The 66,219-nt window shown below is 40.6% G+C and overlaps 3 protein-coding genes across 4 annotated transcripts; 2 read left to right on the plus strand and 1 right to left on the minus strand.

The window, feature by feature from the left end:
• Positions 1-5,961: 5,961 nt before the first annotated feature.
• Positions 5,962-25,700, plus strand: LOC138628045 (zinc finger and BTB domain-containing protein 7C). Of its 2 annotated transcripts, none has more exons than XM_069710791.1 (4): positions 5,962-6,045; positions 21,952-22,684; positions 22,777-23,450; positions 23,887-25,700. In XM_069710791.1, exons 2-4 carry the CDS (start codon positions 21,971-21,973, stop codon positions 24,497-24,499), a joined length of 2,001 nt encoding a protein of 666 aa, XP_069566892.1. In that variant the 5' UTR covers positions 5,962-6,045; positions 21,952-21,970; the 3' UTR covers positions 24,500-25,700. The 2 variants fall into 2 exon arrangements, with proteins under 2 accessions (XP_069566892.1, XP_069566891.1); XM_069710790.1 differs by lacking the exon at positions 5,962-6,045 and adding an exon at positions 15,203-15,992.
• Positions 25,701-38,383: 12,683 nt separating this feature from the next.
• LOC138628022 (sphingosine 1-phosphate receptor 3) lies at positions 38,384-40,908 on the plus strand. Its single transcript, XM_069710747.1, has 2 exons — positions 38,384-38,527; positions 38,931-40,908. The coding sequence occupies exon 2, from the start codon at positions 39,000-39,002 to the stop codon at positions 40,155-40,157; it is 1,158 nt and encodes a 385-aa protein (XP_069566848.1). The 5' UTR covers positions 38,384-38,527; positions 38,931-38,999; the 3' UTR covers positions 40,158-40,908.
• Positions 40,909-43,241: 2,333 nt separating this feature from the next.
• shc3 (SHC (Src homology 2 domain containing) transforming protein 3) lies at positions 43,242-59,632 on the minus strand. Its single transcript, XM_069710719.1, has 12 exons — positions 57,077-59,632; positions 53,464-53,534; positions 50,807-50,870; positions 49,283-49,402; positions 48,973-49,026; positions 48,634-48,685; positions 48,428-48,557; positions 48,138-48,291; positions 47,509-47,599; positions 47,220-47,411; positions 45,563-45,888; positions 43,242-45,406 (listed from the first exon to the last, which is right to left on the minus strand). The coding sequence occupies exons 1-12, from the start codon at positions 57,722-57,724 to the stop codon at positions 45,278-45,280; spliced, it is 2,031 nt and encodes a 676-aa protein (XP_069566820.1). The 5' UTR covers positions 57,725-59,632; the 3' UTR covers positions 43,242-45,277.
• Between the last annotated feature and the right edge of the window lie 6,587 nt (positions 59,633-66,219).

The following is a 66,219-nucleotide window of genomic DNA, read 5'->3' on the forward strand; positions in this document are numbered from 1 at the left end:
ATTAACGCTACAGAAAACACAGGTTTTTATTGCATGCATTCTTCTTCCTTGTCAAAACCTGACGAGTACATTACCCACAATGCAACTGGACCGCTGACAGATCAGTTGGAGATTCAGGTGTTATGTTAATAGCCTCGAGTCTCTGGCCTACAGCAGAGTCGAGGCGACTCAGACTATCGAGGTCTGGCTTTCTAATATAAAACACCAGATTTGTCTTTTTTTGTTTTTATTTTAAAACTTCAGACACAACACACGCCGACTCAAGTGACATCACTTGAGCCAGTTTCTGAGCGATACCTCCCTGTGAAGCTCCCTTTAAATCAGCACCTTTCAATTGCTGGCTTTCGAAGGATTATTTATTTTAATTTCTTAACGGGTTCTTGGTACTGCAGCTACCACACCAACCTGTGATTAGGCTGTTAACAGGATTATAGGAACTTTTTAAAACCTGACAGAATTAAACCTGATATTAAGTCAATATAAGTATAGACTGATTGAAAGTGATGCCAAACAATATTTCTATTTTTAGGGCAAAGAATGACAAGTAGGCTACTTACAGTGGGGCTTACTGTTACGTAGGCCCAACCATAACCCAGAGAGGGACTTAACAATGATAGGAACCCAGAGCGGAGGTGGGGGAGGACAAAGAGGTGGTAGATGTTTGTATTTCAGGCGTCAGGTCATATATGTTTGCACCTTTGGAAGCGGAGAGTCCTGCCGAAAATGTTGGTGATGTTGTTGCAAACCGACGCCTCCTCCACACACCTACACACCTCTAACCCGTGTTCCTGCCTCTAGTTTGCTTGATGGACCAATTTTTTTGTTTCTTTACAGCAAGAGGATGCTGAATGTTTGTCATGTAACAGACAGAAGAACGAAGGACAACGAATACATATTAGAGGAGAGACCTTTGTCATCGCATGGGGAAATCATTTTTTGGGTTGAAATTGGTCATTTTTGTTGTTGTTCTTGTGATAATCAGTATGTCTCAGCTGATTTGTTGGTTTTTGGTTGGTGTTACACGTTTTAATATTTTCCAAAGTAATTCAGAGTCTTTATCAATAAAACAACACAATTTCAGCCTCAGTGACATATTCAGGACTGCATTTATACTGTTAGGACTTCCAGCTGATCTCTGCACAGCTCTGCTGAATTTTCTTAAAAAGACTGTGTCTGATTTAAACTTTTAACTTATTGTTTAAATTCAAGAGAAGGAGATAACTTTATTCAAAGAACTAGAGAAAGACATTTACACAATTCATCTATCTTCTTCTGTTTAACACATTAAGAGTATAACATGTTTCTTTGTCATTGTTCTGCCCTTTAGATGATAATGACTCTAACTTAGCACTGCACTTAATCATCGCCACAGATTGTGCATATAACTTAATTTACGTTTCTTTTAATAGCGTGGGGAGAAAGGAGCCTACAGTATAAAGTAAATAAATTAAAAAACAAAACTCACAACACAGCAAATGCTTTTCATGAAACAGATTCCATCACCCAGAACATGGCCTGTAAGCAGAAACAGGTCTATCTGACAGATTTGGTGGATGGGATGGTGACACCCACTCCACAGGTGGCAGCATGAAAGCAACAGCAGCCTGTGGGTGTAACTTCGAGTTGTTGTTTTGTGCACTGTAAGCCTTTGTCTTTGTTGTGTTCAAAAGGGGAAGTCTTGTACCCCCAACGTCATGTCCATAAAACACAGCAGGTTAGCAGAATCACAGAGACATAATTAAAAGTCCTGATTTGAATCCGTGTTGGAGCTTTGGAGGTGATACTTATACATGCCATAGACAAGACTTATTTATAGAAAAACAGAATTTGTAGAAGATTATTCACTTTTTATTTGGCGAGAAAATCTAAATTCTCAGAAGTCTTCTATTGCTCTGCTGCGCTGCCCTTGATGTGTCTCCTCCTGCTTAAGTTTTGCAGAAGCCCCAGTAATTAACAGGGCGCTAAACCTTGCCAACGGATTTATGCTAATGAATGTGAAACCACCCCTCGTAGCAGCTAAGAGAAGCTTAAGATTTTGGTTTCTGTTTGTATGTTTGTTTCTTTGAATGTATTTGTGTGGGCCTTTATAGAGCTCGAACAGATTATTATTTTGGGTTCTTAATGTAAAAATATAATGCTATAATAATATAAAGTATATATCTATATGCATTAATAATAGCTCAAAGTAGAAGCTGCCAATCAGCCTCCCCCCCAAAAAATGCATTATAAAAAATAGTGACTGTACAGTTGACATCTAAGGAAGAGTGTATGACTGTGGTTTAATCACTCTTTAAAAATTGGCTTTAGAAATTCCCCTTTTTACTTGTTCGGATTCTCACCAAGAGTTCGATGAAAAGATTGACGCTACCATCGGCATTTATGTGCTGAATACGAGGTGCAATTAAAAGGTCAGAGACTGTTTTGCACACAGAGCACGTAGAAGCAATAACTTTCATAAGTACTTATTCCAAGTTACATTGCTTGATCAACATCAGCCACACAGTCACACGTGTTTTTGTGTTCACTGATATGGGTGCAACTTGAGCAGAGAGAGAGAATTCAGGTGTAATCTTATTATACCGCTCACTTTGTATGCAATTGAAACTCATCTAAAAAAACACTGTCCACTGATTCTACAATACATTTTTACTCCGTTGCACTCAAGGAGGCTTTGCCCTTTCAGCCTGTTCATAATGAAAGTATATTTCATTAAGATAATCTCAGTTTTGGAGTGTGTGTTTATGGTTTGAAATCTCAAGAGAGAGAATGAGAGTTCTCAGAGGTGAGAACTGAATGTTTGTTTTAACAGCGTCTTTTTCATGGACTGTTCAGGTTTCAACTGAAAAAACTACAAACTTCAGCTGCATAGACTGAAAAATACTGCCTGTGTTACACTTCCCTCTCTGCCTTATTGTAGCTGTGTGTGACTCTGTTCAAGCAATATTCTTACTGAGCAAATCTGCTCAAGCCATTTTTTTAAGCCACAAAGGAAAGCAAATTCCAGGACAAGACAGTGCACAGGACAGGACATAAAATGATCAAACCTCTGCTGGGTGTGGACGTTTGGAAATGAATGCTGCGCTCTAAGATCCTGCAAAAGGCAAAACCAGAAAAGAGGGCTCAGCTATTGTAATCCTAACTCTCACTGGTATGTGCTCAGGCCTAAATGTAGCTGGTTCAAACCCGAATCTGGCCACTCATTGCTTTGGAAACTTGCAATTAAACTTCCTGAAACTAAACGGTTACAATAAAGTCAATGTTTTGAGTACCTGCAAAAACAGCTTGCCCTCCTGTGTTTGTGCAACATCTTGGATAGAAAGCATAAGCACCTTCACAACTCATTGAATTGCAATTACGGAAACAAATGTGTGATCTTGCACCTGTTTCTTACTGCAGGAAGTCGTAATTTTCTCCCCATGATTGTGTGGCTATCCTCCAACATACAGCTCACGAAGTTTATGACAGTGGCGGCCAACATTTTTATGCATAAAAATGCCCGAGGTAGTTTATCTCATTCTTCTTCACGTGATATCTCGGGGACGCCTCGAGGGAATTTCCTCTAATTTGGCACAAATTCTGTGAGTTTTTGCTGGCTGCAAAATGTCATTTGTACTTTATATTTTTGTTTATCTTTGAGTTTTCTACTGCAGGTGTTACTGACATTACTAAATAGTAAATATCAGCATGTTGATCACTGTTCCCACGGTGAACATCAGAAAATTAGCATTGTCACTGTGAACATGTTAGCATACTGAAATGAGCTTTGAGCTGTGCTGGTGATAGCAGAGCGCAGATTACACAACTGAACAGTATCCTAAAATAGGGGAAATGTTTATCAATATGATAGTATGAAAAGTTGAGCTATTAAGTATTATAAATGTTAGTTATTGTTCAGGCTTTGGATTCTAGCTGTAGTTGCTCGTGTAAAGATGTTTTTCATTCAGGTAACGCAAATACCTGCAAAATCAGCTCCCGTTACCGTTTGGTCTCTGAAACTGTGGTTGCCATGGTCACGCAGCGAGCCCTCATGGCATCATAAAAGAGTTGAACCATCGTGAACTTAGACGTCAGTGGCACAGAACCGTCTGTGTTCTCTCCTTCTCACCTTCGTGGCACCTCTGTTGCTATGCATACCCTGAAAATAATGTAGGTGGCAACTGTTCGCTCTCTGAAAGCGCCTTTAGTCTGGTTCTGTTTTAATATGTTGATCATATCGTGACCCTGTAAGACATCCTCCCGGTTAAGAAACCGACGGATCAGGGCCTAAATGACTGATGATTGTACGTGAGCGATGTTCTGCCGATGTTCACGATGATGAATTAACAACCTGTCCAATATGCTTTCCTGCCTTCCACACGATGTATTCTGGTGACAGCACCGACTCTCCAGGACTCTTAATAATGATAATTGGGCGACAACAGTGAATTTAATATTCATTTATCTCCAGATCGTTTGTTTAGCGACAGCAGAAATAATTTGTAAACGCACCACTTACAAATCACCACACTTTTTATGGTTTAATGACAAACATGTCAGCAAACAGTTTCTAATTTATACATCCGGCGGTGGCGCAGCAACATTATCATTATCTTTTATCTTTGTCTCGGTCTCTACCAATTACTGAGAGAAGAACCTGACTCTTAAGCTCCTAAATGCTCCACAGTGTTGGTCAGCTAGTTGCTTACTGTGTCTGTCTCCTATTTAGTGCTGAAAAGGTAGAGCACAGTAAGTTTTACAATTTTCTCATGGAAAACATCTGCCTGCTACAGCTGGAAACAATGACAACAGTGAGAGGGAACCAAAACAGTAAAGCTGTGAGCCAGACAGCTAAACAATGAGCTAAAACTCACTATGAAGCTCCATAAAGCTGCAGATTTGTAACTTCATCTGATAAGATTGTTATAAAAATATAAATTATAGATGGTTTGAAAAAGTTCTTGTTTTGCTAAAGCATGAATTTTCCAAAGTAAAATTTCAAAATGACAATTTTAAAGTGTTTTTCATTCCACTATATATTGCTTCATTGCCTTAACGTCACAAAATCACACCCTTTCTCTGGATGTTGTTTGAGAATCATGAGGCACTGTGATGTCTTTTGCTCCTGTATCATGTGCAATGATACACTTTCAGCAGCATTTACATCCCTGATTACACCCTTTTGTTACATTCCCATTATGCCGCATTACGGGCTTCAGAGCAGCACAATGGTTCCTACTTCCTGCCAGGTACGAGCTGGTACACTGAAGCACACACCCAAACACACTCAGATACTGCCACTGACTCTCTTATCACAAAACCTTTCAACTCCCCTCATTTCTCCCATGATGTGTCTTTATTTGATACCTGATATGAACCCCTCGAGCTCCTGTTTGGCTCAGACAAAGACCCGCCCACTGCTTCAACCCTGCAATATGCTGCAACCACTCTTCACCCTGTTTGAAACCTCAGCTCAGTCGTCCAGCTGCACATCAGCCTCAGCTTGGCTGTTTTATTATTACCACCTCCAGTCTGACTGCTTCACTTTTCTGACCCTTGCTCTGGGCTTGGCCTTTACCCCAGCTGGCTCCAAAGCTCCAGGACCTGGTCAGGCCTACCAGGAGTCCTTCAGCCCTCCATCCTCTCTGTCCTCGAGTCTTAGCCCCGAGGCTCAGCTCTGTCTATTCTCATAGCACCCAGTCCAAGGCTCGCAAGCAGGTTTTTAGGGTTGGCCTGTGAGTGTTAGTGTGTGTCACTCCCCTCCCCTAAGCACAGGTGGACTTGTAGGGAAAGCTGCCAAATACTTTTAGTTCAGAGGGAGGGAGGGGTGTTGGCTGAGGCTGGTGGGTGTAGCAGTTTTTGTTTTGTTGTGTTTCTTAGATAACCGTTTTGTGGAACGGTACCTTTTCACTCCTCCAAATCACAGACACACCTTCAGAGAAAATTTTACTCTCTATCTTGTCCGCTCTCACTTTCACAAGTCTGCCAGTGCCGAGACACAGTTGAGTTTCCTGACAGGGAGTGAGAGCGTGAGAGAGGAACTGAACTCAAAACTTCTCTTCTTAAAAGGTCAGTTACATCTCTGCTGTCTCTTTTCCTTCAGATTTTGTTTAGTTTATTATACTATTTCCCATGCTGTAAAAAAAAAAATCCAAATGTGAGGTTCATATTTTCTGTTGTGGAAAAAAATGTCAAAGCATGCAAGAGCTGTCAGCTACCCTCTGTGCACCAGAATCTAACTAAAGGATGGCTGACCTTTTATAGAATCAGGTTCTTCTGTGTTCCCATTTTTAGATGCAAATCTTTCTGCTCCATGTCTCAAACCTTGTATCATAAGATATACAGCAAAAAAAAAAAGAGTCCTCCAGTGCTATCCAGAAACTTTCTTATGCATATCTTGCAACAGATGTTTGCACAGTGAAAGCCTTCCCCCTTCACATAACAGCCAAACACTGAGGAGGAAGCAAGTGAAAGCATGACAAAGCTGGAACAGACTGAAAGACTGATATCATTTTTATTTGTTATTGGAGCAGCAACTTTATAAATACATGAATATTTGTTACACGTCACTTCTTACTCTATATTTCTACTCATCACCTGCATTTCCGACATGTAGTAGCTGCGTATGTGACTAAGATTAAACACAATCGAAGTGTGTGACGTCTCTAATTGACAATCTATTCAATCAGTTTACGATCACATACTCAATATTATAACTTCAGATTCACTCTCGGTGCAGCAGATGTGGGGGCAGATGTGTGACATGCAAAATTATTTCCCTCTTCCTGTGACTCCCCATCAAAGAGCACAAATAACTGTTAACCTTTAAGAGTATTATTAACGGTCGACAGTAGAACATATCAGCTGATTTAGCAGTAATCAATATTGCAATGTTCCATTTTCTAACTCGGGATCTTATGATTAATTAATTAGTAATATTATTGAAAACATAACATGTTCCTGTTAATGTGACTTGCACTGCCATCATATTAATAGCAACATTTAAGCTGATGAGGCTTAAATGGTTAATGCAAACTGCTCATTGATTTCAAACACACTTGGAATGACAGTATATTTAATTTATAGGTGTGAGATAATACTGCACAAAAAAACTGAATGAAAACCTGCTGATAAAAACTTAAAACACTCCAAAGCAGCAAGTTCATAGCACCCTGAAACCTTATCAGCCTCCATCATTAATGAAAAAAAAAACACAAAGCAAGCAGAACCTACAGAGCTGTCTTCCTGTTGCAGCGGGGTTAGTTGGGGATAAAATCAAGTAGACTCTACCGCACCTACTCTCGCCACACACCCTGACAACAGCTCTCTGTCTGCCTTGCTCTCTCTCTCTCTCTCTCTCTCTCTCTCTCTCTCTCTCTCTCTCTCTCTCTCTCTCTCTCTCTCTCTCTCTCTCCAGGATTATCTGAACTGAACCTGATCCCTGCTCGTCTTTTGTTGCGGGGCTTTTATTACATTGATGTGTTTAACAAACATTACCTGAGGCAGATTTCATTCATGTTTGTGCAATCTCACTTACAGTATGGTCCAGATAACGATAAACAAATACTCGAGCTGCTCCGTGAAGGAGCGAGTGTGTAAAATGCTTGACTGAGAGACTTCAGTGTGGTGGATGAATGTGTCAAATGAATGAGAATGTGCCTTCATATTTGCAAAATTATGCAATGTGTTCATTATGAGACTGACAGAGTGAATGAGTCCACACGCCTTCTTCCCACCTGACAGCATGTGGGCCTGCCCATGTAATCGCCTTTACACGGGGATTCAGCATCTGATCTTAACCTCCTGTGACACATGTCGTCACGACAGCTGTCTCAAGTCAGATTTTTAAATCCTGCTGAGACAGATGAGATGAAATCTGCCAAAAAAAAAAAAAGTGTCACCCTATCAGTTCAGTGTTTACCCTCAAAAATCCTGCTTGTGTTCAGGTTAATGCAACCATGTGTGTGTTTGTGTGTCTGCTGTGGCCGAGTAGTCGTTTTTGTGTGCGTGTCCGCCCTCCTCCGTAGGATCGAGGTCCAGGTTTTATTGTGTGGAGTTGGGCTGGGTGAGTAAGCCGCCCCTCACAGATGAATAGAGGATGGGAGGAGGCTTGAAGAGGCTGCCGTGGGTGGGAGGCCCGAGCCCTGCCAAAAAAGCTCCTTCTGTGGGATTTGTGTACTTTTGCGTTCCTCACGAAACACAGCGCCTGGCTCGAATGACAAAGCAGCCAGGGAGGCAGGCGCATGCACTCCCAGAGGTCGGCTCGATCGCACCCTCGCTGCTTTTCAAGTGATATACTTTCTTTCCGTTTACAATTTACACCACTCTCCACTTCTTTTCCCGTCTGTCCCTGCTGCTCCTTTTCACTTCTTCTCAGTATTTCTCTTTTATAAAGTCACTGATTAAATTCACATACTTTAACAACTCGTTCAACTCTTGCTCCACACTCACTCTTTACCACCCACCTCTACGCCAAGCACACAAATAGGATGCACTCGAGTTATTTGTAATATTGGAAATTTGTTTCATTATTTATATCTGCATTAATTAGTCACATCAATATATAGTGTTACTTTAGAGGGATGTTTAAATTTTATAAACTTGCCTAACTTTTGACTTATTGGATTACTCTTTTTTTAAATAGCCTTTTATTTTATGAAATCCTGATAAAACAACAGCACTTGTATTCGCTTTATATTTCCTAAATCGCAGTGGAAATTCATCTTGCGGGGTTTTTTTGTATCAAAATCATTTGTGAAATATTTTTTTCCTATATTTCAACACGTGAAATGCAAGTGGCAGCCACATTTGTCACTGTGGTCGTGCAGTGACACATTTTGCACGTTAAATTGTGGGTGTTTCCTGGATGTTACCTAGATAATACAAAATAAGCCCCTGTAACCACTGGCAACCCAGGTAGCTTTAGCCCAGTGACAAGTACAAAGAGATGTGATTTTCAGCTTGGCAATCGGGTAAATAATCACATAATGAATTAGAATTAGAATAAGAATTAAAGCTGTGTTTTACAGAGCACAGCTGCAAAGACAGGAAACATATAGAGCTGAGTGCCATTCAGCATCAGGGAGTTACATGAAGAAAAGAAGAAAGAGAGAGAAAAAAAAAGAGAGCATGATTTCATAATGTCTAAAAGAAAGATCTGGGTTGAATAAGTGGGTCCACCCACCTGTGTGTGAGAGGCAGCGAGAGAGAAAGCAGGGCTGGATGGCAGTTTTAGAGACATGAGTGTGTGGGTTAGGCTAGCTGGCCTGCTTATGCTATCTAATCACTGGGAGAGAAAGGAGAGCAGCATGCCTTGATCCACCCACCCACCCGAGACAAACAGCAGTTAGCCTGCTAAGTACTATATGTGGTCGCCTGCAGCTCTGGGTTGAACATGGGGGAACGGAGATGAAATGTGACAGAGTCTGCAGGTAACAGACATACAGCGCAATTATGTCTCATTCTGTGCCAGTGAGAAAGAGAGATGTGTCAATCTGGGAGCCACTGTGGGTCGTGATTGCATATGAGAGAGTGTGTGAGTGGAAGCAACGCTCGGTGTGTGTCAACGGTGAACACACTGGCCTCAATCCAGCAGGTTTCTAAAACTAATGAGCGTTCTTTGACTGGTTTTTAAAACCGAATTAGACAAATTTGTTTTAACCTAAGGCTAACCAATGAAAGTAAGTAACACATTTGTTAAAAAAAAAAAAAAACTACCATATACACACAAAAACATGCATGTATGCTTAAATGTTCTTTGTTATAGAATATAAGCAGCCTTATTAATATGAATTATTTCCCAGCTGTGTTTCACTGCTGCTTTTTTGTCATGTGGGTCAGAAACAGATTAGTTACCTGTGTGATACCTGAGTGGGTGGGACGAGATTGGGTTTGCATCCAAAAATAGCTGACCTACGCATCGCACTTGTGTATTTGTGAGTGTGCATTGCGGTCCGCCGCCACGTACATGTGTGTGTGTGTGTCTATGCATGCGTGTGTCATGACAGGCATCTGTCTCCCCTGCCCTGCAGCCTGACTGGTTTTAATTAGGAGGTGCCAGAGTGCCCGAGGGCTCTCCTGCTGACACACACACGTACACATGCTCACACACACACACAAACAGGCACACACACACACACACACACACACACACACACACACACACACACACACACACACACACACACACACACACACACACACACACACACACACACACACACACTACCTGAGGGCAGACAGAGGCTGTCCCACCAAGGCTGGCCTCCTTCTCGTTATCACCATAAGGAGTTGTCCTCATTCACCTGACGACCCTCACGACACACACACACACACACACACACACACACACACACACACACACACACACACACACACACACACACACACACACACACACACACACACACACACACACACACACAAATATTGACACCAAGCCAATCAGATGAACACAACACAGCACTGAAATACATTGTGAAGTCACATCTTGCTAGTGGTGGCAGGGAGTTTTGACTCTTTGTCCATTTTGCTCACAGTCTCAAGGCTCAAAACAAATTTCTAAATCATATTTGTCTTGACAAAAATCACTCCAGAAATTTAAATCATCCTCACACACAACAGTGAGCTCATGCAACGCAGTACGGCCACCTGTATAACACTGTAACTCTGTCTCTACCAACACTCGCGCTTCTGAATATGCAGCTTGCATACTTTACCTCCCTTCTGGCAAAGCTTCCATTACTGATTAGATTGTTTGAAACGAAGACCGAACAGGAGAAAGTTGAAGCACAAACAGACAGGTCAGCAGAAAGGAACCGCCCTCACCTCACTCACCCGAATGGCATGCTCCAAGGTGAGTTCTAATGATCGCAGTGCACTGACAGATGGGTGGATGTCTCTGGGAGTATTTGTCTATGATTTTACGAGGCAGAGTATACAGTGGGTGTTGTTTTTAAGCAACATTGCATCTGCGAGTGTGTCTCTGTCCTTGGACTTCTGGAGGCAGGGGGTGTAGAACTGTGAGGCTGCTGCCATGCCCTATCTTTGGTCTGTGGGGGTGAGAGGGGGTGTGGGGTGGGGTGGGGGGGGGGGGATGACTGCCTCCCTTTCCTGCTTCTCTCCCACACCAGGCCACACCTGGCTGCAGAGACACTAGGGTAAAGGGCACACGTCGGGCTGGTTGCGTTTGTCTGTCTTTACAGTTATTAATGTTGGGAAGGTCTGCTGACCACTTCCCTAAAGCTCTTTTAAACATTATTACATTTTAATGTTGGAGAGTTGGTTTTCATGTAATTCTGAGTTGCCAGTTCTGGCAAAAGTTATAAGTTGGGTGACTGAAGTGCTTTAGAAACCCCTCCTTCCATCACACTTTTTTCCGATTTCCGATTGGGGAAATCTGTGTCCAACAATTTTTGCAACTTTCTGAAACTGGAAATCTGAAATTCCCACCAGCTACACAAAGTTAAGGGTTAAAACTCATTATCATCATCAAAAAATGATTTACGACTTCTGTCATTGTTGATATGCACAAATGAGTACAGCAATATGAACGGCTTCCAGGACAGACTGTGTGAATGTATTCCAACGACTACGCCTTTACCGGCAGGACAACATCCTTTCCAAAATTAAATGATAAGAATGTAGGTAAGGTTTCATTGGATTTAGGCACAACACAAGATCATAGTTTGGGTTGAAACAACTACTGTAAAGGGTAAGGGACGTTCTTCGTCAAGAGTACAATAATAAACAAAAAACTTTGAAGATAGTGACGCCCATCCTTGAACAAAGACTCAACTTTGACTGTTGGTTGGAAATGGGAAACGCAAACTGTGCCACTCTATTACAACATCACCTGACTTGGGGCGGGCCTCCTTGGATCATCATTTCTGTGGCCACGGGAGGCTTTCAGCTCTATCGTACTCCCAGCGTAAAGCGGGGCCAAGCGCAACGCGAGTGTCCTTCCTGGTATCAAACAGATGCAGTGAATTTGTACTTCCAGCATTAAAATAGTTTGAATACCATTGTACTTGCACACATCTGAGCGCCGATGGGTGTTTAGGTCTTAAAATGAATTGTTGTCACGTGCATTGTTTGTGCATCGCTACTTTAAGGCTGCAGAGACTGATGGTGCAATTGAGAAACAAAAACCTGATCCTAAGTCAGTACTGCAGGATTTTATTCTTATTTAAAGGATGCAGAATGATAACTATGGCACGAGGCAAGTACACTCTGCCCTTTGCACATGCAGGGACATGCAGGGACTGTTTCCTCTGCAGAGAAGAGGCATGTCCAACTACTCTGCCAATCTACAGTTATGATAGCAATCCCCCAAGGTGCAAGCACACCTGGTTCTTCAAGGAAATGGACGATGACTTATTTCCTGTTGGGCCCAAAACACACCTGAGGTTAACTAAGAGAACAAATACAACCCCTTTGTACCATGCACCTTACTTTGCACTTTTTTTTTTACTGCTGTTAAACAAGCAAAAGTGTATTTGGACACGCCCTAAATGCGCTTGCACAATGCGGTTTAGACGTCGCACTTAGGTCTTTAAAATAGAGTCCTTGTTTCTGCGAAAATCATAAACTTGATCTAAAATGCAGAAGCCCAACGCAACATGGTTCCAATGTAATAAAATAAAATTAGATCAGAAACTACAGCAGGCGAATAAAATGGTACAAATTTGAAGAAAAAAAAAGACAACGACATTTAAAACATCAACGTTAACATACAAATTGCACAGCAAGCGATAAAATGATGTAAATTAAAATAGAAACACCACCAATCAGGACTTGGTTGAGAAAAAAAATGGCGGTCTTGAGAGAAGCTAACAAGAACTCTGATTCAGTGTTTAATCAAGCTCTTCTCTTGTATTATAAACCTAAAAGGTTAGTTTGGATGTTTTGAAAGCGGTAACACTGTCCAGAATCAAAGAGAGGCAGGAGTTTGAATAGAGTGCGTGTAGAAAAGAGGTTCATTAGAACGGCATCAACGGGGCTGCTGAGTGTCAAACACCCCGACCTGACAGTCGAGCAGTCTGGGATCACACAATGGAGCTGTCGGCCGAAAGTAATAGTAACAGCATTAGGCTAGTAGGTCGTTACCCTTCAAGGAACTGAAGTCTGTAAGCGAGCGTGTCCCTTTGTCTCACTGACACATGCTGCGGCGCGGCAACGAGACAGTCTGAGATATTCTAATGAGCTCTTCTCAACATTTTCAAAGTCAAGTTCAGATTTAGGAAACGCTTCTCCTAGAAACTGTCTCACTGTGTTTATGATTCTGTACAGTAAGATAAGCTGAGGCATCGAAAGTCTTCACGATCGCAACTTTACATAACGATGCTTCACACACCCCCCCCCCTCCCAATCTGGTGTCGCGGTACGTGTATCCTGCTGGGAGCAGCAGGTGGCAGCAAACAGGTACGCCGGGACGCCAGTCGGACAGACAGACGAAACACATGACTCTTCCAGAGCCTGTTGAATCCTCGTGTCTTGTGACAGTGAGGACACGGACGGAGGAGCGAGACTCGTCGCTTCTTAGTGTCGATACACTCAACACTGGAGGAAGACGGAGGGAGGGAAGGAAGCCATATTTACCTTTAATGGTTATGCTATCAAAATATAAAATCAATAAGTAACACATTTTCAAGAGTGTCACTCTTTCCAAACTGTGATTAAATTAAATTACCAAAATGCAAATCATGTATTTTACAATTATCTCAACACCATTTCATGGTAGCTTTCTGTCAATCATGGTTCATGGCAGTGAAGGAAAAAAAAAAAAAAAAGCCCGCAGTTTACTGAGTTTAGAACAAAGCCGTCCACACAGGTACCACTTACAGCGTGTTGCTATGGTGGCGGCAACGTGTTTAGAACTGATAGCTGATCTTATAGGATGGCAAACGTTGTTTTTCTACCCGTCTGGCTGGCCTGCTAGCAGTTAGTGGCTAACCCTGTTTATATATACGAGATGCCAATGTGAGCTGGCCTCAGCTCTCACCCTGTACAAAACAGTGTAAACCACCATGGGCATGGGCTGTGGTTTGTGCTTCGGTCCATGTTTTCCCTGAGGGGAAGTGGGCATAGCAGTCTGATGTACACTCTGATGTCTACTTGTTTGTGGAGGTTAACTCAACACAGTTCGACTGCTTTCACGGTCTGATTGTCGGTTATGATATACGGATGGTTGGAAATATTTTAGTAGATTTGAAGGTCCGGTAACCACAAAGAAAACAATGGCTCGGTGCATATTCTACATTTATGAATGTAAAACTGCTGGGAAGTGATTATTAAATTAGTTTTTTTTTTTTTGTCTGTACCATAACTATGGCAGTTTTTAGATCAGTCCTCTTGAAGTGCAAAATCTATCAAATAGGCAGTAAAACTTAAATCAACAACAAGTATTTCAAAGGGAGCGGTTTAATGATGTCATACAGGAAAGCCCAATGGCTGTTTTAGACCCTGTGAATGTGCTATGTCATAACATTTGGCTTGTCTGTGAAAGCAAAGGAAACACTCATTCTCACTTCTCTCCTTCGGTTTCTCTCTGTCACAAACACACATGCATTATGACACAACACAGGAAGCAGAATAAGAAGTTATATCCAGGTTTTGCTATCATTAACTCTTTAATTATCTCCTCAAATCTACTGCTGACCAGGGTTCCTCTTCTCCACTGAAGTCGAGACAGAACTGCTTATTTCTACACCTTTCTGCGTTAACTTCCCCCTCCTCCTCTCCACACACCGAGGTGGTGGTGCGTTCACCAACTGTTACCCTGCTTCTGCTGCTTTCTGACTCAAAACAGGAGTCTAACGTTGGCCTTCTGCTCCTCGCAACCTGGTTTCTGAAGCCCTGGTTTAGCCAGTGGTTCAACAAACGAGGAAACTAAGTGTCTACACAGGCACCTGCGGCATTTTTCAGTGTTTGTGGTTAAATTTGGTCTCGTATACAGAGCGCTTTTAAGTGACATTTCCTTTCAAGTTAACGCCGTTGACTGAATCAGACGGTTTTGTAGGGTTCTTAATGTCACATGCCAGAGTGGGTTGATTTATATGTTTTTCAGTAATTAGTCTGCTGTATTTATGGGGGTTACAGAGTGCATCTTGACACCTGTGTCTGCCTGAAGTAACCAACAGCGTATTAGATGTTACTTTTATGATCAAATTTACTGTTAATAGCAGGAATCTATTAAAAAAAACACACAAAAAAACAGGTGGAAAACTGAAGCTAACTGGCTTTAAGTTGGAGCTGCTTCTGTGCATCTCCTGATCTCGGCTTGAGACTAACCAACAGAGGTGCACAAAACAAGTTTTCCAACTTTTTCTCTCTCATTCTTTTTTTACCCTCCCTCAGTCTCCCCAAACAACCCCTTCGAGTTTCTTTGCCCCAGTCCCTTTATACCAAAATCCACTTGAACACAACTAAAAATTCATTTTGTCTGACCTAAATCAGAGGGTGTCTGCGCCATGGGCTTATTACACACTGCGCTTAAACTTGTGTTGTGGAGGAGGATGGGGTATTATTATCTTCCAGCTACCCACCCTGCTATAAAAACTAGTGGTGCGACATCTCCACAGCGCACTGCTGCTGCCCTCCCTCCCTTCCTCTCACTCTCTCGCTCGTCCTACATGAGCCACACACAACAGAGAGCCTCTAAACTCCACTCTAGCCACTCTGCTGCACAGACAGACCCAAGAATCACACTCTGCTCTCCTCTGTTGCGCCGCTTTGCTTCTCTCCTTTGGATATTCCTCCCGGGGTGTGCTTCTTTTTTTTTTTTTAATTTTTTTTTTATTTTTGTGAATGGGCATCTGTGCCCAGTGTCGGGAGCTTGTGAATGGACTGACTGCTCTGGCTGGCTGACTGACTGACTGACTGACAGACGGGCAAAGAAAGAAGGGAACTGTGTTTCAATTGAAGAGAGCAATGCTGAGAGGTCAAGTGAGGAGCAACAGAGCCTCTTAATAGTCTGGAAATACAAAGACACGTGAGGGGAATCAAGACTCCTGAAGGTACGGTAGGTGATGGCTGCTGAAAGCTGTGGAATGCAAGCGAGCGTATCAAGACATGTGTAAATTTATGTAGATGCCAGATTTCTGGAGCGTGCACATGGGGTGTGTGTCTGAGCGTATATGTCTGTAATAATTTGTCCTAGTGTTACACAGTGTGTATGTGTATGTGAACAAGCTTGCACTTGCGTGCTATGTTACAGTGTACACATGTGCATCACTGAGTGTTTATATGAGTGCCGTAACCCTCGGCTTTAGACCATAAAGGCCTGACAAGGTGCAAACAGGTCAATAAAATCACTTAACGACTCGTATCATTATTTAGGCTGTCGTGTAAATATCGTGCTATAAAGTTCTGGAAATAGCACGAGCGTTTATAGCATCGGAGCACATCTCGGAAATGCCAAACATAGTAGTTTCAGTAGGCTTAAGTGTGTGTTTCGTCTCCAGACGTAATTACACACTTCGGTTTTCATATCTATACGACATTGCCCTTTAAATCCAAAACAAATTCTCAGGTAATTCATAAAGTTAAAAGGGGAATGTTTGTGTGGACAAAATCAAAACATGTTATGGATTTGAGGCAGAGCTGTAAATTATTGTTTACAAGCAGTCAGCTTATGGACCTCTTACCTCATGTAGTTACAAAATGCAATGACCAGTATTTCTATTAGAACTGTTTACCAGCTGTTGTTTGGTTTGTACTCACTAAATTCTTTATTGATATGATGTGCAGAAAACTGCACATAAAAATGCTAAATAAGGATTCTCTGTATTTTGGGTGTATCAGATATTAGGACACGTCTTGGATCACTTTAAAGTACATGTAGTTTTGCAAACAGGCTCGCAAACCCTGACAAGAGATTTTTCATTGATCAGTGTCATTTAGAAGACATGTTTGCTTTATCACATATTGAAACTCAGTCGGTTTTTAACCTACACCTGCCAGTGTTTGATAAAGATATTAAATATTTGCTTTAAAAAAAAAAAAAAAAACATGATTGTAAAGTCCATAAAGCCTGACTATTTTTTCAGGGCGCCATTTTTGAATACCAGGAACATGATAAATAAAGATAAATGAATATAAAAGCGAAGTGATAAATCGGTAGTAACATTCCAACTTAAAAATGTTGTATTTTTCATGTCATATTGCTCCATTCTCACTAGTGTTTATTTCAGGGCTCTTTATTCAGACCAAAGACACCCATAAAAAAAGATGAATATGAAGTAATCAGTCCTTCATTTCACAGCGATTAGACTGGAAGCAACATTTATTCATCGCTGAACCAATATTCAGCAGTGAATCATAAACTTTTGTTTACTTTTGGGGCGACAGAGATAATGGTGTGTAGCTGTGGGCCCCCCTCAAGGCTTCACGGATGACACTTAAAGAGGCGTAAACAGGCGCTTTAAGGGAGCCGAGCGAGTTTAACCGACCTTGGACCAGATCCAGTGTTAACATCAAATTATTACATTTTATCAAACGTCTAATAAATATAAATTAAACATTAATTAAAGGAATAAATTGTGGGTTATTTGCTGACATAATTAAATAAAGTGATGAATGAAATGAGAGAATTTATTGGGACACCTATTGAAACCTTTGACCAAGAATCGCTGGCATTCAAAGGGAGACCAAGTTAAAAAAAAATTGGACCCACATGGAGATTTTCTATTAAAATTGATAAAAAATACTTAAACAATACTTAACAATTTCTAATATAATACGTTCCAAGTGATCATTAACTTTTATGCCAAACTTGCAGTTAAATGCTCAAATTTGGCCTTGACATTTCATCATGATTGTAAAAACAAAATGGTGTAAGTGACACATCGTCTGCCTTCCTCACCTGCTGTAATTGACAGCAATTATGATAAAATATAAAAACTCTCCCGATGCGGCCCAAAGTCTCCGAACAATTGACACCAACAGTAAAACACTAACCAAGGAAGTGTGTCCTCGAAAAACAGGTGCACTGGTGTGTTACTGGTGATAATGGACTAGCTTACACAGTAGGTCAAATGAATGTCTTCTCCTAATAAGGGGTGAATTTTGGCTGTCAATACGATAAATTATTGGCTGTGAAATTGTCTATCTGTGACAGTTGTTTAGCAGGTGTTTGCTACGGGCAGTTGGTGACAGGGGTAAACTCTGACTGCTGGTGATTTAGCATGTGGGTCAGGTGGATGCACCGACCTGACAGGGATAAACTAGGCTTCGGGTGCTGCAGCTTACAGGCCAAATGAGCGTCTGCCCGTGACAAGGCTCGAGATGGACATTAGCTGCTGATTTGTGGCCTGAGCGGTCAGGGTTGGGGACAAGTTAGCCACTCTACTCTGGGCATAATGATGATACAGCTGCAACGCGGACGGAGAGAAGAGGAGGAGGAGGAGGTGAGGAGAAAGAGGAGAATGATTAGGAGGAGGAGGAGGCGGCGGCGGTAGCAGAGGAGGAGGAGGAGGAGGAGGTGGTGGTCAGTGCCCGGAAAGCAGATGAAGTTCTTGGGAGAAAGACGACGCGGAATTGAGGTGACACATAATTTGGGGTGGGAGTGCTGAGTTGAAAGTGTTAGTGACTAAGTGAGGCATGAGAGGAGACGTGGCCGGAGCAGGAAGGAGGACGGAGGACGGAGGGACAGGCAGAGAGGCCTTCGTTAGAGGTCAGCTTAATAAAGGAGTTAACACTGAGCTCTGTGTGAACACTTCTTATACACGGAGCTGAAAGTCCTGGAAACAGTAATGCATGCGTGATAAAAAAAAATAGTTTACGGTTGTTGTGACTAAATATGTTTATTTACTCATCTAAAAAATGTTGTCATGTTATATTGGCAGGATTTTATAAGATGACAACTATTTATCGAGTCAGTTTCATGACTAAAAAGTTTGACTTTGTTTCAAGAGAAAATGAAACAAGAGCCAAATGACTTAAACAGTAATTATCAGCGCCCTTTGTCAAGACGTCCCCACCCTGGCTGCTCTGATCGGTGGGTGTGTGTGTGTGTGTGTGTGTGTGTGTGTGTGTGTGTGTGTGTGTGTGTGTGTGTGTGTGCGTGTGTGCGTAAAGGGTTAAGACTGTTTGGCTGATGAAATGTCGCTCTAGGACCTTGTGGTGGGAAAGCTGTGCCCTCCTCCCCTCCCTGTCTATGTGGCACATCCTCCTCAGATCCTCTCCACATTGTAATTAGGGGCCGGCCGCTAAGAGCTAGTGCTAGCTGGTGGCAGGCAAACAGTGGGAACGGAGGGGAGTGGCGCTCACTGGGGCACCAGGCGAACAAACAGCAACAGCAGCACGTGTCCCATAGTTCCAGGAGTGGGTGGGATGGATGGAGAGCAAACGAATGACAGTGGGTTCGCCAAGCCCTCCCAGTCAGACTCTTTTTCTCTCCCTCTTATCCACTCGGTGTTGTTCCAAGCTCTGCACTATTGTTTGCCTTGGCAGGCTGCTACAGGGAGGGGCCCCTCCGCTGCTGTTTGTGCAACCTGTTAGGAAACTTTTAGTGCCATCTGATCTCTCACTGGAGATTCTCCCACCTTTTACCCAGGCTATTACTTTTATGGATGTTGTGCACACAGTGTGAAATATAATAGAAAACAGGATATTCTTTGTAATGTGCGAAGTTAATATGTAAAGTTTTAATGTGGTGTGTGAGTTTATAGGACAGGGTTTGCACCACAGTATAGGACTTGTGTGAAATTTAATACATTTTTCTTTCATTATTGATTATTTTAATTTAGAATTTATCATTCCATCAGTTCGCCGGGTCGCTGCAACTTTCTCTGTCCGTCTATTGTTCCCGTTTTCTTATCGAGGTAGGCGCACTGGTCTGTGAGCCTATATAATATACCACCACCCGCTATAGACACGTTAATTATGTCCACACTGTATCAATGGCATGAACATAGCAACAGTTACCTAGCAACAAGATCAGCAAGAATAAACTACATGTAAGATCCAAGTTGCATACCTGCAGGTGAAGTAAGGGATTTTCTGAAATCCTTCTTTATTTTATTTTTTTTCTTCTTTGGTTTGATTCGCTGCAGCATGAACAAGAAAGCGAGACACTCCTCAGTGTGCGTGTGCGTGTGTGTGTGTGTGTGTGTGTGTGTGTGTGTGTGTCTTCAGCGCTGGCCCATTTAGAGCCAGTCAACAATGCAGTTGTGGTGTGTGGGGCTGCTTCAAAGTATTTATCTACACATGCCTCCAGTGACCACCAAGTGTGGACGGCTACGTTTAAGGCTCTATTCATAGATGTGAATGAATGAGCACCGTGCCAGGGGAAGTTTTATCACTGCAACTGTAAACAACGGCACAGTGAATCAACAGGTAGGAACTCAGGCAGCTGAGGAATGGAAATGTTAAGAAAACAACTATGTGAACAGCCACTTGTCTATTTGCGTTGGGACAGTATGTGCTGTATCAGGTTGTTAGACACCGTGCTGGAAACCTAACAAGTGAGAATAGACTGCAAGTAAGCGTTTTGACAGGATATAGTATCTGGAGTTCAATCTGACCTCTTTTGTCGTCTTCTTCTCTTCTCACCACATCCCAATCACACACTGTATTGTTCAGGCGCAGGTATCAGTTTGCTTGGTGTTCATATCTGGCTTAGACAGACAAGAGGGATGGACATCGTGAACATTATCACACAAACTCTCACGCACTCATTATCACACCTCGCAGTGTAAAAAAAAAAAAAACGTAACCCTGTTTTATGTCTTATCAAGATGACGGGTTCCCCAAACTCGCACAATTGCTACACGTTCCTCCAAGAAATCGTGATAACACATTCAAGAATAAATATTCCCCGACGTGATGTTTGCTCAAAACGAGACATGCTGTATTTACCACTTGTTGCTTTTGCTGCACAGATGGCACACAAACAAGCAAGCCCACAGTATATTTTAATAAAGCTAGACTGTCACTCATTGTGTTAACAATATCAGCTTCAGTTAAGAGCCTGCCCTTACGCCGACACCACAATCCTCCATCTCGTGAATGGATGCTGCTCGTCATCATTGACACTTCATTTCAGAGCGAGGTGCAGTTGTTGGCAGAGCGGTGGTCCACTCGGCGCTCCTGTTGTCCTCTTTAAAATCAGTGTTTCACACCCTTAGATACCTGACATGAAGTTTCAGCGGCAGACCGTTCACTTGCCGAGGCAGCGGGAAACCAACTTTGTGCATTTAAGATCTTTTTTATTCACTGCTTTGACAGTAAATGTGACCAGACCAATTATTATCACAGAGCTGAGCACATTTTATTTCTGAAAGATAAATCCTCATCATTTTAAAACCTTGAGACTTATTCAACCACACGTAACACAGTTTTGAAGGTATCTTTAGATTTCCTGACATCTTTTCTGTCAATGTACAATAAAACATATTCTATCTGCTGCACGATAAGAGTTTTCTGTTTTTAATTTCTTCTCCAAAGCTGTGTCTTTATTTTGACTTCCACACTGAGATGGTAGCCTGAAGTGACATATCATCTCAGAGAGGTTAGACCAAATATTCAACATGAACCAACATTTTAAAGATTAGCTATCAAGTATATCATTAGATTATTTTTTTTGTATTATTACTTTTGTAATACTGTTTATAATTTAAATATACTATTATAATATTATTTGTTACTTAAATTTTTTTTACATGATACTGCATTCTTATTTTTAGTGTTGTACAAAATTAACTTTGTGATGAAGAAAGCGAGTTGCAACCTCAGAAATGTATCAGAAACATTTTGTGTTGCGTCCAGATGGACGGGAAGAACTGTTGACATAACCTCATAAATAAACTTAAATGATACTGCATTTTTTTTGAGACGCTGGAGTTAGTAACTGTTAAGGATGAGTTTTTCTGAGCAAAATGTGGGTTATTCAGAATTATGATCTTTCTATTTTGCCATTTTCATCTAAGTGTGACAAAACATTTTGCTTTTATTCCCTTTTATCTCCAAAACCAGCCGAGTTGCAGAGGGGAGAATGGTTCATCACAGAGAGGAGGACCTGATTGGGATCCCCTTCCCAAATCACAGCAGCGATGTCCTCTGCAGCCTCAATGAGCAGCGCCGCGACGGGCTGCTCTGCGACGTCATCCTCATCGTCCGTGACCAGGAGTACCGCACCCACCGCTCCGTCCTGGCCGCCTGCAGTCAGTACTTCAAGAAGCTCTTCACGGTGGCCACTGACGGCGGAGACCACCACCAAACCGCGGCCGTGTACGAGATCGACTTCGTGGCTCCGGATTCTCTCACGGCCATCCTGGAGTTCGCCTACACTTCCACTCTGACGGTGACGGCGTCCAACGTTAAGGAGATCCTGAACGCTGCTCAGATGCTGGAGATTCCCTGCATCATCAACGTCTGCCTGGAGATCATGGACAGCGGCGGTGGAGGTGGCGGAGGCGGAGGAGGGAGAGAGGAGGAAGGAGAAGAGGATGAAGAGGAGGAAGACGAGGAGGAGGAGGAAGAAGAGGAGGACGAAGAGGAGGATGTCAGGTCGAGGAAGGACGAGCACGACGAAGAGGAGGACAACGTCAGCGAAAGGTCCCTGCAGTCATCGGGGAGCAGAGGAGAGCAGACGCCCCCCGGGATGGAGGACTCGCTGCCTCCGAGCACCTCCACGTACCACCAACAGTTTCACCTGCACAGGGAGTCGTCCCAGTCGCACTCTCCAGACACCATGAGAGGAAAACAGGTACCGTTCATTGTACATTTTGTTGTATTTTCAGGGCAAAAAGAGAGGCTCTAAATGACCGAGGCTGATGATGACTCTTTCTTGTGTTGCAGGAGAGTATGGAGAGTCGGGCTCTGAAGGACTTCTCCATCGAGTCCCTCCTCCAGGAAGGGCTGTACCCCCGTATGTCAACCCTGGACAGGAGGGCCAACTTCTCTCCTCTCCTCCCAGGGTTCTATCCCTCCATGTGGGCTGCCGAGTTCCCATCCTTCCCCCAGCAGTTCCTGGACCCCGGCCACCATCAGCATCCTCACGCAGGAACCTCACCACAAACCCGGTTACCCCACAGCTTCCCTGCCTCTGCGCCACTTGAGGCTTCCAGGCCCCTCAATCTAGCGGTGAAAAGAGAGATCATAAAAGAGGAGGTGAAAGAGGAAGTCCCGCCCAGTCTGCTCCAAGGCGACTTCCTGAAAGAGTTCGTCAGCTCGGGCCTGGGCGCCAACATGAGCGCTGGGCCGGTGCCGTCGGAAGGTCACTCGCTGGGTCAGATTAAGGATGAAGCGGACTTCCGGTCGTACCTGAGCTTCTTGAGCTCTGCATCCCATCTGGGCGCGCTGTTCCCTCCCTGGCAGCTGGAGGAGGAGAGGAAGATGAAGCCCAAAGCGTCGCAGCAGTGTCCTATCTGCAACAAGGTCATCCAAGGAGCTGGGAAACTGCCGCGACACATGAGGACGCACACGGGAGAGAAACCGTACATGTGCACTATCTGTGAAGTACGATTCACCAGGTACGTGAAGCAACAACTCCTGACATCACACGAACAAACCACATCCAGATTATCTTGAGATCATCAGTTTGCACAGAAAGCATCAGCTCATGTAAAACAGCAGGGTTGACGGAAAAGTACCCCATGTTCTTCTGATTGAGGTGAATCTGTTTTCACTTCACCCGAATGTGAAAGAGTGGAAAGCCCCCTCCTCTGTTTCTTTTTGCATTAGTGGTGTCTCACTTACTTACACCCCCTACTTTGCCATATTTTCCACCTGTATTTTAGAGCGGAACTTAACGCTGACAATGAAGACAAATCATCTTTACTGGCTTTTATAATCAGTCACATAACATCAAGGGGTTCAAAGAAGTGCCGTATTGTAGGTTTTTTTTGTGTTAACCTTTCCGCCCACAACAATGTGTGAAAGCATGTGGTTTTTTTTTTTTTTTCTCAGACAAGACAAACTCAAGATCCACATGAGGAAGCACACCGGTGAGCGTCCCTACATCTGCCTTCACTGCAACTCCAAGTTCGTGCACAACTACGACCTGAAGAACCACCTGCGTATCCACACGGGCGTCCGTCCCTACCAGTGCGAGCACTGCTACAAGAGTTTCACACGGTCCGACCACCTACATCGACACATCAAGAGGCAGAGCTGCCGCATCTCCCGCCCCCGGCGAGGACGGAAGCCGGCTGCTTGGCGGTCTACACCTACCAGCAACTTCCTGTGCCCCCCTACTGCTGCAGCCAACCGGTTTGAGGAGAACGGGTTAAGCGCCGCATACCAGGGGGTGAAGAGTCACGGACTTGGGGAGCTGCTCGGCCTCGGCAACAGGGGCCTGGGATTTAAGAGCGTGGACGGTGCGAGCAGGGAGGAACGGCGAGCAGAGGGGAAGCACGTCGCACAGGAGGAGAAGGCAGGAGCAGGGAGGCAGAGGGGAGTGTTTGCCTTCGCCCTGGCTGGAGAAGAGGTGCTTACTCATTCTCCATTTTATGCTGCGACCTCTGACCCCTGGACCATGAGGCTGGAGCGTGCTGCACCCATCTCCGAGTCTGCCAAATGAACTGTAGAAGACAAAAAACAAAACAAAACAAAAAAGACACAAAATCTCTTTAATCTCCGTGTCTGTTCTGCTCCAGGAAGCTAAAGCACCTTTTTAAAAAGTGACATTAATGAACATTTTGAAGTCTGCTAATGTGGCAGCAGAAAAACTGACTTTTTGGGAGTCTAATTAAATAACTAAATTAAATAATTGTTTCATTCCTATGAATGTTTACAACTACTCTGAAAGCATTTAAGAAGAGGCAAATAATTTTGAGAACAACATATCGGAATGCTGTTTTGAATATATTATTTGCATTTGTTTTTAATCGACATGGCTGTTTAAAAAGGTTTTCATTCAAAAATGGATTTCAACATAAAAGTATTCATATGCAGGAAAATGCACCGAGAGGGGCCTGTTAATTGTTACAATTCTGAATTAGGGACGAGGATGAATGTAAAATGATTACATGTGCAAAAATAATCAAGGCTTCATTTTATAAAAAGGTCATTACAAAATTTCAGTCTCATAATAAGAAGAAAGTGAAGTAAAACTACATTGAAATAGACGAATAAAATCGGCCTTCATCCAAACAATTCACAGTGATTTTTATTTTAAGATGTGTTGAAAATAACGGCAAAAATCGATCCGTTAAAAATGGGTTAATTTTTTTGATTGTTATTTAACAATTTTCCAAAACAAAGGGAACCCACTTGAAGTGTAAATCAGGATATTTGATCATGTGTTATTCTCCTTCCACTGAGTTGGTCTGAGTTAAACTCCTCGTCTGCACTATTGTACATAGAGACAAACTTTTGGCCATGGTGGTGTTCATTACGGTTCCGTTGCTGATGTAAAATAAATAAATATATATATATTGCTCTTAAAAGACTGAGAAATTCATCCAAAGATGTGTTCTTTGATATTTCACTGACTTGAATAAGACTTTGTTTTAATGTTTATGAATTTGTGTCTACAGAGGTTGTATGTTTCTGACTAATCAACAGCTGCTTTAGCTACTTAGTATGCTTGTGGTTTTTTTCTGCTGCAACAAATCAAACCCGTTTTTCATATAACGTTCATCTCTGATTTGTGTATAAAGAAGTTCAAAAATTATTTGAATTGAAATGGGAAAGTATTTTCTTGCTATTTATGCGTATTTAAATAAATGAGCCTTGGCTATATTTTGCAAATTGTTTTATAAAGACACTAAATGTTGTAACTGCTCTTGTTTGGGAGTATGATTTCTGAAAAAAAAAAAATGACCATGTTTCAGTGCGTCTCCTGTCTTTTGATCTTTTTCAGCACTAGTTTTAGACATTGATATCGTGAGGACATTTTCTTGAAAGCATCGCTGGAGGTAAAGACTTAGTTTTAAAGCTAAGAATAGATTTTGTTTAGGTCAGAGTAAAAGTTAGAAGTTAGACATGCAGCTATGGTGGTTAAGGTCAGGCAAGAGAATACAGTACAATATGTCAGTGAGGGTCCTCACAATTATAGGAGGACAAAAGGTGTGTGTCCATGAAGGTTTGAATAATTTGATTGATTGATAAAATAGATTTGATCAAAAGTTAGAAAAAGATAGAATTTACCTTTATTTTCGGGGCACATTTTAAACGCAGGAACAAAAGAATTATACAAACTGTTCTGGAACTTAATAACAACTCCGAGCTGGTTTATAAAATAATCCAATCTTTGAGACAGATCGAATAAATGATCCATTTCAAGTTTGGTTGGAGAGGAGTTGCACATACTGTGTTGAGCCCACAAACAGAAAAGGAGGAAACTTGAAGAGGCCGAGCATCTAGAAACCTGGTTATTCAGACTTTTGTGGGTAAGTTAAATATTAGCTTATTTAATTCAACTAATATTTTCTTTCTTTAACAATATGGCAGTGATGGAAAGTCATCAGCTTCCAGTCTAGAATTTAAATTTCACAATTCTGCATAAGTTTTAAGAGTCTTGACTGTCATAGAAGCTGCTCGTAGCCAAGAAGTTAAACAATAATTTAAATTACTTTATAAGCATAAAATAACAGAAAATAAAGTATAAAAGCTTTGCTACCTGCTCGTTCAAATACCTGCTGCTACCTACACTGTTTATTATTCACACCCACACAAATAACACCGCAGAGGTCCTCAGCTGGAGAGGTAGGCAGCATTTACTCTCATGATAGGCCACACTGGGGTCAACCAGGCTTTTAGGTCTTTAATAGTAAATATGAAATGCATATTTGTCATTAATGAGACAGAGGTTTCATTCATCACATTACATGGAGAGTATAGAAAAAAAGAAAGATGAGGGACAGACATGAAGCTGCGATGGATCCGATTTGTTGCATGTGTTCAGAATAAATTAAACAACACACATAATCCAAACCGCAAAAACATTTTGAACACTGTCTAAAATAAATCCAGTCCGGTTTTACATGAAGTCAGACGTGTTAAGCTCAATTTTCATTTAATTCTTTCAACCCTTTCTTATCAAAATAAAAGTGAGCGACAAAATAAACCTAAAATAACAGGTTGAAAAACGTAATGAACTTTTCAGAGGATTGTTTTATGAGAATGATTTTTACTTCGTGCACATCACAGTGTATAACGTACATAAAGAGATAGATTGAAAGATCATAGATTAATTATTTAACATTACTGATCAAGCTGCTCAGATTCATTCAGTTCGTTGTGATCACACTGTCCGAATCACATATTTATACCGACCACTAACAGAGGTGTAGTTTTTGTTGTTGTTTTCTAAATGCATGATGCAGGTGCAGCGACTTCTCAAAAAGCATTAATTTATAAAGCACAACTTTGTTTCCTCATGAAAAGCCTTTTCATGAGCTACAGTGTTAATTTTACTGGCTGTGACTCATACCTTACAGAACTCTTCTGCTTCTTTGCCCTGACCTCTAGTGGAAAATAAGAAGTACTGTAGCTGACTCTGTTTACAGTTCCTCATATAAAAAAAATAAATTAAAAAAAAGTCCATTTATCTAAATACAAACTGTGTGACATTTTATAAATAAAAAGGACATAAAACTGATGTTGGAGTGACTCAAATACATACGTGTATATAATATAAACTCTTTAAAACTACTGATCCTGAGTTGGTTTTGATATTTGAAATGACTGTAGCTCATTATGGAAATAAAATCTCATTGGCTGTTTGAAATATCCCTTCAATCCTAATACAGCTTCAGCCCACCAGAGGGCGCTAAAGGTCCTCAGACCTTCACAGTGGAAGACAACGGGCTTGTGGAAGTAATTACAGAGGTAGTAATTAATAACCTATTCATAAGGAGCATTATATCAATGAACAACATTTTGCAGAGGAGTGTTGCTCACTTTTCTTTATAAAATTATGGCAAAAGAATAAAAAGTTAAATTGAAAACATGAAATAAAGAGATGTGGTCGATGCTTTTTGTGGAGCACATAGCACAAACCACATTCTTTCATGTGGGACAGAGATGGTCAGCAGCAGCTGCTTTCAGATGGTTTTATATATTTGCAGGGTTCTTGGAGGTGATGAATGATTGCTGCGATAAACTGTGATCCTATCGAGCTGATGATTCATGAAATGTCAGAGGACGCACATAGCTTCTGGTAAAATATGAGCTCTAGTTTCTTATAAGTATGGCAGGGGTGAGATGTCGTCAGCTTCCTGCCCAAAATGAAGTTTGTTAAGTTATTTTAAACATGCTAAAGATGATTAAGGGAATGACTGACAGGATGATATGAAAAGTTCTGAGACGCTGACTTTTGGCAGATGAAGATTTTTTTTTTTTTTAAAGTCTGATTTCCTTCATGTCACATGTTACTGTACTTTCAGCACCGTTATCTTGTGTCCTATCTCAAGTTTCTGTTCTTCATCTGTTGAACGTCAACACATTTGTATAATTTGAATATAGAGTGCACTGCATATTGTTAAAGACGGATCTAAGTGAGTTCAAATGAGTAAGGCTTATTTAAAACACAAAAACAAAAAAGGAAAACCTGAAAGCTTCGGAGACAAGTTCGATTCTCATTTGGCTGAGTTTTGCTAAATATTTTCAGTGACTGAAGAAAAGAAGGTTTGATCTAGAAAAATAAAGTATGTGGCAGCTGGATATAACAATACTATGAAAGTACACATCCTCAAAGCTGCTTCGATCAATATTCTCATTTTAACAATGGGTCAGGTGCCTGCAATGTGAGTGCAGTCCTATAAATGTGACCCAACAGTTGAACTGAGCTTTTTAGCACCTTTCTTCACACGTGCTACTTCACAGGTATTTTGAAATGCCGCAGTGGAAACAGCACAGGTGTAAATAATACAAATCAATGATGGCTGCATTTTATTTAGCTGGCCTGATTTCAGGGTCCTGGTATTGTTCATGCTGGCTCGCCATCACAGCAGGAGTGGGACACCTGAACAAAACAGGGTCATTGATTATGCTATTAATAACACCTGCGTTGTTCCTCAACCTTCCTACTCCTATTGTTTGGTCTTTGAAGCCTGAAACTTCACTGTTCTAGTTCACTCTCTTACTGTTCTCAGCAGGCAGCTGTTTAAAAAAAGAAAGCTCTGATAAACTGTGCATTAACCTGCCCAGCACCAATCAGAAGAGAGAGCCGAGGCCAGCAGCCAGCTGTTGAATATGTAGTGCACCATTATAGTTTGTCCAATAAAACGTAGATGTACATTATAGTACAAAATCCTGCTGTGCATACAGTTGATGGATGTATGACATCATGCCCGAATATGTATCTCAAATATCCTCAGGCTTTTAAGCAGACACACAGTGGGCTTGAAAGATGCTGACAACAAGTACAACACAAGGAAGAAACTCCTGCGTTATGCTACTACTATGATGATTAATAACTGTGACAGCACCCACCTACATCTTCACCCATAATTACTTGTTACTTTAAGCCTCGAGCAGGGGAGAAAACTAAAACAAAGGTGGGATGGGAGTGAACTACACTTAAAGCTATAAAACAAAAAATCATAACGGACATGAACGCAGGATTTATTGCAGGACTGTATTAGTTTCAATCAGATGTAGCCAGATGTTCCTTTAAATAACAAAATAATAAATTGAAAATAATGACGAATAATTTTAGGGAAACCAAGATGTTCCGAATTCAATTCTTGACTATATAACTTCACATTGAACGAGGATGTTGGAGATTTAACCCGTGGGGATAAATAACAGACAGATCATTTTAAATAAAATATTTAGACTTTTTATAATAAGAAAAGCACATATGCTACAACCTAATCAATCACTCTGACCTATTTAGTGGTGGAAGAAGTATTCATATCCTTTAACAAGTAAAAGTCCAAATACATCAAAGTAAAAATACTGAAGTCCTGGATGACAATTCCTGTTTGGTAAAAGTACAGAATATACACAATGGAATTGAGATTAATGAGAAAAGTAATTAGATGATGTCATATCTAACAATAGTGAAGCATCGGTGTGTGAACAGCATGCTGCTGATGGGCAGCGTTGGAAAATTCACACCCACAAAACAAAGTGTAATCTGTGTGTCTGTCTGTGTCACTGCGGCTTCCTGAAGCCCCGAACTTCCCGAAGTTTGACCTCCTGACCCGTTAACCTGCAGTCCTCTCTGGGTTCCTCGCCCTGCTCTTACCAAGTCACCACCTTGATGCTGTGCACACACACACACACACACACACACACACACACACACACACACACACACACACACACACACACACACACACACACACACACACACACACACACACACACGAAGCATTTCTAAATGGGACATCCTTTGAGGAAACAGTGTGACAATGCAGCAACACAATAGCAGCTACAAGTTGGACCACAGAGACTGCTGGAAGCAGCGTGGTCTGATGTTGTCTGTGGGGTTTCTGAGAGGAAACACCTTCAAAACAAAGAACCTTGAAAAAGCAACAGGTTTTTTTTTTTTCCTCAAGAACAAGGAACAATATGTACGACATCAGTAGAAAGTAGCTTGTCCATGTGAGAAGAACCAGATTTACTGAACACTTCAAATATTTTGGTCCCGATAGAAGACTTTAGCACAGTGTTATTATTGTTATTTAAATAATGTATTTGGAAAAAAAGGGGAAATTTTTTAAACCTCTCAGTGTGGATTAAAATAATTAATTCCTCTCATCAGTGAGGGCAGATTTTACAATGCTAGCCATAAATACCTCTTTTTTTTACAATTTCAGATTAGCGTTAGAAAACTGACCTGTAACTTGACAGTCTTGATACATACACTTTTTCTCTTAATAGTGTGAAGAAATATTTTTATATTTATTATTTATTTATGTATTATTTATTTATTATTTATTTATAAAAAAAAAAAGTATGACATTTACAAATTTAATTCACAATACGAGGCCAGTGGCATGTACAAAGTAAACAGTGTTGAAAAAAATCAGTCCATCATAGTTCTTGTAAAATAAATTCCACTCGACGCTCATGAGAGCTGTCTCAATCTGATGAGGTTTGAGGTTCTCTGTTTTTATCTTGTTTGACATCGTTAGGGAAGTTGGTTAATATTTTAAGAAATGGGCAGCGTGAGTTTCAACAACATATCTCCTGAGACAACTTGAAAACAAACCAAACATGTTTCGACATATAACAAGTATTAAAACACTGATGGGAAAAGTGAATTAGCTAAATTGTTTAAAAACTGGCATTAATCAACAGAAATTGATAGATTTAAGATTATAATTGCATGCAATTAAATTAGGAGCCTCTTGCAGTAACAGGTGAAGTTCCTTTGATTATGAGGTCACAGCAAGGTCTTTGATTTAATGAATAAACATTACAGATTATGCTGAACTGTAACACACTTTTCTCTCTTAACAGATCCAACTCGTTGCTCGTTCTGTATGTTTCTGAGCTGCAGACAGTTTGTCAGCTGGACTCTCCGACTCTTGTTCATCGGCACCAGACAATCACTTTGACTCCGAGACGGCACTTCTGCAGTCGGCAACGCCAGACAGAACTAAAGTGTGTGTGTGTGTGTGTGTGTGTGTGTGTGTGTGTGTGTGTGTGTGTGTGTGTGTGTGTGTGTGTGTGTGTGTGTGTGTGTGTGTGTGTGTGTGTGTGTGTGTGTGTGTGTGTGTGTGTGTGTGTGTACACTGTACTATACAGGATACTTTACTGTACAGAGCAGTAGTTAGTTACCAGTAAGAGGGAATCCTGAGTTATCACACTACTTTGAATCATGACAAAGCCCACAGAACAGGAACACAATGCGAGTGTCTCCATGAGGAGTGATTCTACTTTTATGGGTGATTCATATCTATATTTAACAATGAAGTGATGGAGCCATTTTCTCTGACAATACTGTGTGAGGTATTGTTCGCTTCAGGGAAGTAGGCCTAATGTTCTGTTCTTCTTTCAAAGAAACAGTTCTTTCAAAGAACAGAACATTTTGATTCTCCTCAGACACACATGAACACACACACAAATATTTCTAAGAACCAAACTCTTGGGCCAAAAGAATTAAGCCAAACAGCCAACAACTGCAGTTCTTTGAATGGCCACTTGAGGCCGGCTCTTAAAAGCAAGTCTGTCCCATGTTGAAATGCTCAACTTTACAGCAGACGAAAACTGTTAACAGCTTGGTACACAAAGTTTTGTTTTTCTCTCTCTATAGCTTCCTGTTCATGACAGTTGTGTGGAGAGTGAATGTTGACACACTAAGTCATCCATTTTAAATGATATCGAGGCTTAAAGTAATAAGTAATTATGGGTGAAGATGTAGGTGGGTGCTGTCAAAGTTATTAATCATCATAGTAGTAGCATAACGCAGGAGTTTCTTCCTTGTGTTGTACTTGTCAGCATCTTTCAAGCCCACTGTGTGTCTGCTTAAAAGCCTGAGGATATTTGAGATACATATTCGGGCATGATGTCATACATCCATCAACTGTATGCACAGCAGGATTTCGTACTATAATGTACATCTACGTTTTATTGGACAAACTATAATGGAGTCCCGTACACTTACTATGCATCTTAGCAACTTTTATAGCGAGCTAAAGAGCAGTTTTATTGATCCCACAGGCAGGAAGCAACACATAGCTAATCTCCCTAGAAAATAATTAGCCTGAATCATACCGGTTTATATGTTTGAGTTCAGATGATAATTGGTTTTATTTGGGGTTTGGCAGTACGAGTTGTGAACACAGTCACAGAAATTGTCAATAAACATACTGTATAATATTGTACAGCAACACCTAGCAGGCCGTGGTGTCTGGTGGATCCAAATGGAGATCCAGAACATTGATCCAATACAACATAATCTTATTATATAGAACTAATGTTGTTTACCTTGTGCAGAAAAGCAATATGTAGATGCTAACTGAGGCTTTCACTGCTACATTTCAGACATAACTGGTTTTAAATATGTTCTTAAGGTTAATGCACTTAGCTTATGAGAAATTAATATAAATAAAGAATACAGCTGACAGAAATATTGATTAGAAATGCATTTGAAGCCAAGTAAACAACTCCATGTGGTTCTTCAGTATTACCTTACCAGCAGTGAGAGCTGAACTCTGGGTGTTGGTTTTGGACGCTTTCAGAGGTCCTTAATGATTTAAAAGGTGAAAATGTGGAACTGTTTAGACCTTTTTATTTCAGTTTAAGTGTATATTGTCTGATTATTAGCCTACTTTTATAAGCTACTTCAGATTATTTTGTCCTGTGGTTACACTGTAGGGATTAAACAAACAGAAAACAAACTTTTTAGTCGATTAAAATGTTAAATTAACTGCAGTAAAATCAGTTTAAATTTTGACCCATTTAGATCGGCCATTAGTATTAGTGTTCCTTTTCACACAGACCAACAATATAGCAAAAAAAAAAAAAAAAAGGAGAAGACCTGTGTTACCAGTTGACTTCTCTCAGCTGAGTCTAAAATAAGTATGTGGTTAGTGAGTTCTGCTACAGGACGTTGGATGTATTAATACAGAGAAACTGGGTTTTTTAAGGTATCCGCAGTAAAACATGTTTTTCTCTGTATCAAAAACAGACTGTACAAGATTTTAAAGTAAAAGTTCTGGTGTCGGTTTCGTTTAAAAGGTATTTAAGTTGACAGATATACTTATCCATTTGTTGCTTTGGATTTCGCTCTCTAAACGGGGTGATGTAATAAGAACAAGTTGTAAAGGAGAGAGCTGTAAATAATAAAGATAATGCACGTTCCAGTGCATTATTAGTGGCTCCATATGAAATCAACCCAGTAGTCGAAAGACGCCAAATTCCTCTCTGGTTAACAAAAATGTAATAGCCCTCCATTCAGCAGTAAGTCTGGCAATGAGCAATGACTGCTGGACATCAATACAACATGCTCTGAGTACTGTAGGTTTAATGGACATGAGAGAAAAGCACTGCTCAACCTTGTGATGAATGGACTCTTGCTGTACACTCACATTAACTGTCTGGGAGGCCGATGCCATCAACAAAAAGGAAAGGAAACAGCTCTGCTCGCTACCTAATGCAGATGAGGATTAGCAGCCTGTCTGACAATTTCTCAATATAAAGGTGATGACAGTGGTAAAATAAAAAACATGTGCTGCATTTACAGCGTGAAGGCTAAACAAATTTGCAGAAACAAATCTCAGTATAGATCTGAGTTCATATGAAACATGTGACCACTAAATTTCCGTTATCTTTAAAAAAAAAAAAAAAAAACAGAAGTATATTTGTCACCCAACACAGAGATTTCATACATGTTACACAACAGAACATGTTCACGGAGAATGACTACTTCATTGTAAGTCCTTTTAACTCAGGATAACATTATTATGCGACAAAAGGAATTTTCTTTCACTAAACATAAAGTTAGAGACACTGAGGGGCTGAAAGCAGCACGTACTGTTGACTGTACCAAACTAAAACAAACCACTATTTTAATATTTCAAATGATTTAGTATGCTATTAGATTACACGTCTTATAATGTCTTTTTTGGTTTATTTAATATTGAACACTTCTATGCATCAAATATATCTAAAGGGTACGTTATTAGCCAGGGGTGAAAAAGATCCACACATTATGGCTTGAAATGATTTTTGGGTGCTGTTGCACTGGATCATTTTCCATTAAACTGTATTTGTGATATTTCGTTGCCTTGTGCGTGTACGTGGAGGTGGGCAGAGCAGGCGTTAACCTTGGCTGGGAACCATGCAATTATCACGGAAGCCGTCAAAGTGAGCCTGCAACAGAAAAACTGTGGCTCCTGGGTTTCTTTTCATGTTCAGTGTTAAGTGAAAACAGTCCATTAAATGTATGTTCGTATGGTAATGTCAGCCAGCTTGACACTCGATAATCTGTTGAGGAGCCACTGCAGTATTACTGATGTCAGAGCCATTGGCAGAATCTCAAAAATCCATCTGATTAATCTTTCGGCTGGAAACACATGAAATGGAAAATGAAAAGCCCTGCACTTAACAGTAAAAGAGCCAACAGGTATGAGCACTAAGTATCCCGGCAGACAAAGGAAATGACAGAACCTAAGACCTATTTCTGTTTGTGTGGCCTCCTCAAGTTGGCAGATTCTAGACTAAACTGTGCCACAGCTGAAATTATGCCCCAGAAGCATCTCCGAGGCCTTGCTCTGTGGAGCTGCAGGCAAGAGACCGCCGTGCCTAGAAATACTGCCACCGCAAAGCCACAGGGCAGGAGGGGACTGCCCGCCTTAGATTTGTAGCCCAGACTCATGGGGTGTGTTTTTGCCTTAAAATGGCGAGGGTGAAATTAAAGGCAGCGTTTTCATGTAATTGCAGATGGATGTGCCCACTGCCCACGGACCTGACCCCAGCTCCTGCGCTGTAATGAAGGGTTGAGAGCCTGAACAAGGCAAACCCTGGCAAACTAATGGCTGCAGGGATGCCGGCCAGATAGATTTTTGCAATAAGCCTACAGCACTAAAGCACAGCGCCCTTATCTTCATTCTATCCGGCCATTTTCATTTAACCATTACTTCTCTGCTTTACATGAGAGGCCATTAGATTACCAGTCACACAAACTGCATTGTGATCAATTATGAATGGCCTTGGAATATTTCATACAAACAGGCATTTCTAAATGGGCTTTGCTTTTATATAGCCTTATGATTAATAATAAATACCTTGATATGTTTCTGCCCGAGTCAAGAGTACTTCAATGCTCTTTATCGACTGACAGCAACTTGATACTGTACAAAGCTATTTAAAAGAATCCATACAGACTTCTGCGTCTCTTCAATTGAATTGAATTGAATTATTTCAAAGGTATATTATACTGCAATACATTTCAGATGGTAATATTACATTTACTTGATGTAATTTTAAGATTAATGATAGAAAACATTCTGTATGAACACTGTTGAAAAATATGATCCATGCTTTGTTAACTTAAAATACCAAAATGTATATAAAGCAGTATTATTTATAGCTCCACTTTGACCAGCTGCAACATTGAAACTGATGCTTATATGTAAATATATAACAAATATTAATTTAATCACCTAATATATAATATTAGACCTAATGGGGGGAAATTCTGCTGCTTAGTTACAAATTTTATTTTAATTCATAAGCACAATATACTGATGATACGTCTGTACTTTTAGCCGGAGTAGCTCAGCAGTGTGGTACGGCTACGTTTACTTTTCTAAAGGATGTGAATACTAACCGCTAACAATATCACAGAAAAGCTGTATACTGTAAAATGTTCAGGGCGGCCTGGAGCTCAGCAGTGGAAACTTTCCCTGAGGAATGGTTTTACCATCTGTAAGGTCAGTTACTCTGTGGGAAGGAAGGTTATATTGTACAGTACTTTCAAATGAGGGGTTGCAGCATGTAGGTTATACTTAAATAATATAGCAATATAATAGCAGGAAATCACACATATGGTGCATTGATGATTTAGGGGAGTCTTACAACATGTGATGCTGAAAAAAATGACAGCTTCACAGGACTTTAATTACTGTCCTGCTGACGAGGATGAAAGGAAAATTCAGCTTCGCTCAAACCAAAGAAGTGACTGTCTGCAAAGTTACACTTTAGTGAGGGTGGTCCTACAAAAGTGAAAACCCTCCACCCATGCTCCTCTTCAGTAGTCTATGAATACACGCAGACATATGCTCACTCCAACCACATATTACGGGGTTGCTGATGGTTTCATATTTGGCCCAAAGTTTATGTAAATGCAGATGCGAGCCCCACATCACTGCAGTTTGCTGAAAAACCCAAGGATTTTCCAACCATGTTCCCACTCTGTTAATCCAGCTGCCTTTACGTAGCCCCACTCTGTGATTGGTCCCAGATTTGCTGCGGGTCCAGAGTAACTATTTGGCTTTTTCCCTGAAATTTTCCCATTGCTTGCTGGCACAGTGCGATCTGCAGGAAACTACTGAGAATTGTGACCGTAACAATGCTAATGGAGCCATGCCAGACCACAGCTGTTTATTCAACCACACAAGACATTCCTCTAGGTTAATAGCCAGACATTGGAAGATATCTATTATTTAATGATTTGGTCTGTGACACAGCACAGTATGTGCTTCTTCAGGGAAAATTGCAAGCAGCTAAATGTGTGGCACCATATAAAGAAACGCAATAAGATTCTTAGCATTTGAGTGTGTGACTCAGTTATTCTGGGCTCAAACCCTGGATTTTGTTTGAAAATAAAGTTTATTGTTTCAGTCTCAGTTGGGTCATTTTGTGTTTAGTTTTAAGCCGGAGAAGTCTTAAAATCTCCTCAGAGTGGAGATTCCACTTTGTCACATCTATTTTAAAGAGTCATCATCTGTCTCCCTGCCTCTGCCTCCTCGCTGCCAGCCCTGCCCATCCTTCCTGGATATGAGGTCACAACAGAAGGACCAGAACAAAGGATGGGCTGCAGTCATCTCAGCTTAAACTCTTACAGCATACTGTATGCGTGTACTTTGTCTTGCACTACATTTATCTTTAGTTACTAGTTACGTTACAGTTTTTCAGATTAGATGTTCCTTTATGGGTTGAGAAAAATCTCCAACTATTTAAGATAAATAAACTTCAATCCCTCTTGGATTTGCTCAGAATAACAGCTTGTTGATTTTCATAGAGATACGTGGTTCTTACAGAACAGAAACAATACAAATATCTGATGATCTTATCGAATATGATGCATTACATTAGATTAAAGTGGTACATAAAGTAATTAAAATAAGCACATCCTTAACTAAAGCACTAAAACTCAACACATAACAGTAAAACACTGAGTGGGGGCATTTATTGCATTGTGTATACTTTCTTAAGTACATTTTGCAGATGATACTTCTCTTGAGGATCTGAATACTTCTTCCACCACTGAACTTCTCTAGTGAGCAAGGAATACTGTAATGCAATCTAGCCAATAGCTTTCTGCCAAGCTATTTTTAATTATTTACATTTTTTTACTAAAAAAAAAAAAAACCTCTTCAGAATCAAAATCACAATCAGCTTCATTGGGCAGATATGTTTACTAACATTATTTTCATTAACTAATTTCTGACTTGTGAAGGAGTTTAAAAAAAAAGAAGCTAAAACTTAACAGTAATAACAAATGCTGGCTGTCAATTCAGCAAAGTCTGTTTGCAACCTGAAGATACACATTTAATGAACTGCCCTGTTAAACATTTTATGTAACTATGTTTTAGTTTTGGTTTGTTTTTTTTAAAGAGGAAAAAATGCTGACTATTTGTGGGAGCAAACTGTGAGGATGAATACGTGAAACATATGTTAAGCACGTTGAGTTTATCCACATACCTCCAGGCTTTGAACGGACCCCTCGGCCGCCTCTGCGCTCCCCCTGTCCGGCGGAGGGAGGGGAGAGGGAGGGGTCTGACTTCCAGCCAACCGTCGACAACTCCGGAGCTTCAGATCAGACAATCAGCGAAAGATGAGGAGCTGCCGTCTTCAGCGGAGCGATGCGGGACGACTTCAAGTTTAAATCTAGGAAAATACGGAGACTCGACAGGTCAGCGGTGAAATGTTCGTCCTTCACTTTAACTTTCATCTAAACGCGAACAGCGAGCGTCCAGCGGTGAGTTGTGCGTAAACTGCTTGAAACGACTCAAACTGGCAAATTAAAACCTCCGGGTGTCATCAGATCATGTGTAAGCTATAGTTTATGATTGTGACAACAAAAAAAAGACTTAATTTCATGTTTAAAAAGCAAAGGAAAATATGATTAATGTATTGAAAGGAGCTTCTCCGTAGTTTTCTTTTTTTTTTAAGACTCTTATGTAAACAAACATCACAGTTTATTTTAAGATGCTGACTCTATTTTCAAAAGTTTTTACAGGTATTTGCGAGACTCAATGACCTCCTTTTCCCATAGAAACGGTTACAAACAATCAGGGAAAATATTATGAGGAAAATAATAGCAACATCATGACCTATAATCTGGCAGCTTTCTGCAATAACACCCATCTCTCCTGCTGCAGTTGAACACAGTGGACACTGGACTCCCAGCTCAAGTCTGACATCCGGTGTCAGCGGCCGGCGTTTTGAAGATGATCAACCCTCAGATATACCGCCACTACAACTACACGGGGAAGCTGGACCACCGGCCGAGCGGGGGCACGAGCCCCGGCACCGTGGACACCAAAACCATCGTGTTCCTCATCATCTGCAGCTTCATCGTCCTGGAGAACCTCACCGTGCTGGTGGCCATATGGAGGAACCAAAGGTTCCACAACCGCATGTACTACTTCATCGGCAACCTGGCGCTTTGCGACATGCTGGCTGGAGTCGCCTACCTGGTCAACCTGCTGCTGTCGGGAGAAAAGACCCTGCAGCTGTCACCTGCCCTGTGGTTCGTCAGAGAGGGCAGCATGTTTGTGGCACTCGGTGCCTCCATTTTCAGTCTCCTGGCTATTGCTATAGAGAGACACCTGACTATGATTAAAATGAGGCCTTATGATGCCAACAAAAACTACAGAGTATTTCTGCTCATCGGGACCTGCTGGCTGATCGCCATCTCTCTTGGAGCTTTGCCCATTCTAGGCTGGAACTGCCTGGACAACCTCCCTGACTGCTCCACCGTCCTCCCTCTCTACACTAAGAAATATGTAGCTTTCTGTATCACAGTTTTCATGGTTTTACTCTTGGCCATGTCGGTCCTTTACGCCCGCATCTATATCTTGGTGAAGTCCAGCAGCCGAAAAGTGAGCAAGCACAGCAACTCTGAGCATGCCATGTCCCTGCTGCGCACCGTCATCATTGTAGTCGGGGTCTTCATCGCCTGCTGGACACCAATCTTTGTCCTGCTCCTGGTGGACGTGGCGTGCAAGCAGCGCTGCCCCATCCTCTACAAGGCCGACTGGTTCATAGCGGTGGCTGTGCTTAACTCGGCCATGAACCCGGTCATCTACACCCTGGCCAGCCGTGAGATGAGACGGGCCTTCTTCGGTCTGGTTTGTGGGGTTTGCTACAAGGGGAAGGTTTCTGGAAACAGCGGGAACAGGCCGTCTCCGGAGGCCAGCCGCAGCCGGAGCAAGTCGTGGAGCAGCCAGAACAACCCGAACCAGAACCAGAACCAGCAGAGCTCCGGGCAGGCGGACATGGAGAGGAAGCAGGAGACGGACACAGGTGGAGGGGAGGTCTCGGTGGTGGTGGGAGCGAGCACAGGTGGTGCTGAGGCCGTCCGCGAGAGTGACAGAAAAGACTGAAAAAGGGACCGCAGTAATAATCTGAGGGGCATCCGTTTGTGCAGCAGACACTGTGGAGAGCATTGTGACAAAAAGGGATTTTTAGTTTTGATCAATTAAGAATGAAGGATTCCTTCAATGAAGACTGGGAGACAGAACATGTGCTGCAGGGCAGTGGTTTCTCCTTTGTGCTTGTTATTGATATATCTGCATCATCTATAACCGGGAAGCTCATTAACATATTCACACATGATATAAGACAGATCAATGTATGATGCCAATCAATGACTCAGTTGGTTTGGCCCCTTTTGTCGTATCTTCAGATTTGATTGCTTCATGGTTAACTGCGTGAGGAAGTATCTACGGGTGGAGAAAATAAACCAAACCTGTTGTGTCATCTGAAAAGTGTGCGGTCACAAAGAGGAAACAGGGTAGCTCACTAAAAAAAAAAAAAAAAAAGTTCTGAACATACAAGCTTTTCACAGGACAACAACGATTTCCAAACACATGGTGCTCCTCTTACCCTTCAACAGAAAATACTTTTACCTCCGTGGTTACAGTTGTGACCAGCTAAGATAAATAAAGCTATTAAAAAGTGCAATTATAGTGCTGCAAAAACAATGTAATGAAGAATGATTGTAGACAATTACTTGTAATGAGAATCAGCTGATGGTAGGCTATTTATTATTCTATGTATTCTGTAATTTTGTATTTACTCAGTACAGTATGCTTTGCATTTACTGCAATCTGCAAGTAATTAAGTAAGAGTCAAACTGCTAACTTTTTCTTTTTATATATATATATATATATATATATATATATATATATATATATATATTGTGTTTGTTTCCGCTGTACAAAGAATATAAGTGAAGCAGTAGTTTTAGTACCACGGCTCCACCTGCTGGTTGTACTCAGTATTGCTGCATGTTCAGTAAAACAATGGCTCCAGTCTAGCGCGTGTTTTAAGGTTTAACTGTTAAAGCATGAAACTGTTTTACTGGAGGTCTGGAGGGGCATATGAAATAAAACGAAATGAAGGTATTTATATGATGCGAAAGAAGCGCTTTCACCACAATAAAGTAAAAAAAAAAAAAAATATTATTATTATTTTTTTTTTTAAAGAGTAAATTAATGGTGCATTCATGAGCAATTGGGAAGTGGGAAAGTTCCACCCTGAGAGTTGGAGATTACACCTGAACGCCTGATGAATTGGGAAAGTGGGAGGTTTTAGAGCCCCGAAAAGTAGGCTTCACGTCATCTCTTTATGGCAGCACTTCCTTTTAAAAAGGTAATAATTAGGAAGTGGGATATTTCTAAATGGGTATTTTCTAATTCCCGGCTGGCCTGAACGTATGAATGTTTCTTAGTTTGCGTATTACTCGTCATTATATTTACATGCACAATACATTTTAGTATATTTAGTTGTCAAGTACGTAAACATTGACAGCACATTGTAATTTCAAATTGCAAACTGCAGCTGGCCACTTACCGGAAGTGAAGACAGCAACATTTGAATGCATCACGCGCCAACACGCATTCCGGCTTTTGTTTGGTCATTTTACCCAAAATTGAAAGTGTTTTCGTCCTCGTATCTGACGAGACAATAGTGAGGAGTATCACTTTTGTGTGGCCATATAACTTACTTCTGTAGAGTTGTGGTGTTTATGATGGCAGCATCTTCTGCCAGGTTGGTGGCTCCGCCCCTTCAATGACGTAACCAAAATAGCCCCCATTGGGGCTGAGAAGTGTCCAGTGTTTTGTACACAATATTACCTGCGTGTTGAGTACACAGCATGTACAAAAATTTAAGTATTGCATTAAAAATAGCAAGTGTAAGTGCTTATTTTGAGACAGCCATTCTTAATAAGGATGCTTTGTCTGGATGGCATATGTCTTATTTTTAGGGGAAAAAAACTTAAATAGTTGATGGACCCAAATTAAAAGTAAACATATTTTATGTTGCGTGTTTACAGTTATATTCAGACATGTTGGTAGTTTGGATTTTGTTGCTCAGGGTTTACGAATATCTGCTTGTGAGATTTCTGCAGCTCCCTGATGTGAATTGAATTGTGTTTGTAGTGATAATAGTATTAAAATAACAGCTAAATAATTTTACAGCAACTTCCAGAAACAGCCCCCCTGATGGATAATCCACACACTTTACCGTCTTTGTTTGGACTTTATGATTATATTTTTAAGCATTAGGTAACAGTTGGTTAACTTTGGGGACTATCCGTAGTCACAAGGACATTACTAAATGTTTTCAAAATAAATGTCAAAGACAGGTATGTTGCAATCTGGGATAAAACTATCTGCATGGCTGGACACCGTTTGATAATTTGGATGAACCAAAAAAATGTTGATGACAGTTAGTGTAAAAGCTGCATGTAGTTTCACAAACTGAAATACAAGATTTTATTACTGCACAGACAGCAACAGAAATTCTACACATTCACGGTTTTATTGCCAACAGTCATACAGAATAATGATAAACCCATACAACCAAAAGATTAAATCTGTAAACATCATTTGGACTTGTTGTTTCTATGTTTGTATTTCCTTTTTTCTTTTTTCTTTTTTAACTATACCTGTCCCAAAATAGTGACTTTCTGTGTGATTCCCTCTGACAAAGATTTATATTTAGAATCTGGAAATGATACATTTATAATATATAATAGAGAGGGAGGGAAGGAAAGAGACAGATAGATAGAGAGAGAAAACAGTAGTCTCAAGCAGCAACACGCAGCAGGGCAAAACACAACCTCTTGTGAACAGGCATGCCCCATTGAAGATCAGCTATTGCACTTTGAAGGGAGAGAAAAAGAGAAACAAAAACACCATTTGTACAAATAAAAGGCACATTTTCATCAACAGAAACTCTGGAAAGACGCCATGTTCTTATTTGTGTCCAGGTGTGTTTATAATTTTCCTTATGTCACAAAGCTAATCATCATGTTATCAGAGAGATTCAAGTATGGAGTTGTTTCTATTCGCTTTATTCAAAACTGAAATTTGTTTTTTGGCCAAAAGTGATTCTCTGAATTTAGTCTGCAGAAGTCAAGATTTAAAAGAATTCTTTACACTAGTGTAGTGCTTTTTAAAAACAAAAAATTAGCGCATTATTCCTTCTCCCGAGATATTACATTTGATGAAATTATGTCAGAAAGAATTGGATAATGTAAAAGTAAACGGCGAGGAAAACTTCTCGTCACTCTTTGTGCCCTTTTCTTCGCATATTTTTCTTGAAAATAATTCTTCTGGTGCTCAGTTCTCCAATGAATCTTGAGAAGCAAACCAGAATATGGGACACAAGAAATCAAGGAAAGTCTTCAACCAAAATGAATCTGGTGGATATATATTTTTTAAATGAACCCAATGCTGCTTTTTGCTCAGTATGTGTTGTTGTGAGATGCATGTACTGTACACTCCCTCTTGCAGCAAAACACAGGCACGTTATATTACATTGCATCTGTCTCGTCAAACTTATTGAACTCATGCTGATTTTGGTTCAATTGAAGTGGTCCAATGCATATCAAATACAATGCCCCATTCATTTGGTTTCCATCAGAGTCCTGACAATAATAAGGATGAGAGCATTTAAAAAGGCTGTTTCCAGAACTGCTGTGTACCGTGTCTACAAGCCATTTCAAAATTCTGATTCCTTCTCTGAAAAAACAGTCGGTGTAACCTAAATACTAAACTGTTCAGAGAAACGATTGTGTACAGTGGACTGCAAAATGAAAAGTAACTCTGACCTGTCAAGCAACAGTGATTGAGGACTTTCTTCTTAAGAGTTTTTTCCCTCAACTGTAGTACTCCAAGCAATGCAGAGCAACACTGCACGCTTCCCTATAATAAGTAATAAAGTGGGAGATCTGAAGTGTGACTGACGAGTGGTAAAAAAAAAGTATTTCTATGATGACATCTAGTGGCAAAACAGTAGTCCTGCTTTCAGATATCAACACAGAAATAAAACCTTTCTAACATCAGTAACTGAAAGTGATCTAATATTGAACAAACTGAACTGAGTGAACACAGTGAACGCAAACGTTTGTCTAATTCAGTCTCTTCTGTAAATCTTACGCCTCAACACATTGGTGATTGGTAACTGACACAGCTCATCTAAGTGATCCAACTTTTTGATTGTGCTATTTATTTGTGATCATTCAAATAATATTAAACTTTGAAAAGTTCACCCCCCAACCCCCCAAAAAAGGAAGCTAAAAATGTTAAAGAACGTGAGAATAACCATCGCATGATGCAACTCCCAAAAACTAATCACCGACTACACATCTAAAAGAATTCAGAGAAAACCAATTCAGAAATAATCACTGGTTGTAAAGCATAAATATTTTACAGTGTCAGCATACACAAGCACCTCTTCCAAATAAAGGGGTATCAAGGTCTACGAACATGGCCACAAGAACAGTTGAGTTTAAGTCATGCGACTGTAGTGACACAAGAAAATACCTCATAAAAAAGTTTATCTTTAAAGCCATTGACAGCACTATGAAGGGCGTCTGTTTGCACCCCAACACTTTGTGACGACTGCAAAGCAAAAACACATTCAGTTCTAATTTCCAATAAAAGCAGGTTTCATATAGTGACTAATTGAGTAAGCTGTCACACTATTGGTGAGATTAGAAGACAGTTTTCCTAATGTAAGTTGTTATAAACAGCGTTTCTGTTTCCTCAACCTCTTAGCCAACAGTTCCTGTAGAAATGTGGTTGTGCTTGACAGACAAAACTAAAATTTCAGATTTTTATTCTAAAATACTCTTGTTAACACCTCTTTGAGGTTTGATTTGCACTTCATCTAAACTACAAGAACAATTGTCTTTTTTTTAATCTTTTAAAACACCAAATCAAGATATTATGTCCAAATGCACCTATGTCTTCTCAAAAATATAGCATTTCAGTCATCACAACAAAACAATAACAGTTCTATAAATCTTTTTTTTGATCTTAAACAAATCTTGCGTCTTCCAGTGACTCCAGGAAAGTAACCGCGGGCAGTTTTCCCCAAAACTCTGTGAGCGCATAGACCCTTTAAGCATCGTCGTCTCGTGTTTCATCTTCAAGTTGCAGGATGGAAAAACAGTTTAGAGCTTCTTCTTTCCCATCAGGCATGGCAAGCATCACTGTTTCCTTCCGACAGGCTGTAGGAGACACAGTTCACTACCGGCTGACACAATTGGCAGATTGTTGTCACGGTGATGGCCAATAAGGTGGCTAATGCTGTCAAATATATGATCTTTTGTCCGTACCTTTGAAAAGAAGGACAGAAATATTAAGGGTCTGTTTTTGTCTTAAGAAGAATTTAATCTTTTTACTTGCAATGTGTAAAATGTTTTTTTCAAACATTTCTACTCACAAATCAGTCATTTCAATCTGGAGTTTATTTCTGACACACGTTTTCTTACCGTGCCCTCAGGGTCCACCAGCAGGAGGTGTTTGGCAAGTCCATTGTGCATGCCCGTCAGTACGTAGGACCCTGGGTTGGTAGTGCTCTTGCGGACGAGAAAGTCCCCGTCCTCTTTCAGCAGTTTCTCGGCGTCGCGGCGGCTCATTTTGCCGTGGTACCACGTTTGGCCCTCCAGCTCCTCCTGCGCCCGGAAGGCCAGTGAGCGCACGAGAAGAGGGCTCGAGTTGTCCACGGATGCTGCCTTGTGGAGACCAGACACCTGGGACTGGACTTGTCCCTGGGACGGTGGCTGGGACTGAGACTGAATAGCATCTTCGAAGGGCTCTGGCATAAGTGAGGGCGGTGCCAAAATCATGAGTTAAGAGAAGAAGAGTATGGATGGCATATTCAAACATTTTTTACACAGTAATCAAACTATAAAAACATGAAACATCTCGCCTGCGCTCCCCTCTGTTCCATTCGATGGTGTAACTCAATGCTATTTCTTTTTTAGCGTTACTTGGTTCTTCTAAAAAATAAAAAGGAAGTTTCTGGGGTTTGCTTGCCATATTCTTTGACATATTAGCATCCACTACCGCAATTTATTACCACAACAGAATGGGTATCACATTTTGGTCATTTTATTTACCTTCCTTCTCTTTTGAAGTTATTTTTACCAACTTTTTAGGTTATCACGGCCGTATCTCAGTGAAACTGTAGACATTATTTCTTTGTATCTACTAATTTATTCTAAAAATGTGACTCCACGTACATACTTACAGTGTATGCCATCTAGTTTGTGAACTGATGCGCCGTTATGCCGATGACAGTGTGTTGGATGTGCAAGCCTGATGGTTCGATTTAGTGTCCACATATTTACTTTATGAACACATATCAGGGTCACGGTCGGACAGTTGTCAGCCCATTACAAAGATAACACCAGACATTCAGCTTAATGTCACACCTGCAGGCCATTTAGAGACATCGATTAACGTGGTCCACCTTTCAGACCCGCAGGCGTCCAGATATAAGACATTACATGCCTGCCTGCTTTGCTAAATATTTTGGAAATACATTTTAAGTGACAGGCCTTATTCTGCACTGTATTGTGCATTAATCAACATCCTGTTTTGTTAATATATTAGAGGAATTCAGTCAAATATGACTGTACAGTTAAAGAACACCTGAACTTCATTTTCATAGAAGAAGGAACATTCATTTTTAAATTGTATAGCCCACTGCTAACATGTAATTTTTGTCATGGATTCTTCATACATATTCACACACACATCCTGATGCAACTGATCTTCTATGATTAATAATAGCAAAGCAAAGAGTGAAGTGAAAAGGAGGAGAGAGTAAAGCGACACACTGATATTAAAACTGTCCTCCTTTTGTCTTCATACGGACAGGATGGTATTATAATGCCACGCTGAAGTCACCGAGAAACAAAAGCTGGGAAACCTCTGTAATTAGGAACTCCAATTTAAAGTAATCTTGTAGTTGTACTTTGAAGGTAAGGTACAAAATGGTTTTAAACTCAGTTTGCCTGAAATTCACAATAGGTACACAGTGAACTGAATAAAAAATGTAATGACACATGTTAAACTGAACTTATTTTAAATTAGTTAAATTGTGACAACATGAACCGAGTCTACAAGCTAACCAGGTCTTACTCATGTCAAACAGGTCCTTCTGTGGGCTCTCTTTGGCTGCGGCTGCCATGCCCTTCGTCACATTTTCCGCCTCCGCCTGGAGCGCCGCGAGCACCTGGGCGTCGATCTGCTGGGTGTTCACGTACATGGGCATCTCTCCGCCTTTTGATGCCTGACCTTTGCTCTCTGGTAGACTGCTTATATCAAAGGATCCTAGACATTTGGAGAGACACTCATAGTCATACGGTAGAAATGATCAAATATTGCAGGATTAAACATCTGATGCTGCAGACTGTTTGGATTTTCTTACCCTGTTGAATGAAGATGGACTTTCTTTCATCTCCCCAGTTTTCACAATGCCGGCCCTGGTAATACGTCTGATCCACTGAGCCTGGACCCATCTGATGACATGCAGAGACATAGTGGACATTTAAGATATTTCTGGATTAATAAATGGAGATTAGGAGTTTTAAAAAGACTCAGTTTAAATTAAATAATGTGCAAACATTGATATGGCGGGTGGATTTAATATAGCATCACACTTCAAACTTCCATCAGCTAACTGTGAAATGTTAACAATCTGACAACTGACGTTATCAATCAGTCAAATCATTTTATCATATCTGTGTACCGCAGCAGTTAATTAAAAAAAGCATGTGACACAGCAATCCCACAATAATAATGTTGCTCAATATGTCTCTCTTTTGGCCCGTCTGCTGTTGTCCAGAGAATATAAATATACACAAAAGAAGCAGTACAGTGCTGCATTACCTGATGATGCAGGATGACAGACACCAAAAGTACCCAATCATTTTGTATAACTTGCTTTATGACAAGTCAGAGCTAAAACAGCCCAAATTTACAAAACTACAAGTATAAAAAAAACCAGCATTATTCTCTTCAGTTGGATGAGATGAATCCAGACAAATTGAGTTGTACCTGACATCCATCTGGCGCTGCGTTCTGATTGGTCAGCCGGGTGTCAATGAAGCCTCCAGGGGGGGGCATCTTGCCAGGGATGTTGTTATAGTAAGGGTGCTCTGCTGACTCCTCCTCTTCCTCTGTCCACGGTAACTCCTCCATGTTTAATACCCTAAAGGGGAAAACCAGATTTAATTATGAAACTTTACCCTGCATTGAAATATTATTGTGATTATCACAGTGTGTATGTGCTTGTGTTAAGTGAATAGGTATTTTTGGGTGTGCTGCGTTTATCACGAGCACCTCACCTGTCATGTGCGGAGGACAGCTTGCTCGAGGGACACTGCAGGTACTGCTGGAAGCGAAGGTCGAAGGCCTGGCCGATGGTGCTGATGACGTCCTGGGCGAGGCCGTCGGAGCACTCCAGGATATGACACGCTGAAGAGTTCAGAGCTTAACGAGCATGTTGCATATGAAACTCTTTCTATAGTGTATTGAAGAGAAGATTACTCACCTCTTCTGTTAACAGGGTCCTTTGCTACGTAAGCAACAAAATCTGTTGTGTCCTATAAAAATGTAAAAAAAGATATACTTGTAAAATATTGAATAAATATTAAAAGACAGATAAATATGTTTGGGTGATCAGTGTATGTCAGATGTGTTGCAAAGTGAGTTTAGATGAAAACCATTTATTAAGGGGGTAACACTTTTTTTTCTTTAAGCTGTATAAATTAAGTTTGATCATTTTCACACATTTACCATACTATTACTATAATACTGTAACGTTTTCAGGGTTTTTTTCCATTGAAAAACATGTATGCCATGTGAATCATAAATTCTTTGGTTTACTTACGGGGTCTCCACCTGATGCAAAGGAGATGGACTGCATGTGATGGTTGGCTATGATCTGTGAGGAGGAAAGTGACACAATGCATATGAGGGAAACCATTCGTCTGCATACATTCAAGCACACATGCAGTTATTACATACACATATTTAATGTACTGCTATTACATGAAAATGGCTTTCCTGGAATTCAAGGGTAACTGTATTATGCTCTAATACAATGGAGCGACCACTTTCTTTAACATACTATCACTGTGGTAGCATTCATTCTTTTTTATCACATGTCTTGTAATTGTTTACAAAGGTTGCAGACTGACCTGTTTGCAGTCAGGGGTCATCAGGTTGAGGCTGGTCGTGGAGATATTTAGGTTGATGGACATTCCGGCAAACTGCAGATTACTCTTCCCCAAAATACTGGACAGAGCTTTGGACGGTGGCTGAGAGGATCGGAGGAAGACACAGTGAGACACAAGTAAAGCAAAATATTAAGCTTTAGCCAACAGACAATTAGCATGTAGCTTAGCATAAAGACCAGAAACAGGGGAAATTGTCTGGTTCTGTCCAAAGGAAACAAAATCGAGCAACATCTCTAAAGCTCACTAAAAGACTGCAGAGTATTTCTTGACCTCCTGGAGTCTCCACTGGCTTCCTCAGGGTGACAACAGTCCAGCTGTTTCCCTCTGTTTTCAGTTAACCAGCATCTGGCTGGAGCTCCGTCTTCTCATCTAACTCTTCTCCAAAATCTGGAACCATTTCTTTCGAGAGTGTCATGTCACCACTACTGAATTAATACAATAGAAACATTATTGTTCGGTGCATGAAACTGGTCTCCTGCACTGAAATTCAGCCACGTGCGCAACTATTTAAAAAAAGCAGTATCTATATCCTCCAGAACAAGTCAGGAAAAAAATGGTACTCCATATTTGAACCCTTATGAGTTGATCTCTGGATATAGTGGGTTAGCAATATTTGTAATCATTGTAGTTTGGGTTACACAAATTATCCTGAATATTGGAGTCTGTGAAATGTTTTAATATGTAAAATCATGCTGAGAAAGAGAGCTACATAAAATTATGAAGCTGATGTCCCCACAATGCGTTTATCATCCAGCCAAAATAATATTATCTTACATCTTACGTCTATTGCAAGAAAGAGACACTCGTCACTGATTTTGTGTTATATACCTTTCCCTGACATTTGAATGAGCTCTACAGAGCAGAGTAATGCTTCATTTCACACCCCACATTAAGACACAGTCTCCTCACACGCCGTGGACACACACCATGTGAACACACACAGACACAAACACAAACACACACACACACACACACACACACACACACACACACACACACACACACACACACACACACACACACACACACACACACACACACACACCAGCTCAGCCTCCTGATCACAGATATTGTGCACTACATGAGTCACTAAGCACTGTGTGCGGTGTGCAATGCATCGTGGGCAGGAGCTCCACCCACGCACATACAGTCCCATACCTCTTCATCTCTCTCTCTTCTCTCCTCAGCCTCTCTCTTCTCTAAGTACAATCTCTTTTTCCCTCTCATCATTTCCCCCTCTCTCTCTATGTCTCCAATTCCTGTCTCTTTTTACATAAAGGAAGGAGGAGAAAAAAAAAAAAAAAAAAACATACCGGGCGGATGCTATATATGGAACATGGACGGGTAAATGAATATCTATTGCTGTTTCCTCTTTTTCTTTTTCTACTGTGCATTTCACTAACATACATTTTCTCAGGTCTTGCAGTTTGGACATCACTCCATCTTCCTGTGCCTCTCTCCTTCCCTCTCTGCCCATCCACGTACCTTTCTCTTCCGCAGTGCCCCTTTGGTCCCCGGAATTGCCTCACACACGAGGCTGATGGCTTCCCTGAGAGGGTGTTGGGGGGTTGGAGGGGGCAAGACAGACAGCCACAGAGTCACAGTTAGTTTAGCATTTAGTTGGGCTGCACTTGGTATTATAGATTATTATATTGTATTATAGATTATTATATCAGGAAATGCATTTGTGTGTAATGTATACACAAGTGCATCTGAGTTTAGCTTGTTGGCATTCGATAATTATCATTCACAAAGTACAGCTGCAGCTGACAGGAGGTTTTTCTGATTAATTCATACAACAGGTTTTGTAAAGCTGCCAAAATCAACCTAATTGTGGTGCAGGGAAAATGTTGACCTGCTGGTGGCGCCAGAATAAATGTTGAGGGATCAACAACATTGGTAGGATTCATCCTCTGGGGGACCTGAATGTCTGTTTCATAGCAATTCTTCTAACCGCTGATATAATTGAGTCTGGGCTGTTCAACCAACACTGCCATCCATCTGCCGCAAGCTTCGGTAGCGATTTTAACGTCCAAGGAGCTCAGTGCTGAAGCCACATATCACATGTTTGCAAATGCTCATGGATTTCAGGCCAGGTGACCTTTTATAGCAGCTTATACTTCTCCCTTTATACAGTTAAATAAAAATAAAATGCCCCCCAAAAAAACCTGTTAAAATGTTTCCCTAACTTTTTAAGGCTATTCCCTGCTCATACTTAGAAAGGTTCATACTTCATTGAAGTTTTTTATTACTTTCATTCTTCTTTAATTATCATTTCAAATTTTATTATTAATGTACCGTTCTTTTAAGGTGTTCACAGTCTTCAGAAGATGAATCCTGAACCAATGAACATGTATCTTGTATAGTTGTTCGGTGCCCTACATTACAAAAGGAAATCTGAAACTGTCTTAAAAATGTGAAGTAAACTATCTAATCTGCATCACCAGACAATAATTAGGATGTAAAACGCAACGCTATTTAAAATAAATAGCTGATAAAAATAGAGCTGCTTTGATACAAAACAGTCAAATTCCTCTGATAAAAAGTGAATATTGTTTCATGACAGATCAGAAATGTCACTCTCTACATGTCTAATAATAGAGGCATGATTTCTCTCTCTGTCTCTTTTTCGCTATCTCTCTCTTTATTAGATAGAAACATAAATACATATTCACAGTGACAGACGAAGAGCGACATCTAGCTAACGTTACCGACTTCAGGAAGTCAAGCAGAAAAGTGAACATGACACAAACCGATTCACTGCTGGCCTTTGGCTCACTGCACATTGGTCAATGACTTCAGAGAAACTCAGAAAAATTCAGTGCAAACAAATCATGATTAATGCACTCTAAATTCATATATTGTCAAAATCCTATCACATTTTTAAACGATCTGTGCAACGGCGTGGCAGAAAAATGTCTTTTAATACACCAAATTAATACTGAAGAGATTTATCATCTAACACATTTGGGGTCAGACAACAATTTAACAGCATTTTTCTTTTTTAGATACCAACAATAAAACATTTGGTCGCATCAAAGATTTTCACTGCCGCGTGTGAACTCGTACATAAAAAAAATTAAGTTTTACTAACAGTGCAATTCAAAAACAATAAAACCCATCGGGAATATTTCTCTATTAATATCTGCTGATGCTTTCACTTCTGATCCTTTTTACACAACTCTCTCAGTCTGATGTTTTTTGGATGATTTCTGGTCTCTCATCTGCTCAGTTTTATTTTGGACCGGACAAACTACTGAGTCATTGTCAGTCTCTGAGTCACGACCATTGTTGTGTGTCTGGACGTACACTCTAACATGGTGGCGAATGGTAAAAATGAGCTTTTCACTCACAAGATGGTAAACAGTCTATTCTTCCTCTGATTGTGAGTTTGAAAATTGGTCAAAGATGCATGAGAATCATAAAACATTGATGGACTCTTGAAAATATACTCTTGTGACATTCATTGAATTTGTGTAATTTTATTTAATAAATGCATTTTAATTTATAATTAGTTTTCCTTGGTGCCTTAAATGTTTTGATACCCTAAATCTTTGTTGTTTGGCAGCCCTTTGGCCAGCTCTTGTTGTATATTAAAATTGGCTATATGACCTGACTTTAAAAATGCAGTGGCAAGATTTCTCAATTTCTGTGATTTTTGGGGGGATTTAGTGTTCAATGATATGATGTTTTAAAATCTGGTTTACAGTAGATGAGTATTATAGTTATAGGGAAATAGTTACCGTGCCCAAATCAGTCCAGTTTTAACGCATGTTAGTGAATTATGAACTGCTTGAGAGCCATCTAACATTTTCTACAAATAAATTCAAACATGACCGTTACACAACATGTTTACATTTGAATTATCCCATATACTGATTACTTACCAAATACTGGCACGGAAAAATGTAGGTGTATAAGTGGCTGTTACAAAAAATCCAGACCTGATTTTTTTTTTATTCAAAGTGTCCAAAGTTTTTCGGTAATTTAACAGACAAAAAAGGAAACCCTTTTCTCTTGAGGTTGATTCTTAATTATGAACAAAACTCGTTACACTTGTTATGAACTAGTTTGATGCGTGTGGCGTTTCTGTCTTAAAAGTCTTACAATCGATTAAAAAAGTACAGTATGTGAGAACATACCTTGTTATTTGTGACCTTGTGGTGAAATCCAGGGATCTCATCGAGCGAAGGACTTCTATACAGCCCAGATACTGCAAAGCAAGAATGAAAAGCCAGTGTCAAATAAACAAAAACTGAATCATTATGAACAGAAAAACACCTTTGTTTTCTTTATTACTGATCCAAACTAAATTAAATTACTACACGCACATTAACATTGGACAACAGGGGCTTGTTTTAAATGGAAAAAATGAAGACCAACTTGACGCATTGTTTCACAATTGTTGATTAAAGTTGCACACATGTACAAGCAGTTGGGCCAATATGTCGAGTTAACTTCAGCTTTAGTACATTTGCACATCTTTAACTAGATACAGTTCTGTTATGGTTGTGAAACAAAGACGTGTGCCAGAGCTGCTTACATGGTGAAAATATTACGGCTCAGATTTATTGTCTGCCTCTTTTTACCTGTAGAATCTTAATTGTAGTAATGTTTTTATTTTAAATAGGTCGAACGAGAGTTAATAGTGAATTACATTACTATTCTGCAATAAAAGACTTACATGACCTTAAAAAATTTCCCCTCGGGGATTAATAAAGTATATACCTACCTACCTACCTACATCCGATTAAATATATATCTGTGTCACTTTCCCTTGACTGCTGTCCCAGGATGGGTTTCTGTGGGTTGAAGTGTTTGCCATCAAGTCTGCACAAAAGATGCTGACTACAAATTCTTCTAACGAGCATTACTGATCATATAATTGACACATAAAGGACTGAAATGAATATTAAATTGACGATTTCAGTTACTATCCTCTTTACCTGACCTTCATCTGTTCATGCACATGTAAATAAATAATGGGAAGCAGGCCTAAACCTGTTACACCAGCAGTTGTGCTTCGTAAACTTGCTGATATCACAGTTTTCTAGTTTAAAATAGAGACATCCTGCTCGACGAAGAGTTCAGTCTGACACAAAGCTGATACAAACTTGGAAAAAGAAAATCCAGTTTAATGCTTGATCATCACAAAAATATTAGTGTTTCAAAGCCACATGAGGTGCCTGTAGTTCTCCAATGCCATAAAATAATCATCAGTACCAGCCAGCTACTCACATTACAACACCTTTTCTGATTAATATTGCACGGAGCAGGAACATTTTGTGCTGACGAGTTCCTATCGTTATCAGAATCACTTTCATAATCTGTCTGTAAACAAAACAGGAGTCCAGACACACCAACTCAGATTTCGTACATTTATATTATGACTCGCTGTCTCTCCAGAGAGCATTTAGCAAGTTCTAGCAAATAAATACAATATTTGTCAACATGACGTTTGCAAAATTTTGAATGACGTCTATTTTTAGAATTGAGTTTGAAGTGAACAACTCAGCAGGGCCAAAAATAAATCAAACCGTTCTAAAACAGGTAGAGAGTCCTATTCTGAGCACGACTGATTGTCACGCTGTTCAATAAACACCCACACGATTCACAACGTAAAACAGAACTTCTGATTAGTTATGAAAATCCATCGCAGGCCAGCCCCGAAGAGCCCATTAATGATCCCCGTATAAAAACATAACACATTTATACGTCCGACACCACACCGCCTGCCGTCGTGCCTGCTGCAGTTTAGATCTTGTTCACGTGAATCTAAAAGGTTTTCCATACAAAATAGTTTTCAGAATACTTAGTTGCCCTCCAGTTGCCCTGCAGTCTAGACAGGATCGGTCAGGTCGAGGGGTGAAGTCACTTAGTTGATCAATAAATAGACAACAGAAAAACGAATTGCCAACTATTTTGATAATTGAACTATCATGTCAAACGTTTATGGGAGTGATGTGAAGACGTGGTGCCTTCTTTCGTCATAAATCAATGAATATTAAAAGAGGAGAACCATTTTGAAGTTCTGTTCATCAGATAGCCAGAAACACGGCAAATGAAGTTTGCCACATCAACTTCATGAAGTGACAACAATGCTGATGTTGTGTCGCCCGAAGAGGCCAAGAAATCAGATATTTTAGGTTAAAGAAGTTTAGCAAGCAACTGCTGAGTCAATCACGCAAGTTTTACACATCTGACTTATTCCTATAAACAATATAATTTCTCAGTTTCAATATTTAATATGCTGTCTTTGGTCTATTAGCAAATAAATATGGGTTCATGAGATTTTCAAATCCTTGCATTCTGTTTTTATTTACATTTTACAGACCGTCCCAACATTTTTTGGGGTTGTATATAATAGTGACAAACTTCCTATTCAATCGGCCGGCAATAAAAACAAGAACATGAAGAGGGTCGCCACCGCGGAGGTGCAACATAACTCGGTGTGAATGTGAAGTTTTTGTTGTATAAACACTCAGCCGCCATGGGTTAAAAGTGTGAGTGTAAACAGTGTCACTGTCAGTCAACGTCCCTTTAGAGTAATGGTGCATGATGTGCGAGGAGTGACCGCATGACGCTAATTAAAAGTGCTGTGAGCAGAACACCACGTTGAACTCAATACGCGCAGGACTCAAACCACAGGATGAGCCGGGGGAGGGGGAGCACGGAGCGGACCCATTTCCCCTCTCGCAGTGTGGATGCTTTCAGCAGCATTGACTGGACAAATAAGCGCTCCCTGCCTTAATGCAGTTAACAGAATGTCACGCTGGTCACAGATACTGAAGGCTTTGTTCGGGCAACTTGTCGTAAGTGTCATATGATGGCAATCATACTGCGTAACTTGATTTGCAATATAACACATTTCGCCTCGCAACGCTGCTCTGCATGTTCACTCTTCTCCATAAATTGCATTTTAGTTTTTGTTTAATTTGCTGCATAAATTTAAAAAAAAAGAAAGACAAAAAAAAAAAAAAAAAAAAAAAAAAAAAAAAAGGGAATTCAGTCAAATGATCAATTTACTGTTTCAGCTAAAATGGTTTCTTCCATTTTTTTTCCCCATTCATTTCACACCTTGAAGAGCCAGGGCTCAGCATCATCACTCCTTAAGCTAGTGACTCATTGCCGGCATGATGACATTCACAGCTCCTGCATTTGTGCGCCAACTTGTGCTCCTTTAAATGATGTATGACGGGCTGAAACACCATTAACAACAGATCCGGGTGTCATGAGACAAACATGCATCTTCCTTTTCACTATCGGGGAGCTCAAACAGCCACAGAGCTCATAGAGGTGCAGGATGTACAGAAATAACATATCACCATGGTTACAAAAGCATAACGCTGTGGCTCCACATACACAACACACGGAAAAAAGGAATAAATTGAAATCTTTACAGCACGTTAAAAATGACATTGATGAATGCTGTTTTGATTTTAGCCATCGTCAGGCTTTTCCTCTACTTTTCTCCCCAATGTTGACCTTCTCCGTTTCCTGAATTATTCAATATCTATTTTCTGTTTGCTGCTCCTTCGCTCAGCCTTCTGCTCTCGCCAACCTACATACACCCACTCAAGGGCATGTTGTGATGTGCAAGTGAAACTAAAGCATCTCTCCTTTACCCCCCACCACCCCCTCCCCACCCCAAACCCCCTCCTTTGCACGTTGCTAAACTCGATTCATTGAAAGAAAAGAGACAATGGGCAACGACTGGAAAAGAGGGAGGACATAGACCAAAATGAGTCCACCAACCTTCACAATGTATGTCACTCCAGGACCAGAGATCTTCTCGTTTGAGTGTAGCCATCCTCTGGAGGGTTTGCTCACCAGTCCACCACCTCCACCTGGGTTCCAGTCCTCTCCGCTGGGCTGGAGCTCATCCAGCCTGCTCTTCTTGCTCATGCTAACAGCTGGCTCCAGCTGCGAGCAGGGGGTTGGATGGGAGGCCGAGCTGCACAGAGAGCCGCCCACACCAGAGGCTGCTGCCGCCGCCGCCACTGCTGCTGCCGCCGCACTGGGGCTCGGGCCACTGGAGCTGCCTGAGCCTGATCCCCCACCCCCCTGCAGCTTAGACACAGCCAGGTCCTTGACGGCCGAGGGCAGACCCTTGATACCGAGCAAGCTGCCCGAGTTGCTGAATTTCAGGCTGGACACCTTGTTGATGAGGGTACAGAGGGTGGTGCCTCCATCTTCCAGGTGATCAGAGCCGTGGCCGGTGGGGGTGCTGGAAGGAGTGGTGGTGGAAGAGGGCTGAACCTCAGTCGGGGGTGTGTAAGATGTCTCGGCTGCAGACTGGGGGGTGGCCGAGACCTTGGGGTTCATGGACAGGCCGTGGAGAAGCTCATCGACGGATGTTACTGACTCATTCCTGAAGCGGTTGTATTTGGTACGGTGAAGCATACCCTTCTCTCTCTTGCTCTCTCCCCTCTCTCCACCAACGTACAGCCTGCCTCGTTCACAAGTGTGCTGGCAGACGTGGCTGAGCCGTGCTGATTACCCTCTCCTGTAACATAGCAGCAACGGTACAGGCAGCAAACGCCTTTTAGCAATCACAGGCCACCTGACTGTAATTTTCTCTATTGAGGTTACAGTGGTGGTTGTGTTGAGCTGCTGCTGCTGCTGCTGCTGCTGCTGTCGCCAAAGTCCAATCTGCTCTCAGTAAAATCCAGAGCTGCAATCCAATCCGTCAGAGAGAAATATACAGACACAATCCATGGAAACACAACATTGAAGCAGAGGAAGAGGAGGATAAAAGGCTGCCAGTGTTGTGGTGCAGCTTATTTGGTTTCCAGTGGTGATGCTGCTGCTGCTCCTGATTTCTAGCCTCAAAATCCAGAAAGTAAGAGAACAGAAAAAGGTCTGTGTTGTTGATGATCACGGACACAGCGAGGGAAGAGCAAATACTCTCTGCTGACTGCTGCCTGCCTGCCTGCCTGCCGGCTCAGAGCTAAAGCATGACTCACTGATCTGAGAAAACCTTCTCAACAAAAGGCTTGCTGAACACTGCAAATCACTTCCTGTTGGAGGGAGAGAAAAAAACTCCCACTTACAGCACAGTAGAACCAATCAATTTTTAAATTGTCTTGTATTTATTCTCCATAACTCTTTCCCCGTTATTTGTTTTTCTGAGAAAAGGAAATGATGAATGAGATGTAGCTCGATTATCTGACTTAGTCAAATAATCAATCATAACAATTTCCATAAATTCATGTTTTAAACAATGTCATAAAGCTGATGATCGGATAAAAGTTGTGAAAAAAGGACGACACACCATAAACTAATCACAGAGATGAAAACAAATTACGTAAAATATGTAATCAAAACTAACGTCCATTTAATTGACAGCTACAGTCAAAGTAACTGCTAAAATCATCTGAACCAAAAAATACACAAATCTTCGATTAAGAAGAAATTCTCCTCAAACGGATACAAAAAAGATTTACCTTAAACGGATGTAAAGAAACCTACACAAATCATTAAAAGAAACAATACAGTAAAATTCTAGCATGACTGGGGATACGTAACATCATTAATATATTTCCCATTTTAATTTATGATAGCTGCAGAATATGAGCAGACATCCTTAATGTACTACAGGTTTGTACTGTCTGAAATCTAAGACTAGTTAATGCACTGGTTTCTCCGCAAAATATTTACAATCAAGCATTAATTCAAAAAAGAATAAAGCCATTTTTTTTTTTTTTTTTGCATAAAATGATCTAACGTGTAGCACTGATACTCTCTCAACATTCAACAAAGGAATAAAACAATCCAGATTCAAAACTAGGAAGCCGATACAGATTCACAGCTAGTCTAAAATACCCAGCAATTGGTCCATGTTGAACTACATGAATGATACAACTCAAAAAACACCATTAGAAATGACATGTTTGTCAGTGAAACAACCAAAAGGATAACAGAAAAAAAAAAAAAGCCCAAGAGTCTCCTTAAAACCAGCAACAATGAAGCATCTTTGTCTCCCAGGTAGCGGAAAGCACACATTCATATAAAATGTCCTCAGGAGCATCTAGCAAAGCCGAAAGACTGACACTCATTCATAAGCAGCTTCCGCTCGCACTATGCTGCAGATTTCGCACTGCAGTCCCTCCCAATATCTCTCTTTCCTGCCTGGCAAAAGAGAAAAAAAAAAGACAGCACGTCTGCCTTCTCTCCTCAGAAACAAAGGCAAACACAAAAGCAGGGAGGAAAAGGCAGGACCTCGCACATCAAGAAGAGGCAAAAACACAAAGGAGAAAAAGAGCAGAAGACAGAAAAGCATGCAATATTTAGCCTTTTATGTGAATGAAATAGCAGGCTTGCATACCAGTGTTTCTGTGAATGGAAGCAAGGCCTTTCTGCCTCTGCAAGGCAATCCCTAGGGATGGCATGGTCTTATCCAATGAGGAGCCGGCTGGATGACTCATTCAGGGGAGGCTTGCAGAATAGTGGAAGAGACCATTCCAGACACAGGTGTACATTTTGTTTTCTCTTCACTACCCTCGGAAAACGCTACGTACTTCCTCAGATATGAGATGTTTGCATGATTTAATCAGTCTGTGTTCTGTTTGCAGAAAAGAAAAACAAGGAGAACGTGCAGGACATTAAATAGAAGACATAATGACACCCCCCTGTTTTTGATTGTCACCATCATCACCTTTTTTTTTTCCCTCCACATTCATGGGAACAGTTACCACCTACACATTTAATTAGTAATTTACTGTTTATTTGTGTGAGGGCAGATAGTATAAATGCACTAGAACAAGAAATATATTTTTGAGCTGGCAGATATTTTTGGACATTGAACATTTGCCATCTGAACATACATAATTACCCTCCCAATACATTCTATTTGGTTAGGATTTTATTAATAGCACGACAATATATATGCTCTTATCATATTTTTCATGGGGTAATTCAATCATATAATATAATGTCACCCTTTGTCTGTTTTAATCAAATTATTTGACGCTACCAAAAATATTTAGCAACTGACAAACTGTTTAAATTATCAGCAAACATTACTGGTTAAGCACGAACAAGGACAGACTTCAGGTTTCACATCAAAGCATTCACCCTCCAATTTTATGTCCCCTAACATAAGAGTTTGTTTAATTTCTCCAAACTCACTGGTTCTTAGTAAGAGAAAGAAATTGTTAAAAAAAATATATATAAAAAGTAAAAGCATGAAGCAAACCTCTGTTGCTTATGACTGACTCAATCTGATTGGAAACCTGACGATACTACATCCTGCCAACCGATAGCAGAAATCTGACTGCACTACAGGCCTGTCAATCAAACAGACACGCCCCCAAAAACACCGCTAAAAACTAATAAGAAAGAGGGATTTTCGCTAATAACACCAAAATGACTTGTTCAAAAAATGTATTGACTTTGTATTTCATGAGACAAGTTGAATGGGAGTCCATGGAGTCAGAGGCTTTTTAGATCCAAGTCCTTGTGGCCGTTGGTGGTATTGCAGCTTAAGAAGCTTCCCCACTGGCCTCAATTTTCATACCAGGAATCTACAGCCACTTTTATACAGTCTATGGTTAGAAGGAAATGTATATAAAAAAAAATCTGTCCAGGAATCATGTTGTTCTGAGATAAATTCTACTCGTTTAGCTTTTGCCTTGCATCATGTGTGCAGCTATCTTAAGACCCTTTTACAGGATTTTTGTTTTAAAAGATAATGTGCTGCATTCTGCAAAGCCTGCATTACAATGGCAGATGGGAGACCCCCAGCTAATCCCAAACCCCATGAATCAGTCACTATCAGGTCCAGGATCAACAATCAAGAAGTTACAACAATGACTGACAGCTGCTGTGTTTTGAAACAGGATGCAGGAAGCAGTGGGAAAGTGGTAATAGAAAGTGTTTCTTATGTCCAGAAAAAAATTATCTTCATTTGGACTACCTTGGAGGGAATTTCTGCCTCCTCATTTAATATTAATACAGCTATTAGCACTCTATGTATTTATTCACATATATACCCAACATGTAATCATCACCCCATGCTACTGATATCAACTAAATCTAGCAGTGGGAAAAGTTTGCAGAAGATTAATTGAGTACTGTGCAGCCACGTCCACAGAGGTGCAAAAAGTTCTACTCACGCTCTGTAGTGTTCTGCAAACGGGTGTCTAGTAAGGCCGAGATCTTGAGGCACCGCGGACCGACCCACTGTTTCACTGCGGAGAGAAGAACAAGAGGGCTGAGCTTAAAGTAAGCGGCAGGAATATGTGGAACATCTGCTGCTGCTGCTAGAATGAACAATGATGAGCTGGTCACTAGGAGCGTTTCCCACTTATTGACTGACACTGTATTGACTGATGCTCAGCAGGGGTTGGTGTTGCAGTAGGGCACACAGGCCACAGTGTGGAGCTTCCTGTATGCTGTAAAGTGGGGCCATAAGTCAACAGGGCACGCAGCATCTCATAAATAATAAATTACAGACATGATCTGCCTGCTTATTAAAAAGATTTAAAGGTTTCTTTTCTAGCTGGTGACCTGTCCAGGGTGAACCCTGCCTTCGCCCCAAAGTGAGCTGGGATAGGCTGCAGCCCCCCCGTGAACCTGTTCAGGATAAAGCGGGTATAGATAATGGATGGATGGACGGTTCCTTTTCCAAACAAACTAACAAACTATTTGTAACATTTCAACAGCCCAAAGTAAAACTTTCAAAATAAGAGTTCTCTGATTATATCACCATTAACATATCTTCCACTAATTTCATAAATCTTGTGCATTAACTAAGAAAACACACCCTGAGCTCAAAGCATTTAACAGATGAAAGAATAATGACTCGTGGTAAGTAAGAGCGTTTGTTCCATTGCAATTAAACCACTGATTTAATATCATTTTTCGATGCCATTTTTCAGACATACATTCGGAGCAAATGAGAAAGGGGAAACAAAGGAAAAGAGCATCCATTGGCAAGGAAAGCAGCAGACACTCCTCCACTTGACTACTGTTGCCAGGTTACCAAAAACATTCAAAAAAGCAAGAGTTATTTTCAGAGTAGCTAGAAGCAAAATAACCAATGTTACAGAAAGGGCAGACACATGCAAGTGGTAAAATGTGACCGTTTTCTGTGATTATCAAAAAATACAACAGCAATGACAAGCATCAAAGGTTTGGCTTGTGATGTTTGTAATGTTTGAGGAGACGTTCACAATAAAACATGACTATACAGTACAAATGACAAAATTATGAGAGATATTCTTAAGAGCATTTCATTTATTTGTCATTTTATCTCTTTATCTCAACTGCTGCTTTTCCCCACAAAAGTCCAAAATCCCCAAGTTAGGCCGGGACTGTTCGTCATGCTGAATGGTAAATGGTCTGTACTTGTACAGCGCTTTATCACCTTTCGGTCTCAAAGCGCTTTAACATGGTTTTCCCATTCACATACTAATGAGACAGATCACCATGCAGGGTGCTGCCATCAGGAGCACATTCACACACTGATGGTACACCATCGGGAGCAACTTAGGGTTCAGTGTCTTGCTCAAGGACGCTTGGGCATGTGGACAGGAGGAGCTGGGGATTGAGCCACCAACCTTCTGATTAGTGTGCAACCCACTCTACCGTCTGAGCCACAGCCTCCCGCTCATGTCACCTCCCCAGACAACTAATATGCCCTCTTCAATTGCTGCCGGGAAAACTACAAACCACCTTTTAGGGAAAGTTCCCTTTGTTACATAACTGCTGCAACAAGGTTTTGTATCAGTGACATTATTCCATGTCTCCAAAGTTAAACTGATTTTGAATAGATAATGATACAAACCCGTCAATACAGCGCTCCGGTTTCCCACATCAAACTCTAAACAAAGAAACAGCCAGAGGACTTATGAAGAGTCCCGACAACAACCAGGCACGCGAGTTAATTAACTAAACAGACAATACATTTTGGATTTAACGTACTGCATGTTAAAGGTTGAGGTGCTCTAATCCACTTGGAAAAAACAGTGCACAGCAGTTTATGTTTACACGTTTAGCATATTTCCCATCTTAATTGGCATTTACAAATTATTATAAAACAGAGCTAAAGCTGATGGAAATGTCACCATTTTTTAAGCTATTTGGTCGTAAACCAAATTAAGATTATGACCTAATGTAAAGTAGTAAGAATAAGTACCAAAAAATACACGCAATGTCACAGACTGTTTGCGAAAGGAATGAAGAGAACCTAACTAGTTGTAAAAAAGGAAACAAGGCCGATTTTTGTTAAAATACAGATGAAGAATCAATAATAAAATCATCCTTATTGATTTACATTCACAAAACCACAGTAATAATAAAATGACTTCCAATTTTGTCAACCAAAAACCACTAACTGCAAATGAGCCTTCAGAATAATTTAAGTTGTCACAGTCATTAATTAGTTTCAGCTGTCGGTTACATCCTGCTATGACTTTAGTTACAATTCATTGAATGATGGCATCAAATTTAAAGGCCATACATTGCATCTAATGTAGATGATGTGGATCAGGGTCACCTCTACATTTGATGAAAACATAAATAAAGATTATGCAACATCTGGTTCACATTATGTTCCCACTGAATGAAATTTCAAGAGTGTCATTTTCCTGCCCTACATTAATGGGCTAATACCAGGCCTGTATGCGACTGTATTTCAATAACACTGTTGCCTGTGGTTATAAAATCGTGTGTCATGTTTCTTAAAATCTCAGCAAAGCACAATAAAATGAATGGCAGAAGGAAATAATATTGATAGCCCTGCTTGAAGGGAACAGAGTGATGTAAGAATTTCCTGTGTGGACAATAACATCCACAGCCTTGAGAGCTGATTTTCATAATCATGTCTGGGGCATCGCTTTCTGTGAATGGTTCATTAAAAAGCAGTGGAAGCACAAGAGGCTCACATACGCATGAGTGTGTTTGTGTGTGCAGCCACTAACCTTACACTGCACATGCCATCCAAGTCACTTCGATAGATCAACTTATAAAATCATGTTGATAGATTTTTTTTTAAATCAATAAACAAATTGGTAATTACCATAACTAATTAAATCTCCTTGGTAAATAAAGAGAGCAATAATACGGACGAGATGTGCTTACTCACAATATTAACGTGTTACATCACTGAGATGGACAGAGGCAAGAAGAAAGTATGTAAAATGTAAAATAGGAGTCGAGAATAGGGTAAAAAAAATTAAAGACATTAGAGATATAACTTTTTTTTTAAATGACACTGTATACATACTGTACATAATATAATGCACAAATATTAGCCTAAGAAACAGAAGAGAATATAAAGATATAATAATGACTTTAACTGATAGTTTGATTCAATAAATTGACCAATCACTGTAGCTCTGACGTTATATCTGTCATATGACAGCAACACAGCGTATATCCACTGGGGATATTTAAATAGTTGGATATGTAGTGTTACAATAAATCTATGATGAATCTTTAATCTAATAGTCTAATCTACATTTACATGGCAACGGCTCCTCAACGTTACACAGTGGACAGCCTCATTCTTTCAACTCTATGCAACATGTGAAGTATTTATTAGGTACCAATCTTGCATGCTAAGACACATCAAAGTTGTGGTATGGTATTAAACTTATTCCACTTTATAGTGACTCCTGGTACTCGCATCTTGTATACAATATTTATAGGTACAAGTGAAATGTATGAGCGAAGCACAATTTTGGTGTTTTCACTGGTTTTCATTTAATGCAAAATGAAATGAAATGCCAAAATATCAGCACCATTCAGCACAAAGAAATATGAGTGTAGTTTTAAAAGCTGTGCGGGTCAGTTGTTTTTTTTTTAATATTAAAACTACAATCCCCAGAACTACTGAAAGAGACATGCAGACCAGTACAGGTGAGTTCAGGTAAGCAGTCTTCTAACTTCTAACTTGACTTCTGTAACATTAACTAACGCTATAAAAGCAGACGTACATTTGTCAGAAAAAAAAAACCCCATAATGTCTTCATTGTTTTCTAGTAAAACCAAAACTACTGAAAACACTCTAAGAAGCATGAATCTCACCTTTGTGTTGCTTGTCGAAGTTGTTGAAGCTGCGATGTCACGTGATATTTAGGATCACCTTAATGACGCTGCGGTTTCCTGAGTCAGGCGCTGCTGCTGCTGCTCTTCTCCGGCGGCACCGGGTCAGAACCTCCTCTGTGACGACACCACTTTATGCTGATAGGTTTTCTGTTTCACCGACATGCAAGACCTTCAGAGCAGTTATCTCCTGTAATTACCTCTACTCATTTATTGATCTGCTCCTTCTGTAGCTCAGGTTTTACATCTGGACACCGACACACTGTAGTTTTACATCTGGACACACACTGTAGTTTTACATCCAGCAAAAAAGCTGTAAAAAGAGGTTGTTTCTATTAAACATACTTAGATTTAATTTAACATTGCGTCTGGTCTGTACATTTTAGAGAGCAACATATTTGGGTGAATAAACAGTGTCAGCTCATCAGTCTGAAATATTGAGGTTTACACTTATACGCTTAAAATACAAACCACAGAGCAGCTGCAGGTTATATGATATAAGAGCTATATGAACAAGCTGCTGCTGCTGAGACAGCTAGACAGATTTGTATGTGTTGGCATGTTGCTTATTGATGATGAAATGTTTTATGGTACAAACCTGAACATGATAGGCAGGTCAGATGATCTATGTCTTTGCAAGTTTCTGTTGGAAGGACCTCACTGTGTTCAGAGCCCTGACGAGAGTTATGTTGTGTGGTGTAGAATCAGAAAGCAGGCTGGAATAGACCAATCAGACAGAATGATAGAATAGACCAATCACATAGCAGGATAGATTAGACCAATCAGAGAGCAGGGTAGAATAGACCAATCAGAAAGCAGGATATAATAGACCAATCAGATAGCAAGTT

The sequence above is a fragment of the Brachyistius frenatus genome, unplaced genomic scaffold (assembly GCF_029030835.1).
Source record: "Brachyistius frenatus isolate BFR_SWC_R1_liver_20210118 unplaced genomic scaffold, ASM2903083v1 Contig_94, whole genome shotgun sequence".
Lineage (NCBI taxonomy): Eukaryota > Metazoa > Chordata > Actinopteri > Embiotocidae > Brachyistius > Brachyistius frenatus.

What these genes read in the sequence shown, in the direction of transcription:
- shc3 (XM_069710719.1), bottom strand. Translation starts at nt 57,724, where the DNA reads ATGCTTCACCGTACCAAATACAACCGCTTCAGGAATGAGTCAGTAACA. An exon ending in ACAAGGTCACAAATAACAAG is followed by an intron (nt 50,871 to 53,463) that starts GTATGTTCTCAC and finishes ACACCCTCTCAG; the next exon opens with GGAAGCCATCAGCCTCGTGT. An exon ending in GAAGGACCTGTTTGACATGA is followed by an intron (nt 45,889 to 47,219) that starts GTAAGACCTGGT and finishes CACTTATGCCAG; the next exon opens with AGCCCTTCGAAGATGCTATT.
- LOC138628045 (XM_069710791.1), top strand. Translation starts at nt 21,971, where the DNA reads ATGGTTCATCACAGAGAGGAGGACCTGATTGGGATCCCCTTCCCAAAT. An exon ending in ACACCATGAGAGGAAAACAG is followed by an intron (nt 22,685 to 22,776) that starts GTACCGTTCATT and finishes CTTGTGTTGCAG; the next exon opens with GAGAGTATGGAGAGTCGGGC. An exon ending in TGTGAAGTACGATTCACCAG is followed by an intron (nt 23,451 to 23,886) that starts GTACGTGAAGCA and finishes TTTTTTTCTCAG; the next exon opens with ACAAGACAAACTCAAGATCC.
- LOC138628022 (XM_069710747.1), top strand. Translation starts at nt 39,000, where the DNA reads ATGATCAACCCTCAGATATACCGCCACTACAACTACACGGGGAAGCTG.